Here is a 72,089-nt window from a genome sequence, read left to right on the forward strand (position 1 = left end):
TTCGTAAGAAGCATTTCAAGATCCTGGAGTCTCCAGATCTCAACCCCATAGAAAATCTTTGGAGGGAGTTGAAAGTCCGTGTTGCCCAGCGACAGCCCCAAAACATCACTGCTCTAGAGGAGATCTGCATGGAGGAATGGGCCAAAATACATGCAACAGTGTGTGAAAACCTTGTGAAGACTTACAGAAAACGTTTGACCTGTGTCATTGCCAACAAAGGGTATATAACAAAGTATTGAGAAACTTTTGTTATTGACCAAATACTTATTTTCCACCATAATTTGCAAATAAATTCATAAAAAATCCTACAATGTGATTTTCTGGAATTTTTTTCCTCATTTTGTCTGTCATAGTTGACGTGTACCTATGATGAAAATTACAGGCCTCTCTCATCTTTTTAAGTGGGAGAACTTGCACAATTGGTGGCTGACTAAATACTTTTTTCCCCACTGTATTTCTTAATTCTATTATTTTACTTTTTGATTTTTTTTGTGTATTGTTGTGAATTGTTGGATATTACTGCAATGTTGGAGCTGGGAACACAAGCATTTCGCTAAACCCACAATAAAATCTCCTAAGTATGTGTATGTGACCAATAAAATTGGATTTGATTTGATGTTAAAATCCACATCATCACATGTGACACATGGTTTGACATGATTTCACATATGCATTGTTACATGTGAATTTATGTGATTTTCCCCATGGAAATCATGTGTTTTTTACGTAAGGGGAGCACTGTCCACGATGCAACATTTTAAAGGCAATTTTGCCCATCAAGCGAAAATCACATTTATGGTAAACACTGCAGATTTCTAAATCAGAAATTACCTTTAAATGTCAAGCGCTCTATAATACACCTCAGAAGGAATCCCAGTGTCAATCAGTCACACCTTTTTTCATGACACACCACATGCAAACAACACACACATGGACAGTTTATGATGATTATACTAGATGATCCTAACACACAAATAGACCACATGATCCTAACACAGACAGACTAGATGATCCTGACAGACTACATCAGTGATTCCCAAGCTCGGTCCTCGGGACCCCAAGGGGTACACGTTTTGGTTTTTGCCCTAATACTGATTCAAATGATCAAAGCTTGATGATTAGTTGATTATTTGAATCAGCTGTGTAGGGCAAAAACCAAAATGTGCACCCCTTGGGGTCCTGAGGACTGAGTTTGGGAAACCATGGACTACATGATCCTAACACACAGACACATGATCCTAACATAGACAGACTACATGAACCTAATACACAGACAGACTAAATGACCCTAATACACAAACAGAATAAATGATCCTAACACACAGACAGACTAGATGATCATAACACGCAGACAGACTAATGTTCCTAACACACAGACAGACACATGATTCTGACTTCACATCACTCTGAGTTCTGACTTCACTTCATTCTACTGTCACTAACAGGGTTCCACTAACAGGGTTCCACTGAGAGAAATGTTGCACTGTTTTCTAGCACCGTTTAGAGGATTATAGATGTAGGGTTCATGTAGTCTGCTTCTTTAAACTCCATCTCCCAGCAGCCTCTCTTATTGCTTCACTTCAGTCTCTATGGCAATGGTGTCACTTCATTGGTTCTCCCCGTATTGTGTTGCAATATGGTATCTCTCCTCCTCTCCTCTCCTCCTCTCCTCTAGATGTGGTCTGGGACAGTCAGTAGTGCCTCCTCTGGTTCTCTGTCCACGTCAACATTCTGAAGACAGACGGAGCGAAAGAGAGGGTATGATGATGTGTGTGTGTTTGTGTGTGTGTATGTGTACCTGCAAGCTAAGTTTGGTGAGGTACTGCAGTGTTTTGTTCAAGGTCGGGCTTGGTGTGGGGACGGCACTGCATTGGCTGTCTTGACAACCATAGGGGCTTAAGTATGATCACCCAATGAGGTGTTCTGACAGTTCAAGGCTGTTCTGCCAGGAGTAGATTGCTGCTAGACGCTTTTAGTACATATGAGGCCGTACAGGGGTTTTATTCGGAAATGGGGACTTTATATGTAGTGTGTGCATGTGTGTGTGTGTGTGTGTGTGTGTGTGTGTGTGTGTTGGCTCACCACTGGTTTGTCTCTGTGTGTGTTGACTGCTTCAATGTTGAGGAAGATGGACTCAACCTCACAGCCTGAGAGAAAGAATAGAGACCCCAGGGCTACAGCTGATTGGTAAATCAATTTGCATTATCATTGTTAAACATTTCTACTTATATATTCATAGAGAGAGAAACAGAGAGAGAGAGAGAGAGAGAGAGAGAAACAGAGAGAGAGAGAGAGAGAGAGAGAGAGAGAGAGAGAGAGAGAGAGAGAGAGAGAGAGAGAGAGAGAGAGAGAGAGAGAGAGAGAGAGAGAGAGAGAGAGAGAGAAACCGACCGTAGGCGACTGGGGTGAGTTTCAGCACCGTGTGGAGAGGACACTTCAGATATGGCAACTCCGCTGGAGGGCGAGAGAGATGGGGAGAAGAGTGGAGGGGAGGGGAGAAAGAGGAGAGAGAAAGATGGGGAGACAGAACTCAAACATTTCCTCTGATAGATGGATCATTTCAACACTGACATTTCAAAGGTTCCAAAGCTGTGTGCTAGTAGTACAGTGCATTTGGAATGTATTCAGACCCCATCATCTTTCCCACATTTTGTTACGTTACAGCCTTATTCTAAAATTGATTAAATTGTTTTTTTCCCCTCATCAATCTACACACAATACCCCATAATGACAAAGCAAAAACAGGTTTTTAGAAATGTTTGCAAATGTATCACAAATAAAAAACTAAAATATTACATTTACATAAGTATTCAAACCCTTTACTCAGTACTTTGTTGAAGCACCTTTGGCAGCGATTACAGCCTCGAGTCTTCTTGGGTATGATGCTACAAGCTTGGCACACCTGTATTTGGGGAGGTTCTCCCATTCTTCTCTGCAGATCCTCTCAAGCTCTGTCAGGTTGGATGGGGAGCGTCGCTGTACAGCTATTTTCAGGTCTCCAGAGATGTTAGATTGAGTTTAAGTCCGGGCTCTGGCTGGGCCACTCAAGGACATTAAGAGACTTGTCAAGAAGCCACTCCTGCATGTCTTGGCTGTGTGCTTAGGGTCGTTGTCCTGTTGGAAGGTGAACCTTCGCCCCAGTCTGAGGTCCTGATAGCTCTGGAGCAGGTTTTCATCAAGGATCTCTCTGTATTTTTCTCCGTTCATCTTTCCCTTGATCCTGACTAGTCTACCAGTCCCTGCCACTGAAAAAAATCCCCACAGCATGATGCTGCCACCACCATGCTTCACCATAGGGATGGTGCCAGGTTTCCTCCAGACGTCACGCTTGGCATTCAGGCGAAAGTGTTCAATCTTGGTTTCATCAGACCAGAGAATCTTGTTTCTCATGGTCTGAGAGTCTTTAGGTGCCTTTTGGCAAACTCCAAGCGGGCCTTTTCCTGAGGAGTGGCTTCCGTCTGGCCACTCTACCATAAAGGCCTGATTGGTGGATTGCTGAGAGATGGTTGTCCTTCTCCCATTTCTACAGAGGAACTCTGGAGCTCTGTCAGAGTGACCATCAGGTTCTTGGTCACCTCCCTGACCAAGGCCCTTCTCCCCAGATTGCTCAGTTTGGCCGGGCGGGTAGCTCTAGGAAGATGGTTCCAAAGTTCTTCCATTTAAGAATGATGGAGGCCAATGTGTTCTTGGGGACCCTCAATGTTACAGACATTTTTTTGGTACCCTTCCCCAGATCTGTGCCGTTCTCTGAGCTCTACGGACAAGTCATTCGACTTCATGGCTTAATTTTTGCTCAGACATACACATGCAGAGTCGGAATTCTTATGTAAATAAAGTATTTCTGTTTTTTTGTTTTTTTTATAAATTTGCAAACATTTCTAAAAAACCTGTTTTGACTTTGTCATTATGGGGTATTGTGTGTAGATTGATGAGAGAAGTGTTTTATTTAATCCATTTTTTAATAAGGCTGTAACGTAATAAAATGTGGAAAAAAGGAAGGGGTCTAAAAACTTTCCGAATGGTATATAGTATAATAGTAGTAGTAGTAGTAGTGTAGTGTCTGTAGCCTGTAGTGTCTGAGGCTGTGGATTGTGGGTAGACAGTCTTACCTGCACTCTTATCCAGGAAGTAAGCTAGCAGACAGCGCATGACAGCCTGATGGCACACCACCAGAACATTCTCCTGTCTCTCTAGTTCCATGATCACTGGCTCCAGACGCTGCACCAGGTCCTCATACGACTGACAGACACACACATTTTACACACATTATATTTGAACATTATAATTAATTAACACAGACACACATACACAATACACACATTATACACTACATGGCCAAATGTACATCTCATTCCAAAATCATGGGCATTAATATGGAGTTGGTCCCCCCTTCGCTATCGATCTCATTGCGTCAGTAGAGGATGCCTGGTTGTTCTTTAAAAGTGCTTTCCTCTCAATCTTAAATATGCATGCCCCATTCAAAAAATTCAGAACTAAGAACAGATATAGCCCCTGGATCTCCTCAGACTCGACTGCCCTTGACCAGCACAAAAACATCCTGTGCCGTACTGCATTAGCATCGAATAGCCCCCGTGATATGCAACTTTTCAGGGAAGTTAGGAACCAAGCAGTTAGGAAAGCAAAGGCTAGCTTTTTCAAACAGAAATGTGCATCCTGTAGCACCCTCCGCTATGCAATCTGGTTTCCGAGCTGGTCATGGGTGCACCTCAGCCACGCTCAAGGTCCTAAACGATATTATAACCGCGATCGATAATAGACAGTACTGTGCAGCCGTCTTCATCGACGTGGCCAATGCTTTCGTCTCTGTCAACCACCGCATTCTTATTGGCAGACTAAATAGCCTTGGTTTCTCCAATGACTGCCTTGCCTGGTTCACCAACTACTTCTCAGATAGAGTTGTGTCAAATCGGAAGGCCTGTTGTCTGGACCTGTATGCTGGTCCTCACTACACATTCGTTGCCAAACCCACTGGCTCCAGGTCATCTATAAATCACTGCTAGGCAAATCCCTGCCTTATCTTAGCTCATTGGTCACTATAGCAACACCCACCCGTAGTATGCGCTCCAGCAGGTATATCTCAATGGTCATCCCCAAAGCCAACACCTCCTTTGGCTGCCATTCCTTCCAGTTCTCTGCTGCCAATGACTGGAATGAACTGCAAAAATCTCTGAAGCTGGAGACTCTTATTTCCCTCACTAACTTTAAGCATCAGTTGTCAGAACACCTTACCGATCACTGCACCTGTACACATCCCATCTGAAATTAGCCCACCCAACTACCCCTTCCCCATATTGTTTTTTATTTTGCTAATTTGCACCCCAGTATCTCTATTTGCATGTCATCTCTTACACATCTATCATTCCAGTGTTAATACTAAATTGTAATTATTTTGCACTATGGCCTATTTATTGCCTTACCTCCATAACTTGCTACATTTGCACACACTGTATTGATATTTTCTGTTGTATTTTTTACTTTATGTTTTGTTTACCCCATATGTAACTCTGTGTTGTTGTTTTAGTTTTTTGTTTTTTATCGCACTGCTTTGCTTTATATTGGCCAGATAAAGTGGTCAAACAGTGGTAAGCCTGATCACCAATAACGGTGAGGCAGCCTATAGGGAGGAGGTCAGAGACCTGGCCGTGTGCTGCCAGGATTGCAACCTCTCCCTTAACGTGATCAAGACAAAGGAGATGATTGTGGACTACAGGAAAAGGAGGACCGAGCACGCCCCCATTCTCATCGACGGGGCTGTAGTGGAGCAGGTTGAGAGCTTCAAGTTCCTTGGTGTCCACATCACCAACAAACTATCATGGACCAAACACACCAAGACAGTCGTGAAGAGGGCACGACAAAGCCTATTCCCCCTCAGGAGACTGAAAAGATTTGGCATGGGTCCTGACTGGTTGCATCACAGCCTGGTATGGCAACTGCTCGGCCTCTGACTGCAAGGCACTACAGAGGGTAGTGCGTACAGCCCAGTACATCACTGGGGCCAAGCTTCCTGCCATCCAGGACCTCTATACCAGGCGGTGTCAGAGGAAGGCCAAAAAAATTGCCAAAGACTCCAGCCACCTTAGTCATAGACTGTTCTGTGCTACTGCACGGCAAGCGGTACTGGAGTGCCAAGTCTAGGTCCAAGAGGCTTCTTAACAGCTTCTACCCCCAAGACATAAGACTCCTGAGCAGCTCATGAAATGGCTACCCGGAGGCCAGGTCATCTGATGCAGCACTCCATCACTCACCTGCTTGGTAAAATAGCCCTTACACAGCCTGGAGGTGTGTTGGGTCATTGTCCTGTTGAAAAACAAATGATAGTCCCACTAAGCCCAAACCAGATGGGATGGCGTATAACTGCAGAATGCTGTGGTAGCCATGTTGGTTAAGTGTGCCTTGAATTCTAAATAAACCACAGACAGTGTCACCAGCAAAGCACCCCCATACCATAACACTTACTTCTCCATGCTTTACGGTGGGAAATACATATGCGGAGATCATCCATTCACCCACATTGCCTCTCACAAAGCCACGGCAGTTGGAATCAAAAATCTCCAATTTGGACTCTAGACCAAAGGACACATTTCCACCAGTCTAATGTCCATTGTTTGTGTTTCTTGGCCCAAGCAAGTCTCTTCTTCTTATTGGTGTCCTTTAGTAGTGGTTTCTTTGCAGCAATTCAACCATGAAGGCCTGCTTCACACAGTCTCCTCTGAACAGTTGATGTTGAGATGTGTCTGTTACTTGAACTCTGTGAAGCATTTATTTGGGCTGCAATTTCTGAGGCTGGTAACTCTAATAAACTTATCCTCTGCAGCAGAGGTAATTCTGGGTCTTCCATTCCTGTGGCGGTCCTCATGAGAGCCAGTTTCATGATAGCGCTTGATGGTTTTTGTGACTGCACTTGAAGAAACTTTCAAAGTTCTTGAAATGTTCGGTATTGACTGACCTTCATGTTTTAAAATAATAATGGACTCTTTGCTTATTTGAGCTGTTCTTGCCACAATATTGACTAGAGTTACCTGTCTAACAGAACACAGAGAGTTTTCTTTACCTTTTCACGCGTGAGTTCAAAATATCTCTAATGATCGCCTTAGCATGAGTTTTGTTATGTGCATGATGTTAGAATGCACTCACTGTTCCAAAATGTGATTGTGACTCAACAGGACATTTAACCCGCACTGCCCTCAAACCAAGGCACGCTGCCTGCTAATTATCTATAGGCTGTGTTTCAACTTCAAATTATTTTCTAACAAGTTTTATTTTCTAACAACAGTTTGAATTGAGGTGTGTTCCGCTTCCACATTAATTCACATAAGAAGTAGCCCATTTCACTGTTGCGGACAATTTATGTTTGAGGCTTTACTGAGCCGGACAAACTTCTCTCTTCAACAAGAGCCCAAGCACTTCCCCAGTTTTCCCCAATATCAAGTATGAAGACATTACGCATCTCTAGTCAGAACAGGCCTTGCACAAACTTTTCCCCCCAGCACATTTCATGGCTGGCGCCCGCATTGCCTTCCTTGTTGTCTTCCTTACAAATTGGACTTTGTACATGTGTGCATTCCTATCAAAGTAAGCGCCTTATTTTCTGTATATCGTGTTGTCATTTCTACTGTAGCATACCATTGTATGTATGGATCAACATGTATTTACTGTTTTATTCACATGTTTTCAAGTACTGCTGACAAATCGTGCATTCTGATTCTTGTATAGATTGTAATGGACAAATATGATGTGTGTAAAATACTTTTTTGAAGCTTGTACTGATTATGAAGAGCTAATGCTAAGCTACTTGCCAGCTATGTGTTGCGCCATGTTTGTTGACATCATACAATGCATTCTGGTTGTCACGTAAGCGTCTGTCAGACCAAAGATGTTATAACAAGGGATAGTTCACTCCACTGACTTATGGTGCTTTCAAGACAACTGGGAACTCTGAAAAATATGAGGTCAAATCATGAGGTCAGTGATCTTCAGGTCGGAAGATCGGAGCTCTAGAAATAGGCCCGAGTTCCCGATTTGGATGACAGTTCAAAATATTTGAATATTTCAGTTGTCTTGAATGCACTGAAGTTGGAAGTCGGAGATTTACGAGTTCCCAGTTGTTTTGAACGCGGCATCAGATTGTAACTAAGGTACCTCAGGGTTGGCAGCTCAGACCCCCCTTTCCAGGGGTTTTATTTTTATTTAGCGTATAAACTTCTCCTGTTTGCCCCCCCATAATTGATAAATCGTCCATCATAGTAATATTTCCTGTATCATATCCCCCCCATGAGACCTTCCCCCATTTCTACCCCTGTGGACTTGAAAATCCACCACAAATAAAATGAACCCCTCCACAAACCCCCGTAAAATGGTTTTATCCCTGTTTAGCTTTCGCGCTACGGTTAGGCTAAGCAGTAGGCTTGCATTTGGGGTGATGATATGTTAGGTGTAGGGGTGTAACGATCCATCTACTACATCGATGTATCGATTTATATTCCTATGATCCAACCACATCGATCTGTGCTCGGCGAGTTGGCCTTTTGGACAACATATATCGATCTAACATCGTTTTAAAATGTAATAAATCGATTGTATCGATACTAGGAAATAACCCATTGGATTTAAGCACGTCAGACTTTATATGGATGTTTTTTCTTAGCACTTTTAATGATAAAGGCTTTAAACATTACTCGATTCAGTCTGCCTATCCGTGACGTCATCGCGCCAACAGCAGCGCAAAGGCGCAAAGACAACAAAACATAGCATGGCGGACGAAAGAGGAGAAGCCGACGAGCAAAAAATTATCAAGCCACCATTGCGGTCCTTACAAGAAACAGGAATCTAGGAAACTTCACCTGCACTGTCCAGTATCCAGGTATTTATTTCAGTCACACTGGTTGAATTTTTGGCTAAAAGGTTACTGAATCGATTTCAAGTCACTGAATCGTTTCGGATCGTATCGTTCTAAATGAACCAATATCGTCCTTGAATCGTATCGACAACCACGAATCGTGATACAAATCGAATCGTTGTTAAAACGAATCGTTACACCCCTAGTTAGGTGATAACATTTTATTTGCTTTGTGATTCGTCAAAAACGATAAACGACTTGTCAAGTCGTGCTCTGGTTCTTGTATACGCAAACATGTACATTGAAGATTTGTAATATGCTGAAAAGTGGCCAAACTAAGTTAATATTTTTCAGGCAATGGGCGCAGCTATCTTTGACTTTGTTTATTTGCGTCTTATAGTGAATGGCATTCTGGGATTAGGGAGTTTTTGCTTGTCAAACATAAACAAACATGGTTGCCATCATAAATAATTTAGCTGCTGTTAGCTTAGCTGTCACGCATCTCTTTTCTAAACAATATTAAACAATTTCTCCCTTGTGCTCACCAAAGATGGGATACATTGTAAACAAGTTTAGCTATTAGGTCACTAACTTATGTTTAGTTTTCAACTTGTTATTTAGACTGGTTTATGGAATGAGTTTGGCTGTGATGATGATGAAGTTTGCATATATATTTAACAAATAAAAGGTGAAATTGAGGAATAAAGTCGTGAAGACCTTTATTTCCCAGCAGTACAAAACATTGATTGGATGCTTTTCAGACAACAATGCTGTTTAGACGCATTTGTTGCATCATAAATGATGTTCCTATTGTCCCAATCACATATTTGTAATGGTACACTGCAGGGACCACTCAACAATGTTCATAAATATGTGATCGTACACATCAAAGGGTTAATCCAACATAATCCAGGCAGAATCAGGAATTCCTCAGGGCAGCTGTCTAGGCCCCTAACTTTTTTCAGTCTTTACTAACGTCATGCCACTGGCTTTGAGTAAAGCCAGTGTGTCTAAGTATGCGGATGACTCAACACTATACATGTCAGCTAGTACAGCGACTGAAATGACTGCAACACTTAACAAAGAGCTGCAGTTAGTTTCAGAATGGGTGGCAAGGAATAAATTAGTCCTAAATATTTCAAAAACTAAAAGCATTGTATTTGGGACAATCATTTACTAAACCCTAAACCTCAACTAAATCTTGTAATGAATAATGTGGAAATTGAGCAGGTTGAGGTGACTAAACTGCTTGGAATAACCCTGGATTGTAAACTGTCATGGTGAAAACATATTTATACAGCAGTAGCTAAAATGGGGAGAAGTCTGTCCATAATAAAGCGTAGCTTTGCCTTCTTAACAGTACTATAAACAAGGCAGGTCCTACAGGCCCTAGTTTTGTAGTACCTGGACTACTGTTCAGTTGTGTGGTCAGGTGCCACAAAGAGGGACTTAGGAAAATTGCAATTGGCTCAGAACAGGGCAGCACAGCTGGCCCTTAGATGTAAACAGAGAGCTAACATTAATAATATGCATGTCAATCTCTCCTGGCTCAAAGTGGGGGAGAGATTGACTTAATCACTACTTGTATTTGTGAGAGGTATTGACATGTTGAATGCACGAGCTGTCTGTTTGAACTACTGGCACACAGCTCAGACACTCATGCCCCACAAGACATGCTAGCAGAGGACTCTTCACAGTCCCCAAGTCCAGAACAGACTATGGGAGGCGCACAGTACTACAAAGAGCCATGACTACATGGAGCTCTATTCCACATCAAGTAACTCATGCAATCAGTCAAATTAGATTTAAAAAACAGATACAAATACACCTTATGGAACAGCGGAACTGTGAAGCAACACAAACATATGCACAGACACATGCATACAAACACATGATAACATATGCCCTATACACACACGTACACATGGATTTTGTGTTGTAGATATGTGGTAGAAGAGTAGGAGCCTAGGGCACACACTTAATCTGTTGTGAATGTATTTTAATGTTTTTAAAATTGTTTAACTGCCTTAATTTTGCTTGACCCCAGGAAGAGTAGATAATGTGGATGCATAATAAATACACTGCTAAAAAAAATAAAGGGAACACTTAAACAACACAATGTAACTCCTAGTCAATCACACTTCTGTTAAATCAAACTGTCCACTTAGGAAGCAACACTGATTGACAATAAATGTCACATGCTGTTGTGCAAATGGAATAGACAACAGGTGGAAATTATAGGCAATTAGCAAGACACCCCCAATAAAGGACTGGTTTTGCAGGTGGTGACCACAGACCACTTCTCAGTTCCTATGCTTCCTGGCTGATGTTTTGGTCACTTTTGAATGCTGACGGTGCTTTCACTCTAGTGGTAGCATGAGACAGAGTCTACAACCCACACAAGTGGCTCAGGTAGTGCAGCTCATCCAGGATGGCACATCAATGCGAGCTGTGGCAAGAAGGTTTGCTGTGTCTTTCAGCGTAGTGTCCAGAGCATGGAGGCGCTACCAGGAGACAGGCCAGTACATCAGGAGATGTGGAGGAGGCCGTAGGAGGGCAACAACCCAGCAGCAGAACTGCTACCTCCGCCTTTGCGCAAGGAGGAGCAGGAGGAGTACTGCCAGAGCCCTGCAAAATGACCTCCAGCAGGCCACAAATGTGCATGTGTCTGCTCAAACGGTCAGAAACAGACTCCATGAGGGTGGTATGAGGGCCTGACGTCCACAGGTGGGGGTTGTGCTTACAGCCCAACACCGTGCAGGACGTTTGGCATTTGCCAGAGAACACCAAGATTGGCAAATTCGCCACTGGCGCCCTGTGCTCTTCACAGATGAAAGCAGGTTCACACTGAGCACATGTGACAGACGTGACAGAGTCTGGAGACGCCGTGGAGAACGTTCTGCTGCCTGCAACATCCTCCAGCATGACCGGTTTGGCGGTGGGTCAGTCATGGTGTGGGGTGGCATTTCTTTGGGGGGCCGCACAGCCCTCCATGTGCTCGCCAGAGGTAGCCTGACTGCCATTAGGTACCGAGATGAGATCCTCAGATCCGTTGTGAGACCATATGCTGGTGCGGTTGGCCCTGGGTTCCTCCTAATGCAAGACAATGCTAGAGCTCATGTGGCTGGAGTGTTTTCAGCAGTTCCTGCAAGAAGAAGGCATTGATGCTATGGACTGGCCCGCCCGTTCCCCAGACCTGAATCCAATTGAGCACATCTGGGACATCATGTCTCGCTCCATCCACCAACGCCACGTTGCACCACAGACTGTCCAGGAGTTGGCGGATGCTTTAGTCCAGGTCTGGGAGGAGATCCCTCAGGAGACCATCTGCCACCTCATCAGGAGCATGCCCAGGCATTGTAGGGAGGTCATACAGGCACGTGGAGGCCACACACACTACTGAGCCTCATTTTGACTTGTTTTAAGGACATTACATCAAAGTTGGATCAGCCTGTAGTGTGGTTTTCCACTTTAATTTTGAGGGTGACTCCAAATCCAGACCTCCATGGGTTGATAAATTTGATTTCCATTGATAATTTGTGTGATTTTGTTGTCAGCACATTCAACTATGTAAAGAAAAAAGTATTTAATAAGATTATTTCATTCATTCAGATCTAGGATGTGTTATTTTAGTGTTCCCTTTATCTTTTTGAGCAGTGTACAAATACAAAATCTGTCAACCCTCTATTGGGTCATTCCAAAAAAAAATAAGAAAACATTTGATTTCACCTCATTTTTACATTCTGCCATAAAGAGCACAGGTTAAACATGTTTTCCCATCTCAAAAAAGTAGTATTAAGTGCCGAATAAACTAACAGGGTTGACTGTAACAGGTTTGACAATTTTATCTGAAATCAGCCATTGTGACAGGGGGAATGGAAGATTGTTGTGTGCAACAGGGAGTGGCAATTGAATTTCATATTATATATAATGTTATATATTTGTCTATCTATGGGTAACAGGGTTGACGTGTTATGCTTGAACAACTCAGTTTTACACATTTTTCATTACATTTTCGTCATTTAGCAGACGCTCTTATCCAGAGCGACTTACACACACACAAATATACACACAGAAACACCAGACACACACACCAGTCGGTCTCTGTGTGGTTCATAACCTGTAGTGGACAGGTTGGTGCTCGTAACCTACGGAACCTTGGTATTGTTTCAAATTGTGTCCGTGTGTGTGTGTGTGTGTGTTGGGGTCAGGGTAGGACTTGCATTATGGAACACTGTGTACCTCACTGAGAGAGACCTGAGGGCCATTCACCCCTAAGACTAAGACCATGTCTGTATGGTTAGTGTGTGTGTACATCTGTGCTTGTGCTACATGGTCTATCCATTCGTCTAAAACTGATGTGTGTGTGTGTGTGTGTGTGTGTGTGTGTGTGTGTTTCAGCATCCGTCCCCTAGTTCACTAACTCTCCTACTATGATTGTGATGGTGGGGCTGCCTGCTAGAGGAAAGACCTACATTTCCAAGAAGTTAACCAGATACCTCAACAGGATAGGAGTTCCCACTAAAGGTACTACAACACAACACAACACATTACACAATACCACACACACACACACAACACAACCCAACACAAGAAGTTAACCAGATACCTCAACTGGATAGGAATTCCAACTAAAGGTACACAACAATACACACAACACATCACAAAACAACACGTGGCAACACAAGACAACACAACACAACACAACACAACACGTTAAGCAGATACCTCAACTGAATAGAAGTTCCAAGAAACAGTACCACAACACAACACACCCCAATTCCAACACAACATCACACAACACAAGAAGTTAACCAAATACCTCAACTGGATAGGAGTTCCAACTAAAGGTAGCACAACACGACACAACACAAAACAACACAAGACAACACAACACAACAAGGTAACCAGATACATCAACTAGATAGGAGTTCCAACTAACGGTACCACTACACAACACAACACAACCCAATACCACACAACCCAACACAATACAACAAAACACAACACGTTAACCAGATACATCAACTGAATAGAAGTTCCAACTAACGGTACCACAACACACCACAATACCACACAACACAACACAATATCACACAACACAAGAAGTTAAACAAATACCTCAACTGGATAGGAGTTCCAACTAAAGGTAGCAGAACACGACTCAACACAAAACAAAACAACAGAAGACAACACAAGACAACACAACACAAAACAACATAACACAAGATGGTAACCAGATACATCAGCTGGATAGGAATTCCAACTAAAGGTACCACAACACAACAAAATACCACAACATAAGACAACATAATGTAGCACAACACTGGACAACACAACTGAACACACCACAACACAATACAACACAAGACAACACTACACACTACAAAAGACAACACCACACAACACAACAAAAGACAACCCGATACATCAACTGGATAGGAGTTCCAACTAAAGGTACCACAACACAAGACAATAGAATACAAGACAGCACACCACAACAGAAGACAAGACAACACAACAATAGACAACACAATTAAACACAACTCAAGACATGACCACACACCACAACACTACACAATACCACAAAACACTACACAAGACCACACACCACAACTCAAGACAATACAACACACCACAACACAACACAACAGACCACAACAACACAGCACAGGACAACACAACACAATCAGTTAACCAGATACCTCAACTGGATAGGAGTTCCAACAAAAGGTACCACAACACAACACAATACAACCCAATACCACATAATACCACACTACCCAACACAACACAACAAAACAAAACACAACACATTAACCAGATACCTCAACTGGATAGGAGTTCCAACTAAAGGTACATCAACAACAGACCACAACACAAAACAAGACAACTTAATACAACACAACAACACCACAACACAGCACAGGACAACACAAGACAACACACCACAATACAACACAAGATGTTAACCAGATATCTCAACTCGATAGGAGTTTCAACTAAAGGTACCACAACACAATACAACACAATAAAACACAACACAATACCAGACAAGACAACACCACAATGCCACACAAGACAAAACACAAGACAAACAACACAGGGAAAAAAACACAAGACAACACAATAGCACACAACACGACACAACACAATATCACACAACACAAGAAGTTAAACAAATACCTCAACTGGATAGGAGTTCCAACTAAAGGTAGCAGAACACGACTCAACACAAAACAAAACAACAGAAGACAACACAAGACAACACAACACATAACAACATAACACAAGATGGTAACCAGATACATCAGCTGGATAGGAATTCCAACTAAAGGTACCACAACACAACAAAATACCACAACATAAGACAACATAATGTAGCACAACACTGGACAACACAACTGAACACACCACAACACAATACAACACAAGACAACACTACACACCACAAAAGACAACACCACACAACACAACAAAAGACAACCCGATACATCAACTGGATAGGAGTTCCAACTAAAGGTACCACAACACAAGACAATAGAATACAAGACAGCACACCACAACAGAAGACAAGACAACACAACACAAAACAACATAACACAAGATGGTAACCAGATACATCAGCTGGATAGGAATTCCAACTAAAGGTACCACAACACAACAAAATACCACACACCACAACATAAGACAACATAATGTAGCACAACACTGGACAACACAACTGAACACACCACAACACAATACAACACAAGACAACACTACACACCACAAAAGACAACACCACACAACACAACAAAAGACAACCCGATACATCAACTGGATAGGAGTTCCAACTAAAGGTACCACAACACAAGACAATAGAATACAAGACAGCACACCACAACAGAAGACAAGACAACACAACAATAGACAACACAATTAAACACAACTGAAGACATGACCACACACCACAACACTACACAATACCACAAAACACTACACAAGACCACACACCACAACTCAAGACAATACAACACACCACAACACAACACAACAGACCACAACAACACAGCACAGGACAACACAACACAATCAGTTAACCAGATACCTCAACTGGATAGGAGTTCCAACAAAAGGTACCACAACACAACACAATACAACCCAATACCACATAATACCACACTACCCAACACAACACAACAAAACAAAACACAACACATTAACCAGATACCTCAACTGGATAGGAGTTCCAACTAAAGGTACAACAACAACAGACCACAACACAAAACAAGACAACTTAATACAACACAACAACACCACAACACAGCACAGGACAACACAAGACAACACACCACAATACAACACAAGATGTTAACCAGATATCTCAACTCGATAGGAGTTTCAACTAAAGGTACCACAACACAATACAACACAATAAAACACAACACAATACCAGACAAGACAACACCACAATGCCACACAAGACAAAACACAAGACAAACAACACAGGGAAAAAAACACAAGACAACACAATAGCACACAACACGACACAACACAAGATGGGGATCCATAATAAATACAAATAGGACTGACAAACACATGTTATATACACTGAGTATACAAAACATTAAGAACACCTGCTCTTTCCATGACATAGACTAACCAGGTGAATCCAGGTGAAATCTATGATCCCTTATTTGTTAAATCCACTTCAATCAGTGTAGATTAAGGGGAGGAGACAGGTTAATAAAGAAGCCAACACCTTAACCGTTACGCCAATAGGTCCAAACACAGTATACACATTATACACACAATATGCACATTAGTATACACAGTAAACACCTTATGCTCACACACACAGTATACACATTATACACATACACAGTGCATACACATAGTATACAAACATTACACTCTCACCTCTCCCTTGGGGTAGCGGTAGCGGTACTTGTTTTGGTCTCTCAGTGCAAACTCTTCTGGGTAGTGGTCCTGGATCTCCTCATAGGTCATCTCCTCACATACACCCTGATATGCAGGACAGAGAGATCACACACACACACACACACACACACACACACACACACACACACACACACACACACACACACACACACACACACACACACACACACACACACACACACACACACACACACACACACACACACACACACACACACAGGACAGAGAGGTTACACACACACACACACACACACACCCTGGCACACAGGACATAGGAGAGAGTCACACCCACACACCCTGACACATAGGACAGAGAGGTTACATACACACACACCCTGACACACAGGACAGAGGAGCGGGTCTCTCTCTCACACACACACACACACACACACAACCTGACAGACAAGACAGAGGAGAGGGTTATACTGCCCTACCAAGCAAAAGAGCAGTAACTGCACATTTGGTCAAAAATGAGTTGACATTTTTTATACATTAAAATACATTTGTATTAAAATACAAATGTCCTGCCTCCATTGTGTTGTGTTATGGAGAAAAGGGGGATCCTGTTTGTAGTTACTGCAAAAAGTTACTGTGAAACAAAGGAAAAAGTTATTAACTGCCATCACTCATGTCATTTACTGCCTTTTTACCTTGGTTTCACTGAGCTTTGGGCTGCAGTGTCTACGGTTTACCTATTGTTCTTTGCTGATACAAGTATTAAACTATATGACACTGACAGCCATATATTAACACAAGTTCGTCATGGAAACGTATTCCAGTGGGTGTACCAAGCAAGAAGGCAGTAACTACCGTCTAGGGTCAAATGTCATGTCAGAGGTCAGGGTTAATATGAATAAAAAAATAACCTCATAGTAAGATAAGATAACCACCTCCAATAATCTGCCTACAATTCATTTGGCTAGACAATAAAACAACTTTGAAGTATTTTCTCAGTTTCACTATGAGCAGTTACTGCTCTTTTGCTTGATAGGGCAGTATACACAGACACACACACACACACACACACACACAAAAAGACACACACACACACATAGACACAGACACACTTACTGCGTCTATCTCGTTTAGGGCCTTCCACTGTTCGTAGGGGACTCCCAGACCCTCAGCTGTCTGGATGGTTCTCTTCATATGGCTGGTCCACACCTTCAAATCTCTGATACACTGGCTACGCATGTACCCTCCTAGAGCACTGGCAAACTACATGCATGCACACACACACACATACACACACACACTTTAGATCTCTGATACACTAGTTACGCAGGTACGCTCCTAGAGCAGGGTTTCCCAATCCTCTCCTCGGCCCACCCCAGTCATTTTTGATTTAACCCTAAATGGTGAAAAATCTGTCTAGATTAAAAATCTGTTGATCTGCCCTTGAGCAAGGCACTTAGCTCTAATTGCTACAGAGCCGTCAATTGCTGATCCCCGGCTGTGACCCCACTCTCTGAGGGTGTCTCAGGGTGAGTGGTATATGCAAAAAACACATTTCCATTTAACACCACACACTTTTATAGTTTACACCTGTGTGAAACAGGACAAAAATAAGCACATGTACACCCCCTATTTGATTTTGATTGGACTTTGATACATTTTCAGGTCTCTAATACACTAGTTACCAATGGCGGTCGGTGATGTTTAATGAGCATGGCTTTATTTCCATTACAGCATGTTGGATGACTGTCATTCATATTCCATTCACCCAGCTCAATGTAACATCGATTGTATTATGATACTCAAACATGATACTCAAATTTTCCCTATATCTATCATGAAGTTGCTACAACCTAGGTCGAGAGAAACATTTGAGTAAACAAGTTGACAGACAGTTATACATTCAACACCGCCTTGCACACTCTTGCCTGCATCTACCTGATCTAGGGTACAATCATTAGTCCAATAATTGCAAACAACAGTTTCAATTGGACAAATTCAGGTATGTTTATCCCTGTTTTGTTCCCTTTGCTTCCATTTAAGAAATGTTTTTCATCAGAAAACAGTTCACTTTCATAGCAGCCACATACAAACAGCATGATCATTTTGCTCGTTGTAGAATTCCTTCTCGCATCTACGCGCGCTCCTCCACTCACCTTCTCCCTTCGCTTGTGGACTTTTGTGCACAAGACATCATCTGTCTGTGACCAGGTGAAAAATACTTTCCAAGCCAAACCTTCATATCATAACCACTACACACAGCCTACAGCGTTGTCACCATATTAGCTAACGTCATAGCTAGTCAACATAACAACTAGAATTAACGAGTTAGTAAACCCAATACAATCATTCAGTACAGTGTACAGTTTAGCAGTTACACTGGCGGGCCCCGGTGGCAATACATTTATACAACCAAAAACGTATCTTGACTTGGAAGAGTTCCAGTGTTGGTTAGCCATAGCCAGCTAGCTAACATAGCATCCCTCTCTGTTTGAGCCAGGTGTTTGAGTAGGCTAAGTGAAAAAAATATATACAACAAAATATGGCTAGCTCACTCTCTCGCTCTCGCTTGCTTCTGATTCAGTTTTAAAGAAATTAATTTGTTTAAAAACTGTTTGACTGCAGTGCTAGCTAGCTGTAGCTTATGCATTCAGTACTAGATGCATTATCTGATCCTTTGATTGGGTGGACAACATGTCAGTTCATGCTGCAAGAGCTCTGATAGGTTGAAGGATGTCCTCCGGAAGTTTTCATAATTACTGTGTAAGTCTATGGAAGGGGGTGAGAACCATGAGCCTCTTAGGTTTTGTATTGAAGTCAATGTACCCAGAGGAGGACGGAAACCAGCTGTCCTCCGGCTATACTATGGTGCTACCCTACAGAGTGCGGTTGAGGCTACTGTAGAACTTCATTACAAAACAGTATTTTTTATCAATTATTTGGTGATGTGAATATATTTAGTATAGTTTTATCTAAAAAGGAAGACTTTTTAAATGATTGAAAATTCTTATTTTTATGAAATTCACTGGAGGAGGATGGTCCTCCCCTTCCTCCTCTGAGGAGCCTCCACTGCTGGTTACGCATGTACACTCCTAAAACACTGGAAAACTACACACACACACACACACACACGTATGCATACACACACACACCTTTAGATCTCTGATACACTGGTTACGCATGTACCCTCCTAGAGCAGGGTTTCCCAACCCTCTCCTCGGGCCCAGACGTTTCACATTTTTGTTTTAACCCTAAACTTGCACACCTGATTCAATTAGTCAACTAATCATCAAGCCTTTGACTAATTGAATCAGGTGTGCCAGTTTAGGGTTAAAACAAAAATGTGAAATGGCTGGGGGAGCCCAAGGAGAGGGTTGGGAAACCCTGTCCTAGAGCACTAACAAAATACACACACCTTTAGACCTTTGATACACTGGCTACGCATGTACCCTCCTAGAGCACTGGCAAACTAAACAAAATATATTTGTCTTTATTATTTTCCCCTAACCCTATCATCTCTCCCCTAATTGGAGTAAACTAATGGACAACAACACTTAGGCTTCTACTTCCAATTATACATACTATATACATATGACGGACACAGAATATTTTACAATAGTTATATTTTGTTAGATTTTGGTCCCATCCTTCAGCTCCACTCAACTCCTCCCATCTATCTCTGAACACCATCCAGTTTTGATTTCTATTTGCCGTATATTTTTCAACTGTGCTGTGAAGTTTCACAAAAGTTATGAACCTTTCTATTCTCATAGATTCTACTGATTGTAAATAAAAGATAACATGTTTTGCTAAGAGTATTATTATATTATTGATCGATTGACTATGACTTTTTAAAATCACCCAACAGTGCTCTTTGCAGAGTTAGCTCCAGGTAAATGTTGCAATTCTTCAGCCATTCCTGACCCTGCGACCAAAAACAAGCTACATATGGACAGTACCAAAACAAATGATTCTGTCTCTTCGTAGCAAAATCTGCAGAGCTGGGATGGTGGTATCCCCCATATATATATACATATATAACATTCTATTGGTTGCAAGAATTTTGTATAATAATTTAAATTGAAAAACTCTAAGTTTTGAATCCAGTGTTGTTTTGTGTATCAGTTCATAAAACATGTGCCATGGAATCGGTACATCGAAAAGGTCTTCCAAACTATTCTGCAATCTGTATGGCACAGCTGTCCATTCTTTGGTCCTTAAATAAAACTGGTATACTTTTTTTATTTATCACAATTTTCTTTAGCTAATTTTGATCTTTAATGCAGGGCTGACAGACAAGGTCCTTACTTGTATCCTACCTTGTTTCCTCCTAGGGACAGACCAGTCTCCGGCCTTATTTCCTCCTGGGGACAGACCCCAGACTCCTACCTTGTTTACTCCTGGGGACAGACCCCAGTCTCTTACCTTGTTTCCTCCTTGGGACAGACCAGAGTCTCCGGCCTTATTTCCTCCTCGGGACAGACCCCAGACTCCTACCTTGTTTACTCCTGGGGACAGACCAGTCTCCTACCTTGGTTCCTCCTGGGGAGAGACCAGTCTCCTACCTTGTTACCGCGTGGGCCCAGGCCAGAGTCTCCTCCGATGCGTCCCACCAAGTTAAGTTCACTCTCTCCGTGGCGGGTCAGGTAGATGGAACGTGGTGCTACATGGATGTTCATCAGGTAATAAACAATACGACTCTGGATGTGGTCCTGCACACGGTTCACTAGATACCTGCTGCCCACATTAAATATCTTTATATATGACAGACTCCTAGAAGAGGGGAGAGAGGATGCGAGTGGGGGGGGAGAGAGAAGGGAGAGGGAGGGGAGGAGGGAGATAAAGAGATGGGGGAGGGAGGGAGGGGAGCGGGGAGGGAGGGGGGCAGAGAGAGAGGTGTTAGATTCCTTCACACGATCCACTAGATACCGGCTGCCTACGTTGAAGATCTTTATATATGACAAACTCCTAGAGGGGAGGAGAGGAGAGAAAGAGGAGGGGGAGAGAGGTGTCAGAGTCCTGCACATGGTTCACTAGATACCCGTTGTGTGTGTTTGGGTGTGTGTGTGTGTGTGTGTGTATGCGTGTGTGTTACCTGTCCTTCTCATCGTTCAGGGATATGTATGTAACTTTGTAACACTCAATCCTCTTGAGGAAGTCAGCGACCGCCTCCTCTTTATCACAACCCACGTAGTCTGGACTACTCAGCTTCACTTGCTGTGTACGCACACACACACACACACACACACACACACACACACACACGAGAGATCAGGACACACACACACACACACTCACAGTCGAGATCAGTACACTTAATAGAAACAGAAACATACTTTGATGTTCTCAGCGATGATCTCTGGGTCGTCACACAGTGACTCTATGAAGAAGACCTGTGGAAGGACGAGTGGAGAGAGGGATGAGGAGGAGAAAAATGGGATTGGAGAGATGGACAATGACACACATTTACACACAGCTAAAGCTATTGATTTACACACAGCTACAGCTATGAAACTGGATGTTAAAGAGCAGATTGATTCTCTACTAGACACTAATAAAAGACCCTTCAAATCTGGCCCTGTTCCCTCTCTGAATCGTGGCATTGAACGCTTTAGCAAGATTCTTACTCTTCACAGCTGGCTACGTGATTATTGCAGCTTTTGTTCACAATTTCGATACCTTTTGGAAACAAATCACGTTTTATAAGGAGGATGGGATCCACCCAAATAATTTGGGTTCCTGGATCCTTTCACAGCATTATAAGGCAGCCCTGAAAAAGTGACTGTCAGCGCCAAGATATGCTAAGGTAATCAGTAGCTACAGTCGTGGTTAAAAGTTTTGAGAATTACACAAATACTAGTTTTCACAAAGTCTACTGCCTCAGTTTTGATGATGGCAATTTGCATATACTCCAGAATGTCATGAAGAGTGATCAGATGAATTGCAAAGTCCCTCTTTGCCATGAAAATGAACTTAACCCTGCAAAAATATTTCCACTGCATTTAAGCCCTGCGACAAAAGGACCAGCTGCCATCATGTCAGTGATTCTCTCGTTAACACAGGTGAGAGTGTTGACGAGGACAAGGCTGGAGATCACTCTGTCATGCTGATTGAGTTAGAATAACACACTGGAAGCTATAAAAGGAGGGTGGTGCTTGAAATCATTGTTCTTCCTCTGTTAACCATGGTTACCTGCAAGGAAACACGTACTGTCATCATTGCTTTGCACAAAAAGGGCGTCACAGGCAAGGATATTGCTGCTAGTAAGATTGCACCTAAATCAACCATTTATCGGATCATCAAGAACTTCAAGAAGAGAGGTTCAATTGTTGTGAAGAAGGCATCAGGGCGCCCAAGAAAGTCCAGCAAGCACCAGAACCGTCTCCTAAAGTTGATTCAGCTGCAGGATCGGGTCACCACCAGTGCAGAGCTTGCTCAGGAATGGCAGCAGGCAGGTGTGAGTGCATCTGCACGCACAGTGAGGCGAATACTTTTGGAGGATGGCCTGGTGTCAAGAAGGGCAGCACAGAAGCCACTTCTCTCTCCAGGAAAAACATCAGGGACAGACTGATATTCTGCAAAAGGTACAGGGATTGGACTGCTGAGGACTGTGGTAAAGTCATTTTCTCTGATGAATCCCCTTTCTGATTGTTTGGGGCATCCGGAAAACACCTTGTCCAGAGAAGACAAGGTGAGCGCTACCATCAGTCCTGTGTCATGCCAACAGTAAAGCATCCTGAGACCATTCATATGTGGGGTTGCTTCTCAGCCAAGGGAGTGGGCTAACTCACAATTTTGCCTAAGAACACAGCCATGAATAAAGAATGGTACCAACACATCCTCCGAGAGCAACTTCTCCAAACCATCCAAGAACAGTTTGGTGATGACCAATGCCTTTTCCAGCATGATGGAGCACCTTGCCATAAGGCAAAAGTGATAACTAAGTGGCTCAGAGAACAAAACATCGACATTTTGGGTCCATGGCCAGGAAACTCTCCAGACCTTAATCCCATTGAGAACTTGTGGTCGATCCTCAAGAGGCGGAAGGACAAACAAAAACCCACAAATTCTGACAAACTCCAAGCATTGATTATGCAAGAATGGGCTGCCATCAGTCAGGATGTGGCCCAGAAGCTAATTGACAGCATGCCAGGGCGGATTGCAGAGGTCTTGAAAAAGAAGAGTCAACAGTGCAAATATTGACTCTTTGCATAAACTTAATGTAATAAATGCCTTTGACAATTATGGAATGCTTGTAATTATACTTCAGTATACCATAGTAACATCTGACAAAAATATCTCATAACACTGAAGCAGCGAACTTTGTGAAGACCAATACTTGTGTCATTCTCAGAACTTTTGACCACGACTGTACAATAGGGAGACCACTGTTATTAGCCCCTTCAATACTATCAAAGGGCTTGTATCTAGCTATTGTACTGCATGTGCTCATAAACATAGAGGTGTTGTACAGTGCATTCGAAAAGTATTCAGACCCCTTTACTTTTTCCACATTTTGTTACGTTACAGCCTTATTCTAAAATGGATTAAATTGTTTTTTTCCCTCATCAACCTACAAAGCAAAAACAGGTTTCTATAACTTTTTGCTAATTTCTTTAAAATAAAAACCTGAAATTTACATATGTATTTCGACCCTTTACTCAGTACTTTGTTGAAGCACCTTTGGCAGCGATTACAGCCTTGAGTCTTCTTGGGTATGATGCTACAAACTTGGCACACCTGTATTTGGGGAGTTTCTCCCATTGTTCTCTGCAGATCCTCTCAAGCTCTGTCAGGTTGGATGGGGAGCGTTGCTGCACAACTGTTTTCAGGTCTCTCCAGAGATGTTTGATCAGGTTCAAGTCCGGGCTCTGGCTGGGCCACTCAAGGACATTCAGAGAATTGTCCGAAAACCACTCCTGTGTTGTCTTGGCTGTGTGCTTAGGGTCGTTGTCCTGTTGGAAGGTGAACCTTCGCCCCAGTCTGAGGTCCTGAGTGCTCTGGAGCAGGTTTTCCTAATGGATCTCTCTGTACTTTGCTCCATTCATCTTTGCCTCAATCCTGACTAGTCTCCCAGTCCCTGCCACTGAAAAACATCCCCACAGCATGATGCTGCCACCACCATTCTTCACCGTAGGGATGGTGCCAGGTTTCCTCCAGACGTGACGCTTGGAATTCAGTTCAATCTTGGTTTCATCAGACCAGAGAATCTTGTTTCTCATGGTCTGAGAGTCTTTAGGTGCTGTTACGAACTCCGTGGCTTTACACGTCTAGGGTGGATGGACATGAGACCCGTAACATAATTCATGCAAATTATAAGCGTGACATGGAACAGTGAGAAATAAAACTACACGACAACCCTAAACTACCGTCAAACATAAAAGGTTTATTGTTGAACACACGGTAAAGGTTTGGGAAAAAGGGCTGAGCAAGACCCAAGAAATGAAACAATAGTGTAAAACACCCCTAAACTGATCTTGCCTGCCTCAAGAACCGCTAAGCTACTGCTAATCATACAAAAATACAGTGGGTGGTCCGCTCAGGTCTAACTAGTGTTTTTAGACAGTTTTCTTCCTACGGGTAATGTACGTCCAAGGGCAACTTGCTTAAACTCCCCTTTTCCCAGAAACACACAGAGTTACCAAACAGAGTAACCAGCAAATGAGTGAGTACACAAAACACCACAGTATTCATACTCACATACGAAAAGTATTCTAACAAAGTTACCAAACAGAGTAACCAGCAACTTAGTGAGTAAACAAAACACAGGACACCACAGTCTCCATACTCACATACGGAAATAGTCTCTGACAAAAAACACAACTGACCGGCTTTTAAACAATGGGATGTGTGATGGAAAAACCAGCTACAGGTGGTGCAATGCAGAGGAATGTTCACTGATTGGTCCACCTTAGCAATCAGCAGACACCTCAACGACCACCAATCAGGAACATACAGGATTAGGGCAGAAGGAGCTGTGATTAGGGCAGAAGGAGAGGAAAAACACAAAAAGACAGAGGATACCTGTATCCGTAACACTCCCACCCTTAAAAGAGCAAACCACAATGGTTTGCGACACACGTACCATCACAACACCCCAAATTCAAAAATCATCCTGACGGGATAACAAAAAAACCTAGATCATTAAACACGAGACAAAGCATCTGCCAACACATTATCCAACCCCTTTTTGTGGCGGATCTCCAAATTATAATTTTGCACGACAAGTGCCCAACGCATAAGGCGTTGGTTCTGGTTGTACATCCGGTGGAGAAAAACTAAGGGGTTATGGTCAGTATACACTATCACTGGTAATGCACTGGAACCAACATAAACTTCAAAGTACTGCAGAGCTAACAACAAAGCTAGAGCTTCTTGTTCAATGGTGGAATAGTTTGTCTGACATTTGTTAAATTTCCGTGAAAAATAACAGACAGGATGGTCCACTCCACTCTGGTCCTGCTGCAGTAGAACAGCACCAGCACCTCTGGCACTTGCATCTACCTCCAGTTTAAACGGTCGTTCAAAATCTGGCGCAGCAAGAACAGGAGTACTACATAAGAGTGCTTTAGCAGTGTTGAAAGCAGTACGACAATCTTCAGACCATACAAATTTTCTCGCCGGACTGAGCAAATCCGTTAATGGAGCAACTACCGCAGATAAATTTTTACAGAAACTACGGTAGTAGCCAACCATCCCTAAAAAGCGGCGTAGCTCTCTTCTGGTGGTAGGTGCGGGAAATGCATTTATAGCTGAGACCTTGGCATCTAGAGGGCGCACCTGACCATGGCCGACCTGTTTACCAAGATAAGTAACAGTGGCCTTCCCAAACTCGCACTTTGCTAAGTTCAGGGTTAGAGAAGCGGCTGCTAGATGTTCACACACTACCCTTAGAGTGTTAACATGATCAGACCACTCAGTTGAATAAATTACCAGATCATCAAGGTAAGCACTACAATTAGGAACTCCAGCCAATACTGTGTTAACCAGGCGTTGGAAAGTGGCTGGTGCGTTCCGCATCCCAAATGCCATGACAGCATATTGTAGGAAGTGATCTGGGGTCACAAAGGCAGAGATGTCGGAGGCACGTGAGGTTAACGGCACCTGCCAGTAACCTTTAGAAGATCTAGTTTGGTTACATAAGTAGCAGCACCAACAGTATCAATACAGTCATCCAGTCTGGGTAACGGGAACGAGTCGGGCACTGTGACAGCATTGACCTTCCGATAGTCCGTACATAATCTGGATGTCCCATCAGGTTTAGGAACCAGCATGCACGGAGAACTCCAAGGACTTGAACTTGGCATAGCCAGGTTATTCTCCAGCAAATAACCGACCTCATCCCTCATTATCTTTCTTTTAGAGACGTTGACACGATAAGCATGTTGCTTGATAGGTGCAGCGTTTCCAACATTAATGTCATGTTCTAACACATTTGTGCATGTAGGAACATCATTAAAAAGACATGGAAAGCTGTGTAACGGTCTCACAATATCATCTGACTGTCTGTCCGTTAAATGAATCAGGCTTGACGGGAGAGACAGCAGCATCTCTGAATTGGGCAATCTAGCACACTGCTGCTGAGTATTGCGCAACTCCAAACCATCTCCGTCCACATCATTAACATGACCTCCCACTACAGCCGTAGCAGCCATAGAGACAGCCGTCTCGGCCAGTTTCTCTGGACTGTCTATCTGAGTGACGGGTCTGGTGTGGTATGTCTTCAACATGTTAACGTGGCACACACGAGATTGGCGTTTTCTATCAGGAGTCTGTATCACGTAGTCAGTTTCACTTAGTTTCTTTTCAATGACATAAAGACAAGAGAAACGTGCTGACAATGACGCTCCTGGCACAGGCAACAATACAAGAACTTGGTCACCTGGCTGCAGTGAACGAGAAACAGCCTGTGTGTCATAGTGTCGTTTCATCCGTTTCTGTGAGGAAGACAGCGCTTCCTTTGCTAGAGCACAGGCACCATGTAGGCGCTCACGAAAGCGACTAACGTAGTCCAAAACATTTTCTTTCACACACAACTCTTGTGATAAAAACTGATCCTTAAGGACTTTCATAGGTCCTCTCATGGTGTGTCCAAACACCAGTTCAGCTGGGCTGAACCCTAAGGATTCCTGTACTGTCTCACGGACAGCAAACAAAACTAGAGGAACTCCCTCATCCCAATCCTTCTCAGATTCCAAGCAATATTTACCGTGCATAGACTTCAGTGTCTGATGCCAACGTTGAAGCACACCCTGAGACTCTGGGTGATATGCGCTTGACACACGGTGTGTAACTGACAAGGATTTTAACTCTCTACGGGAGTTAATCTTGTTAGAAGAGTTAAAAAATTAACAGGTGCCGTAACAGGTGCCTTTTGGCAAACTGCAAGCGGGCTTCCAGCTTGTCCTTCTGGAAGGTTCTCCCATCTCCACAGAGGAACTCTAGAGCTCTGTCAGAGTGACCATCAGGTTCTTGGTCACTTCCCTGACCAAGGCCCTTCTCCCCCGATTGCTCAGTTTGGCCAAGCGGCTAGCTCTAGGAAGAGTCTTGGTCGTTCCAAACTTCTTCTATTTAACAACGATGGAGGCCACTGTGTTCTTGGGGACCTTCAATACTGCAGAAATGTTTTGTACCCTTCCCCAGATCTGTGCCTCAACACAATCCTGTCTCGGAGCTCTACGATTAATTCCTTCGACCTCATGGCTTGGTTTTTGCTCTGACATGCACTGTCAGCTGTGGGACTTTATATAGACAGGTGTGTGCCTTTCCAAATCATGTCCAATCAATTGAATTTACCACAGGTGGACTGCAATCAAGTTGTAGAAACATCTCAAGGATGATCAATGGAAACAGGATGCAGCTGAGCTCAATTTCGAGTCTCATAGCAAAGGAGCTGAATACTTATGTAAATAAGTAATCTGTTTTTTATTTTTAATACATTTGCAAAAATCTAAAAATAAACTGTTTGTGCTTTGTCATTATGGGGTATTGTGCGTAGATTGTTGAGGAAAATGTTTTATTTAATCCATTTTAGAATAAGGCTGTAACGTAACAAAATGTGGAAAAAGTCAAGGGGTCTGAATACTTTCCGAAGGCATTTTATATAGCAATCCTGTGCCCATTTACTTGAAGTCTTCTTTTAGCTCTGAACCCCCAAATCCAATTTGTAATGATTTTTTTTATTTTTTATTTTTTATTTAACCTTTATTTAACCAGGTAAACCAGTTGAGAACAAGTTCTCATTTACAACTGCGACCTGGCCAAGATAAAGCAAAGCTGTGCGATAAAAACAACAACACAGAGTTACATATGGGGTAAAACAAAACAAAGTCAAAAATACAACAGAAATACATATATATATACAGTGTGTGCAAATGTAGCAAGTTATGGAGGTAAGGCAATAAATAGGCTATAGTGCAAAATAATTACAATTTGTATTAACACTGGAATGATAGATGTGCAAGAGATGATGTGCAAATAGAGATACTGGGGTACAAATGAGCAAAATAAATAACAATATATGGATGAGGTAGTTGGGCGGGCTAATTTCAGATGGGCTGTGTACAGGTGCAGTGATCGGTAAGGTGCTCTGACAACTGATGCTTAAAGTTAGTGAGGGAGATAAGTGTCTCCAGCTTCAGAGATTTTTGCAATTTGTTCCAGTCATTGGCAGCAGAGAACTGGAAGGAATTGCGGCCAAAGGAGGTGTTGGCTTTGGGGATGACCAGTGAGATATACCTGCTGGAGCGCAGACTACGGGTGGGTGTTGCTATGGTGACCAATGAGCTAAGATAAGGTGGGGATTTGCCTAGCAGTGATTTATAGATGGCCTGGAGCCAGTGGGTTTGGCGACGAATATGTAGTGAGGACCAGCCAACAAGAGCGTACAGGTCACAGTGGTGGGTATTATATGGGGCTTTGGAGACAAAACGGATGGCACTGTGATAGACTACATCCAATTTGCTGAGTAGAGTGTTGGAGGCTATTTTGTAAATTACATCGCCGAAGTCAAGGATCGGTAGGATAGTCAGTTTTACGAGGGCATGTTTGGCAGCATGAGTGAAGGAGGCTTTGTTGCGAAATAGGAAACCGATTCTAGATTTAACTTTGGATTGGAGATTCTTAATGTGAGTCTGGAAGGAGAGTTTACAGTCTTACCAGACACCTAGATATTTGTAGTTGTCCACATACTCTAGGTCAGACCCGTCGAGAGTAGTGATTCTAGTCGGGTGGGCGGGTACAAGCAGCGTTCGGTTGAAGAGCATGCATTTAGTTTTACTAGTGTTTAAGAGCAGTTGGAGGCTACTGAAGGAGTGTTGTATGGCATTGAAGCTTGTTTGGAGGTTTGTTAACACAGTGTCCAATGAAGGGCCAGATGTATACAAAATGGTGTCGTCTGCGTAGAGGTGGATCTGAGAGTCACCAGCAGCAAGAGCGACGTCATTGATATACACAGAGAAAAGAGTCGGCCCAAGAATTGGCTTGTATTGATAAACCAATGGAATACAAAGACCATTAGGTTTGAAAATTATGCACTTAAACATACGTAGCCTATTGTCTAAAATGGATCACATTAAGATCTGGGCCTTTCTCGCAAATCCAGACATATTTTTCTAGTCAGAAACATGGGTGACTGAGAAAATAATGGATTCTGAGATTGCTATAGATGGTTACAGAGTATTCAGGGCATATAGGAATTGAAAAGAGTGCAGTGTAGCCATTTATGTAAAATATCACCTTTCTGTTTTAATGTTGAAGTCTGTCACCATCCCAAAGCAATTAGAATTTTTGGCCTTAAGTTTCCAATTAGGAATTAACTACAATAACAATCATGGGAGTTTACAGTCCACCCTCTGCTAAGAAATGTGTGCTAATAGAACTCACTGACTTAATAGCCTCCTTTTCAGCCTCTGAAGTGTTAATCGTTGGGGACTTTAAACATTTGGAGGATTTTTGTGTTAACTTAAATCTGACCCAGTTAATTAATAAGCCCATGCGTCCAAATCTGAAGGACCCTACACAATCAACCTTGATCAAACTTATATTTACAAATACCCCAGAAAAATATGTTGTAAGTGGGGTGTTTTCCTTAGATATACTGTAAGTGACCATTGTCCTATTGTATGTATCAGGGGTGTGTGAATACCTAGATCCAAACCCTGTCTTATCAGAAAGAGGGATTTTAAACATTTAAATGAACAGGCTTTTTTACATGATCTTCAATTGACTATCTCATCTATTCATGATCCAGAGCTGGCTCTAAAACCCTTCTTAAATGTCTTCAATGTTATTGTCAATAAGCATATTCCCTTAAAAACCATGAGAGTTAAAAGTAGGTCTAACCCTTGGTGTACACCGGAGCTAGCCAAAGTTATACACAATAGAGATGCTGTCTGGGCCAAAGCTAGATTTACAGACGAACTAAACCCAGATTGGCAATCATTTAGGAGATTGAGCAATCTATGTGTAAAACTAGTTAGAAAAGCAAAATCTGATAATTTATTTTATTACCTATCTGAATGTGCAGGGAATCCGGCCAAGTTCTGGAAACGTGTTACATCTCTGAAGAGGGTCTTCTCTTCCCCATCAAATTCATCTATTCTTTGGCACCATTACTGATAAAATTAATATAATTAATGCATTTAATCACCATTTTATTTCTGCAGGCTATATTTTTGACTCAGTTTCTAAGCCAACTCACTATAAGTGTGGTCTGGATATTAATGGAGATAATTTGCTGATTGATACTGAACATTTTGTTCTGGGGTTTTCATTCAGGCAATTCCATGTTAAGGAAGTCCTTGATGCCTTGCTGGCATTAGACATTAAGAAATCTAAAAGGGCAGTTAAAGTGTGCAGCGACCCTCATTGCTGCCTCAGTAACTCACATTTTAAATTTGACATTGTCTTCAGGAATTATTCCCAAAGTATGGAAATATGCGTATGTGTTGCCACTCCATAAGAGTGGTGATAGTAGTGATCTTGACAATTACCGACTGATTTCTAGGCTTCCTTGTCTAGCTAAGATTCTTGAGTCATTGGAAAATATGCAGCTTAGTTCTTTCTTTTTTTTTACTGAGAAATGTATTTTAAATGTAAACCAATCAGTGTTTAGACCAGGGCATAGCCACCACATTAGTTGTGAATGACCTTATCAATGCTTTGGATGCTAAAATGAGCTGTGCTTCTTTTTACGATTTACATAAATGCGAATGGTCAATCTGTTAAAAATGGTGATCTTCATTTGTATGCGGATGACACTATTATGTATGCAATTGCTCCGACTGCTGATTTAGCTGTGTCAAGGTTACGGTCTGATTTTGCAGCTGTTCAGGAAGCCCTTACGAATTTACAGCTTGTACTTAATACAGGCAAAACTAAATACATGCTGTTTTCAAAGTCTCGTAAAAGTATCTCAGTTGGGTTACATCTTCACTCCTTGAATGCAAGGCCCTGCATACAATACCTTAGTATTTGGATAGACAATGATCTATCGTTTAAGAAACATACAAATGATCTTGTTAAGAAGCTTACATGTAAAGTGGGTTTCTTATATAGAAATAAAGCTTGTTCTTCTCTGGCTAGCAGGAAGCGAATTGTAGAATCAACTTTTCTACCTGTTCTTGACTATGGTGATACCATCTACTGAAGTGCAACTGACTACTCTAAAATCCCTTGATTCTGTTTATCATAGCGCCCTTTGTTTTATTACATCTGAGAGTTTTAATACTATCCGATGCATCACTGCATCCTGCATCCTTCACCAAAAAGTTGGCTGGACCTCTTTAAAGACACGTAGATCACTTTATTACCCTCTTTTTGTTTATAAAGCCTTAATCCACAAGCTTCCAACATACTTAACATCTTTGTTGAAATGTAGAATTTCAGGTTATAATACAAGGTCACGGACTTGGTTAATGAAGATGACTCCCTTGGTAACCACAGAGTTCGGGAGATCTGCTTTTTCATATCAGGCACCTCATGTGCGGAATAGTCTCCAGTTGGCACTTCGTTTAGATGATTTGGGGTCCCTGGGTCAATTTAGGAAATCGGTTGAGGATTTTTATAGAGGTGAATGTGTTTGTTTTATTTGATTATAATGGCTAATGTGTATATTGTATGTATATTGTGTAATATTGTGTAATTTTGTGTATTTTGTATATAATTGTGTGTGCTGATGTGACTGTTGTTCCCAGGGCACGTTTGTGAAAGAGACCTAGGTCTCAATGTGTCTCCCTGGTTAAATAAAAGTTTAAAAAATAAATAAATAATACACAGCTACACAAACACAGCTACACACACAGCTACACAGACAGCTACGCATAAACAGCTAAACACACACACAGCTACACACTCCATCTGACCTTGTATCCGTTCTCCTTGGCGAAGCTGAGAATGACTTCTCTACGTTCTATAGTGGTGTTGGTGGCATCAAACACCTGAGGGCATGTACATCATACTGCTTCATACTAGTTAATCGAAGTTCAAACGGGTTCAAATTGATCACAGGTGTCAAACTCATTCCATTATGGGCCAAATGTCTGAGGGTTTTCAGTTCTCCCTTGCACTTGATTAATCAATTAAGGTCACTGATTAGCGGCCTGGTTGTCAAGGTCTTAATTGTACAAAAATTGAAAGGAAATAACAAAAACCAGCAGACACTCAGCCCGCCATGGAATGAATTTGGCACCCCTGATATACACCATATATATAATGTAGGTTCATATACAGTGGCTTGCGAAAGTATTTACCCCCTTGGCATTTTTCCTATTTTGTTGCCTTACAACCTGGAATTAAAATAGAGTTTTTGGGGGTTTGTATCATTTGATTTACACAACATGCATACAGTGGGGAAAAAAGTATTTAGTCAGCCACCAATTGTGCAAGTTCTCGAGTGGACAGAGGAGCCTCTTAAAGAAGAAGTTACAGGTCTGTGAGAGCCAGAAATCTTGCTTGTTTGTAGGTGACCAAATAATTATTTTCCACCATAATTTGCAAATAAATTCATTAAAATTCCTACAATGTGATTTTCTGGATTTTTTTTCCTCATTTTGTCTGTCATAGTTGACGTGTACCTATGATGAAAATTACAGGCCTCTCTCATCTTTTTAAGTGGGAGAACTTGCACAATTGGTGGCTGACTAAATAATTTTTCCCCCACTGTACGTATTATTTGATTTATACAACATGCCTACCTCTTTGAAGATGCAAAATATTTTTTGGGGTGAAACAAACAAGAAAGAAGACAAAAAAACAGAAAACTTGAGCGTGCATAACTATTCATGATCTGTCACATGATCTCAGTGTACATACACCTGTTCTGAAATGCCCCAGAGTCTGCAACACCACTAAGCAAGGGACACCAACAAGCAAGCGGCACCATGAAGACCAAGGAGCTCTCCAAACAGGTTGTGGAGAAGTACAGATCAGGGTTGGGTTATAAAAAAAATATCAGAAACTTTGAACATCCCATAGAGCACCATTAAATCCATTATAGAAAATGGAAAGAATATGGCACCACAACAAACCTGCCAAGAGAGGGCCGCCCACCAACACTCACAGACCAGGCAAGGAGGGCATTAATCAGAAAGGCAACAAAGAGACCAAAGATAACCCTGAAGGAGCTGCAAAGCTCCATAGCGGAGATTGGAGTATCTGTCCATAGGACCACTTTAAGCTCCACAGAGCTGGGCTTTACGGAAGAGTGGCCAGAAAAATGCCATTGCTTAAAAAAATAAGCAAACACGTTTGGTGTTCGCCAAAAGGCATGTGGGAGACTCCCCAAACGTATGGAAGAAGGTACTCTGGTCAGATGAGACTAAAATTGAGCTTTTTGGCCATCAAGAAAAACGCTATGTCTGGCGCAAACCTAACACCTCTCATCACCCCGAGAACACCATCCCCACAGTGAAGCATGGTGGTGGCAGCATCATGCTGTGGGGATGTTTTTCATCGGCAGGGACTGGGAAACTGATCAGAATTGAAGGAATGATGGATGGCGCTAAATACATGGAAATTCTTGAGGGAAACCTGTTTCAGTTTTCCAGAGATTTGAGACTGGGATGGAGGTTCACCTTCCAGCAGGACAAGGACCCTAAGTATCCTGCTAATGCAACACTTGAGTGGTTTAAGGGGAAACATTTAAATGTCTTGGAATGGCCTAGTCAAAGCCCAGACCTCAATCCAATTGAGAATCTGTGGTATGACATAATGATTGCTGTACACCAGCGGAACCCATCCAACTTGAAGGAGCTGGAGCAGTTTTGCCTTGAAGAATGGGCAAAAATCCCAGTGGCTAGATGTGCCAAGCTTATAGAGACATACCCCAAGAGACTTGTAGCTGTAATTGCTGCAAAAGGTGTCTCTACAAAGTATTGCCTTTGTGGTGGTGAATAGTTATGCATGCTCAAGTGTACTGTTTTTTTGTCTTATTTCTTGTTTGTTTCACAATACAAAATATTTTGCATCTTGAAAATGGTAGGCATGTTGTGTAAATCAAATGATACAAACCCCCCAAAAATCATTTTTAATTACAGGTTGTAAGGCAACAAAATAGGAAAAATGGCAAGGGGGGTGAATACTTTTGCAAGCCACTGTATACAGCGGGGTCCGGAATTATTGACACCCTTGATAAAGATTAGCAAAAATTACCGTATAAAATCAAATAATTTTGGTCTAAGATCTCTCCCAACATGTTCTCCATTCTCATAAAACATTTTAGAAAAAGGCTCAGTGCCGTTATCCTCACAAGATCAGGTATTAAAAGGTATTGAAAACAGGGGTGGCAATAATTTTGACCCCTTCCCAGAAAAAATATATTACTTGTTAAACCATATCTCTGTCTCTGAGCAATTGTATTAGCGTAGAACAATATAGTTTCCTACATTTTTGGTGTATACAATATAGCTCAGTATTTTAATAATACATTTTACACAGTCATTTTTACTCATCCTTATCAAGGGTGTCAATAATTTTGGACCACATTGTAGGTTCATAAAGATTCCATATTGCTTCTAATGATTCCATGGGGGTTACTCACTGCCACCTGTCCTTGTTCCTGCATGAAGTAGGCACACACATCCTTCAGAGCCGCAATGGCACATGCCCTACACACACGCACGCACGCACACAGACACAAACACACACAGTGCGCTTGCATCATACTCTTAGGACAGACTAATTCATATTCTAATAGGCTGTCTGGTCGGTTCATACTCATAACAGGCTGTCATATTAGTTTATACTCTGATAACAGGCTTGTGATTGGTTCATACTCTACTAACAGGCTTTGTGATTGGTTCATACTTGCGTATCTTCATGGCCTCTTGGTTGTCAGGTCTGAAGAACTCATAGCTCTTATAGGACTGGGTCGCATCCCGCCGGTACTGACCTACATTAAACACTGGAGAGGACAGGACCACACACACACACACAGTGTGGTCTGTACAGAGTGGTCTGTGGACTATTTGTAATGAAGCAATGAAACAGTTGTGGTATATTGTATTGTGTTGTGGTGTGGTACCTGTAGTTGGAACACCTATCCAGTTGAAATATGTGGTTAAGATTGTGTGTTATATTGTGTTTGGTTGTCTTGTGTTGTCTGGTTAACATCTTGTGGTACCTTTAGTTGGATATCTGGTGAACATTTTGTGTTGTGTAATTTTTTTAACCCTTATTTTACCAGGTAGCTTGACTGAGAACACATTCTCATTTTCAGCAACAACCTGGATAATACTTACGGGGGACAAATGAGCCAGTTGGAAGCTGCGGATTATGTGGCTATTAGGGCTGATTGGGAATTTAGCCAGGACAGTGTGGTTAACACCCCTACGATAAGTGCCATGGGATCTTTAGTGACCATAGAAAGTCAGGACACCCGTTTAAAATCCCATCTGAAAGACGGTACCCTACACAGGGTAATGTCCCCAATCACTGCCCTGGGCATTGGGATAAAACATTTTAGACCAGAGGAAAGAGTGCCTCCTACTGGCCCTCCAAAAACAACTTCCAGCAGCATCTGGTCTCCCATCCAGGGACCGACCAGGAACAACCCTGCAAGACAGCAGTGGGATGCAGGGTGGTGTGCTGCTAGTACGCTGCTGTTGTGGTGTGTTGTGATGTGTTGTGGTACCTTTAGTTGGAACTCCTATCCAGTTGAGATATCTGGTTAACATATTGTGTTGTATTGTGTTGTGGTGTGTTGTGTTGTGGTGTGTTGTATTGTCATGTGCTGTGTTATGTTGTGTTGTGGTCTTGTCTTGTCTTGTGTCGTATTGTGTTGTGTTGTATTGTGTGGTATTGGGATTTTGTGTTGCGTGGTATTGTGTTGTCTTGTCTTGTTTTGTCTTGTGTTGTGGTTTGTTGTGTGGTGTTGTGTTGAATTGTGTTGTTGGAAGTCCTATATAGTTGAGTTATCTGGTTAAATGATTGTGTTGTGTTGTCTTGTGTGGTATTGTGTTGCTGTGTGTTGTGTCTCGTGTGGTCTTGTGTTGTGTTTTGTTGTCTTGCCTTGTATTGTGTTGTGTGGTAGGTGTGGTCTTGTCTTGTGTTGTTTTGTTTTGTGTTGTAGTTTGTTGTGTTGTATTGAGATGTGGTGTGGTACCTTTAGTTTATTGTAGCCATTTTCTGCAGCCTGTCAACTATGCCTCTGTCTATCCCTGTTCTCTCCTCTCCGCACAGGCTATACAAACGCCTCACACCGCGTGGCTGCTGCCTCTCTAACCTGGTGGTCCCTGCACGCACCACCCACGTGGAGTTCCAGGTCTCAGGCAGCCTCTGGAACCAACAAGGCAGAGTTCATCTCAGCCTATGCTACCCTCCAGGCCCTCGACTTCTTGGCGCTGATGGAAACATGGATTACCACTGAAAACATTGCTACTCCTACTGCTCTCTCCTCGTCTGACCATGTGTTCTCGCATACCCCGAGAGCATCTGGTCAGCGGGGTGGTGGCACAGGAATCCTCATCTCTCCCAAGTGGACATTCTCTATTTTTCCCCTGACCCATCTGTCTATCTCCTCATTTGAATTCCATGCTGTCACAGTCACTAGCCAATTTAAGCTTAATATCCTTGTCATTTATCGCCCTCCAGGTTCCCTTGGAGAGTTCATCAATGAGCTTGACGCCTTGATAAGTTCCTTTCCTGAGGATGGCTCACCCCTCACAGTTCTGGGGGACTTCAACCTCCCTACGTCTACCTTTGACTCATTTCTCTCTGCCTCCTTCTTTCCACTCCTCTCCTCTTTTGACCTCACCCTCTCACCGTCCCCCCTACTCACAAGGCAGACAATACGCTTGACCTCATCTATACTAGATGCTGTTCTTCTACTAATCTCACTGCAACTCCCCTCCAAGTCTCCGACCACTACTTTGTATCCTTTTCTCTCTCGCTCTCCTCCAACACTACTCACTCTGCCCCTACTCAGATGGTAATGCGCCGTCGCAACCTTCGCTCTCTCTCTCCCGCTACTCTCTCCTCTTCCATCCTATCATCTCTTCCCTCTGCTCAAACCTTCTCCCCCCAATCTCCTGATGTTGCCTCCTCAACCCTCCTCTCCTCCCTTTCTGCATCCTTTGACTCTCTATGTCCCTTATCCTCCCGGCCGGCTCGGTCCTCCCCTCCAGCTCCGTGGCTTGATGACTCATTGCGAGCTCACAGAACAGGGCTCTGGGCAGCCGAGCGGAAATGGAGGAAAACTAGACTCCCTGCGGACCTGGCATCTTTTCACTCCCTCCTCTCTACATTTTCTTCATCTGTTTCTGCTGCTAAGGCCACTTTCTACCACTCTAAATTCCAAGCATCTGCCTCTAACCCTAGGAAGCTCTTTGCCACCTTCTCCTCCCTGCTGAATCCTCCTCCCCCTCCCCCCTCCTCCCTCTCTGTGGATGACTTCGTCAACCATTTTGAAAAGAAGGTTGACAACATCCGATTCTCGTTTGTTAAGTCAAATGACACTGCTGGTCCTGCTCACACTGCCCTACCCTATGCTTTGACTTCTTTCTCCCCTCTCTCTCCAGATAAAATCTTGCGACTTGTGACGGCCGGCCGCCCAACAACCTGCCCGCTTGACCCTATCCCCTCCTCTCTTCTCCAGACCATCTCCGGTGACCTTCTCCCTTACCTCACCTCGCTGATCAACTCATCCTTGACCACTGGCTATGTCCCTTCCGTCTTCAAGAGAGCGAGAGTTGCACCCCTTCTCAAAAAACCAACACTCGATCCCTCTGATGTCAACAACTACAGACCAGTATCCCTTCTTTCTTTTCTCTCCAAAACTATTGAGCGTGCCGTCTTTAGCCAACTCTCTTGCTATCTCTCTCAGAATGACCTTCTTGATCCAAACCAGTCAGGTTTCAAGACTGGTCATTCAACTGAGACTGCTCTTCTCTGTGTCACGGAGGCTCTCCGCACTGCTAAAGCTAACTCTCTCTCCTCTGCTCTTGTCCTTCTAGACCTGTCTGCTGCCTTTGATACTGTGAACCATCAGATCCTCCTCTCCCCCCTCTCCGAGCTGGGCATCTCCGGCGCGGCTCACTCTTGGATTGCGTCCTACCTGACCGGTCGCTCCTACCAAGTGGCGTGGCGAGAAGCTGTCTCCGCATCACGTGCTGTCACCATTGGTTGCCCCCAGGGCTCAGTTCTAGGCCCTCTCCTATTCTCGCTATACACCAAGTCACTTGGCTCTGTCATATCCTCACATGGCCTCTCCTATCATTGCTACGCAGACGACACACAACTAATCTTCTCCTTTCCCCCTTCTGATAACCAGGTGGCGAATCGCATCTCTTCATGTCTGGCAGACATATCAGTATGGATGACGGATCACCACCTCAAGCTGAACCTTGGCAAGACGGAGCTGCTCTTCCTCTCGCCATCACGGTTAACAACTCTGTTGTGTCCTCCTCCCAGAGTGCGAGAGCCTTGGCGTGACCCTGGACAACACCCTGTCGTTCTCCGCTAACATCAAGGCGGTGACCCGATCCTGTAGGTTCATGCTCTACAACATTCGGAGAGTACGACCCTGCCTTACACAGGAAGCGGCACAGGTCCTAATCCAGGCACTTGTCATCTCCCGTCTGGATTACTGCAACTCGCTGTTGGCTGGGCTCCCTGCCTGTGCCATTAAACCCCTACAACTCATCCAGAATGCCGCAGCCCGTCTGGTGTTCATCCTTCCCAAGTTCTCTCACGTCACCCCGCTCCTCTGCACACTCCACTGGCTTCCAGTTGAAGCTCGCATCTGCTACAAGACCATGGTGCTTTCCTACGGAGCTGTGAGGGGAACGACACCTCCGTACCTTCAGGCTCTGATCAGTCCCTACACCCAAACGAGGGCATTGCGTTCATCCACCTCTGGCCTGCTGGCTCTCTACCTCTGCGGAAGCACAGCTCCCGTACACCCCCGTCAAAACTGTTCGCTGCTCTGGCACCCCAATGGTGGAACAAGCTCCCTCACGACGCGAGGACAGCGGAGTCACTCACCACCTTCCGGAGACATTTGAAACCCCACCTCTTTAAGGAATACCTGGGATAGGATAAAGTAATCCTTCTACCCCCCCCTTACCCCACCCCACCAAAAAAAAAACATTGTAGTGGTTATCCCACTGGCTATAAGGTGAATGCACCAATTTGTAAGTCGCTCTGGATAAGAGCGTCTGCTAAATGACGTAAATGTAAAAATGTTTAGTTGGAACTCCTATCCTGTTGAGATATCTGGATAAGATCTTGTGTTGTATTGTGCTGTGTTGTGTTGTGTTGTGTTGTATTGTGGTGTGTTGTGTTGTGTTGTCCTGTGCTGTGCTGTGCTGTGTTGTGGTCATGACTTGTGTTGACTTGTGTTGTATTGTGTTGTGTGGTATTGTGTTGTTGTGTTGTCTTGTGTTGTCTAGTGTTGTGTGATATTGTGTTGTGTGGTATTGTGTTGTGTGGTCTTCTGTTGTGTTGTCCTGTGTTGTTTTGTCTTGTGTGGTATTGTGTTGTTGTGTTGTCTTCTGGTGTTGTGTTGTTTTGTGTTGTGGTGTGTTATGTTGTCTTGTGTTGTATTGTGGTGTGTTGTGGTACCTTTAGTTGGAACTCCTATCCAGTTGAGGTATCTAGTTAATGTGTTGTGTTTTGTTTTGTTGTGTTGTGTTGGGTAGTGTGGTATTATGTGGTATTGTGTTGTGTTGTGTTAAATTGTGTTGTGTTGTGGTACCTTTAGTTGGAACTCTTATCCAATTGAGGTATCTGGTTGACTTCTTGTGTTGTGTTGTTTTGTGTTGTGTTGTCCTGTTCTGTGCTGTGCTGTGTTGTTGTGGTGTGTTGTGGTGTGTGGTCTTGTCTTGTATTGTGTTGTGTTTTGTGGTATTGTGTAGTTTTGTTGTGTTCAGTTGTGTTGTCTTGTGTTGTTGTGTGTGGTCATGTCTTGTGTTATATTGTTTTGGGTTGTGTTTCGTTGTGTTGTCTAGTGTTGTGTTGTGATGTGTTGTCTTGTCTGCTGTTGTGCTGTGGTGTGTTGTGGTGTCTTGTATTCTATTGTCTTGTGTTGTGTTGTGGTACCTTTAGTTGGAACTCCTATCCAGTAGAGATATCTGGTTAACATCTTGTTTTGTATTGTGTTGTATTTTGGTGTTTTGTGTTGTGGTGTGTTGTATTGTCCTGTGCTGTGTTGTGTTGTCTTGTGTTGTGGTGTGTGGTCTTGTCTTGTGTTGTATTGTGTTGTGTGGTATTGTGGTATTGTGTTAAATTGAGTGGTATTGTGTTGTTGTGTTGTGTTATTGTGTTGAATTGTGTTGTTTGTCTTGTGTTGTGTTTTGTTGTATTGTGTTGTTGGAACTCCTATATAGTTGAGGTATCTGGTTAAATGATTGTTTTCTGTTGTCTTCTGTTTTGTTTTGTTGTGTTGTCTTGTGTTGTCTTGTGTTGTATTGTGTTGTGTGGTATTGTGTTGTGGTGTATTGTGTTTTGTGTGGTATTGTGTTGTGGTGTGGTGTGTTGTCTTGTCTTGTGGTGTGTTGTGTTGTGTTGTGGTACCTTTAGTATGAACTCCTCTCCAGTTGAGGTATCTGGTTATCGTCTTGTGTTTTTTTTTTTTGTGTTGTGTTGGGTAGTGTGGTATTACAGTGGGGGAAAAAACTATTTAGTCAGCCACCAATTGTGCAAGTTCTCCCACTTAAAAAGATGAGATAGGCCTGTAATTTTCATCATAGGTACAGTGGGGAGAACAAGTATTTGATACACTGACGATTTTGCAGGTTTTCCTACTTACAAAGCATGTAGAGGTCTGTAATTTTTATCATAGGTACACTTCAACTGTGAGAGACGGAATCTAAAACAAAAATCCAGAAAATCACATTGTATGATTTTTAAGTAATTAATTTGCATTTTATTGCATGACATAAGTATTTGATCACCTACCAACCAGTAAGAATTCCGGCTCTCACAGACCTGTTCGTTTTTCTTTAAGAAGCCCTCCTGTTCTCCACTCATTACCTGTATTAACTGCACCTGTTTGAACTCGTTACCTGAATAAAAGACACCTGTCCACACACACAATCAAACAGACTCCAATCTCTCCACAATGGCCAAGACCAGAGAGCTGTGTAAGGACATCAGGGATAAAATTGTAGACCTGCACAAGGCTGGGCTGGGCTACAGGACAATAGGCAAGCAGCTTGGTGAGAAGGCAACAACTGTTGGCGCAATTATTAGAAAATGGAAGAAGTTCAAGATGACGGTCAATCACCCTCGGTCTGGGGCTCCATGCAAGATCTCACCTCGTGGGGCATCAATGATCATGAGGAAGGTGAGGGATCAGCCCAGAACTACACGGCAGGACCTGGTCAATGACCTGAAGAGAGCTGGGACCATAGTCTCAAAGAAAACCATTAGTAACACATTACACCGTCATGGATTAAAATCCTGCAGCGCACGCAAGGTCCCCCTGCTCAAGTCAGCGCATGTCCAGGCCCGTCTGAAGTTTGCCAATTACCATCTGGATGATCCAGAGGAGGAATGGGAGAAGGTCATGTGGTCTGATGAGACAAAAATAGAGCTTTTTGGTCTAAACTCCATTCGCCGTGTTTGGAGGAAGAAGAAGGATGAGTACAACCCCAAGAACACCATCACAACCGAGACGCATGGAGGTGGAAACATCATTCTTTGGGGATGCTATTCTGCAAAGGGGACAGGATGACTGCACCATATTGAGGGGAGGATGGATGGGGCCATGTATCGCAAGATCTTGGCCAACAACCTCCTTCCCTCAGTAAGAGCATTGAAGATGTGTCGTGGCTGGGTCTTCCAGCATGACAACGACCCGAAACACACAGCCAGGGCAACTAAGGAGTGGCTCCGTAAGAAGCATCTCAAGGTCCTGGAGTGGCCTAGACAGTCTCCAGACCTGAACCCAATAGAAAATCTTTGGAGGGAGCTGAAAGTCCGTATTGCCCAGCGACAGCCCCGAAACCTGAAGAATCTGTAGAAGGTCTGTATGGAGGAGTGGGCCAAAATCCCTGCTGCAGTGTGTGCAAACCTGGTCAAGACCTACAGGAAACGTATGATCTCTGTAATTGCAAACAAAGGTTTCTGTACCAAATATTCAGTTCTGCTTTTCTGATGTATCAAATATTTATGTCATGCAATAAAATGCAAATGAATTACTTAAAAATCATACAATGTGATTTTCTGGATTTCCGTCTCTCACAGTTGAAGTGTACCTATGATAAAAATAACAGACCTCTACATGCTTTGTAAGTAGGAAAACCTGCAAAATCGGCAGTGTATCAAAAACGTGTTCTCCCCACTGTTCATGTCAACTATGACAGACAAATTGAGATTTTTTTTCTCCAGAAAATCACATTGTAGGATTTTTTATGAATTTATTTGCAAATTATGGTGGAAAATAAGTATTTGGTCACCTACAAACAAGCAAGATTTCTGGCTCTCACAGACCTGTAGCTTCTTCTTTAAGAGGCTCCTCTGTCCTCCACTCGTTACCTGTATTAATGGCACCTGTTTGAACTTGTTATCAGTATAAAATACACCTGTCCACAACCTCAAACAGTCACACTCCAAACTCCACTATGGCAAAAACCAAAGAGCTGTCAAAGGACACCAAAAACAAAATTGTAGACCTGCACCAGGCTGGGAAGACTGAATCTGCAATAGGTAAGCAGCTTGGTTTGAAGAAATCAACTGTGGGAGCAATTATTAGGAAATGGAAGACATACAAGACCACTGATAATCTCCCTCGATCTGGGGCTCCACGCAGGATCTCACCCCGTGGGGTCAAAATGATCACAAGAACGGTGAGCAAAAATCCCAGAACCACACGGGGGGACCTAGTGAATGACCTGCAGAGAGCTGGGACCAAAGTAACAAAGCCTACCATTAGTAACACACTACGCCGCCAGGGACTCAAATCCTGCAGTGCAAGACGTGTCCCCCTGCTTAAGCCAGTACATGTCCAGGCCCATCTGAAGTTTGCTAGAGTGCATTTGGATGATCCAGAAGAGGATTGGGAGAATGTCATATGGTCAGATGAAACCAAAATAGAACTTTTTGGTAAAAACTCAACTCGTCGTGTTTGGAGTACAAGGAATGCTGAGTTACATCCAAAGAACACCATACCTACTGTGAAGCATGGAGGTGGAAACATCATGCTTTGGGGCTGTTTTTCTGCAAAGGGACCAGGACGACTGATCCGTGTAAAGGAAAGAATGAATGGGGCCATGTATCGTGACATTTTGAGTGAAAACCTCCTTCCATCAGCAAGGGCATTGAAGATGAAACGTGGCTGGGTCTTTCAGCATGACAATGATCCCAAACACACCGCCCGGGCAACGAAGGAGTGACTTCGTAAGAAGCATTTCACGTCTGTGTTGCCCAGCGACAGCCCCAAAACATCACTGCTCTAGAGGAGATCTGCATGGAGGAATGGGCCAAAATACCAGCAACAGTGTTTGAAAACCTTGTGAAGACTTACAGAAAACGTTTGACCTGTGTCATTGCCAACAAAGGGTATATAACAAAGTATTGAGAAACTTTTGTTATTGACCAAATAATTATTTTTCACCATAATTTGCAAATACATTCATAAAAAATCCTACAATGTGATTTTCTGGATTTTTTTTCTCATTTTGTCTGTCATAGTTGATGTGTACCTATGATGAAAATGACAGGCCTCTCTCATCTTTTTAAGTGGGAGAACTTGCACAATTGGTGGCTGACTAAATACTTTTTTCCCCACTGTATGTGGTACTGGGTTATGTTGTGTTAAAATAAGTTGTGTTGTGGTACCTTTAGTTGGAACTCCTATCCAATTGAGGTATCTGGTTAACGTCTTGTGTTGTGTTGTTTTGTGTTGTTTTGTCTTGTGTTGTGTTGAGTTGTGTTGTGCTTCCTTTAGTTGGAACACCAATCCAGTTGAGGTATTTGGTTAACTTCCCATTGTGTTGTATGGTATTGTGTTGTTGTGTGTTGTGTTGTCTTGTGTTGCCACGTGTTGTGTTGTCTTGTGTTGTGTACTTTTAGTTGGAACTCCTATCCAGTTGTTGTATCTTTTAAACATGTTGTGTTTTGTTGTGTTGTGTTGGGTTGTGTGGTATTGTGTGGTATTAGGTTATGTTGTGGTACCTTTCAGTTGGAACTCCTATCCAGTTGAGGTATCTGGTTAACTTATTGTGTTGTGTTATGTGGTATTTTGGTGTGTTGTATGGTATTGTGTTGTGTTGGGTTGTGGTACCTTTAGTTGGAACTCCTATCCCGTTGAGGTATCTTGTTAACGTGTTGTGTTGTGTTTTGTTGTATTATGTTGTGTTGCGTTGTGTGGTATTGTTTTGTGATGTGTTTAATTGTGTTGTGTTGTGTTGTGGTACCTTTAGTTGGAACGCCTATCCCGTTTAGGTATTTGGTTAACGGGTTGTGTTGTGTTTTGTTGTATTGGGTTGTGTTGGGTTGTGAGGTATTGTGTGGTAATGGGTTGTGATGTGTTTAATTATGGTGTGTTGTGTTGTGGCACCTTTTGTTGGAACTCCTATCCAGTTGAGGTATCTGGTTAACTTCTGTGTTGGGTTGTGTTGTGTGTGGTATTGCGTGGTTTTGTGTGGTATTGTGTTGTGTGTGGTATTGTGTTGTGTTGTGTGGTATTGTGTTGTGTTGTGGTACCTTTAGTGGGAACTCCTATCCAGTTGAGGTATCTGGTTAACTTCTTGGAGATGTAGGTCTTCCCTCTAGCAGGCAGCCCCACCATCACAATCACAGTAGGAGAGTTAGTGAACTGGGGGACGGATGCTGAAACACACACACACACACACACACACACACACACACACACACACACACACACACACACACACACACACACACACACACACACACACACACACACACACACACACACACACACATACAATATGGATTTAACACTGACATGACACACACATACACATGTATTGGAGTTATAAAAAGATCACAGAACACACACACATCAGTTTTAGACAAATGGATAGACCATTTAGCACACACACGCACACATACACGGCCTTGGTCTTAGGGGTGAACGGCCCTCAGGTCTCTCTCAGTGAGGTACACAGTGTTCCATAATGCAAGTCCTAACCTGACCCCAACACATACACACACACACGCACACCATTTCAAACAATACCAAAGTTCCGCAGGTTACGTTCACCAACCTGTACACTACAGGTAATGAACCACACAGGTGTGTGTCTGGTGTTTCTGTGTGTATATTTGTGTGTGTGTGTGTGTGTGTGTGTACTTACATCCTCTACGTTGGTACAGCTTGCTACTCATGGAGGGAATCCAAATCTTCTCTAAAGGTTTCTGAGTTAGCTTGGTCTGCCTCTGAGACATGGTTTACAAAACACAGTGTCCGTGTGTAAGAGAGAGAGAGAGAGACGGGGAGAGACAGAGATAGTGAGAGACGGAGAGAGAGACAGAGAGAGTAGCCTGGAGAGAGACAAGGTGTGAGAGAGAGAGTTTGTGAAACTGTCTGTGTGGGTCACCTCATGATGGGAGCGGCCTAAGTCTGTCTGTGTGTGTGTGGTATTGGTACATGCTCCTCCTCCAAGTGTGTTACAGGGTGTGAGGTTATAGAGATATAGGGGCTACTTCCTGAGTGGGAGGAGCTACAGTACCAGGGCCTTATAGAACTGAAGGAATAGAACAGATATTCGCCAAACACTCTGAGCTACCCCACCAAGACCACTTCAACAGATATTCACCAAATGTTGCCTTGGTTTGTGGGAATGTCAGCTCTACTCATGATGCTAATTGTCTGATTCTCTAATTCTCTGATTCTCTAATTCTCTGATTCTTTAATTACGCAATTAAAGAATCAGAGAATTAGAGAATCAGACAATTGCACAAAACGATGTGACATCTAGATTGTCCACATTTTCACCATCATTGTAGCCCTAGTTATCTTGTTGCTTTGACAAAGTCATATCTGAAGATCATTATTTCATTAGTGATGTATTTATGTCTCTCCCTCATTTTAAGGTCAACCCTGGTACATGAACTGAACTCATGATTTAATATGGTGAAACTATTCCTTTAAAAAAAATTTTTTTTTAAGAAATATTTTACATCTAAAAGTCAAATCAGTGTAACATTTGGAGAGCTGGTTCTACTCTTTTTGTCAATTTTCTGTTGTTTTGTGGTGTAAAACTGAGTTGTTCAAGCATAACACGTCAACCCTGTTACCCATAGATAGACAAATATATAAAATTATATGTAATGTGAAATTAAATTGCCACTCCCTGTTGCACACAACAATCTTCCATTCCCCCTGTCACAATGGCTGATTTAAGATAAAATGTTTGGGCATAACTGGACTTCATCACTTCCCTGATTACTCCCCCTTTATCTAGCACTCCGTTGTTGTCACTCTTCAGGCAGTATTGTTTCTGTTTTATGTTCAGACGCTACACTTGTGTCTGTATCCACTCTATGTTTGTTCTTATTAAACTCACAGACTGCACATGCTTCCTGACTCTCTGCGTCTTCGTTACAGAATACTGCCTCTCAGAATGGAAGCAGCAACCAACCAAGACATCTCCCAGATGGTCGGGGGACCTACTTCGCTAACACCACGACCAGCTGGCGCAACTGGGGACGGCTATGGATGAGGTCCTCCGTGTTCTTCATCGTCTAGATGTTCCTCAAATGGCGTCACTCCCAACGAGCGGAGGATCTTCTACCATGAGTCGACCCAGCGAGCCAGCACCCCAGCCCATTCAGCAGTCTTCCCAAATCAAATCAAATCACATTTTATTTGTCACATACACGTGTTTAGCAGATGTTATAGCGGGTGTAGCGAAATGCTTGTGCTTCTAGCTCTGACAGTGCAGTAATATCTAACAAGTAATATCTAACAATTTCACAACATGTACCCAATACATACAAAACTGGTAAGGAATGGAATTTAAGAATATATACATAAATGACAGAGCGGCATGGACTGAGATACAGTAGAATATTATAGAATAGAATACAATATATACATATGAGATGAGTAATGCAAGATATGTAAACATTATTAGTGACTAGTGTTCCATTTCTTAAAGTGGCCAGTGATTTCAATAGGCAGCAGCATCCTCTAATGTGCTAGTGATTGCTGCACCCAGGTCATCAATGCTTGTTTGTCCCTCCCGGACAAATATGACGGGACTCCATCCAAATGCCGTTGCTTCCTCCTTCAGTGCTCATTCTATTTTTCTCATCAAACGGGAGCCCACAACACCGAGAGGTCCAAGGTTGCCATGGTTATTTCCGTCTCCTGGGGTAGGTGGAATTTTATTGACCAGGCCCTTGCGTCCTCCCTGAACATAACATCATACCCGCTCTCCTCTCCGTTTCCAGTTCAAGTGCTGGACAACCGACCAATGGGATCTAAGACAATCACACACATCACAGCACCACTCACCATCACCGTTGGTCCCCTGCACCAAGAAACCCTCCCCTTCCTCATCATCCAGGCCTGGGCACCTGGATGTCGGAAGACCTGCTTTCCCTTACCCTGTGATTCCACGTCAGTTGAGAGTCCTGTGGTTACCCTCCGGGCCGACATCCCAGAGGTTTACCAGGAGCTCCGGGAGGTTTTCTCCAAGACCCGTGCCACCTGTCTCCCTCCTCATCACCCCTGGGCCTGTGCCATCGACCTGCTAACAGACTCTGCACCTGTCGGTGGCTGAAACCAAGGCTATGGAGGAGTACATCTAGGAGGCTTGCCAACAGGGTTTCATCCGTCCGTCCACCTCTCCTGCGTCGGCAGGTTTATTTTTCATGGCCAAGAAGGAGGGAGGTCTTCGTCCATGTATTGACTACAAAGGTCTCAATGTCATCACCACCAAGTATCGCTACCCCCTCCCGTTGGTTCCGGCCGCCATTGAACTGCTCCGCGGGGTGATGCCTTATGGATAAGCCAATCTTCCTTCGGTGTTCCAGGCATTTGTGAACGAGGTGTTTCGGGACATGCTTGGGCGTCAGGTGGTCGTGTATATCGACGACATGCTAATCTACTCAGCAACCTTGGAGGAACACATCACCCACGGCCGGGTAGTCCTGGAATGCCTCCTGGAGAACCATCTGTACGTCAAGGCGGAGAAGTGCCAGGTCCATCAGGCCGCCGTCTGCTTCTTGGGATATCGGATCAGCCAGCAGGGAGTGGTTATGGAGTAGAGGAAGGTAAATGCAGTCAGGTCATGGCCAGTCCCAACCACTATAAAGGGACTACAACGGTTTTTGGGGTTTGCCAACTTCATTAGGAACTTCAGCTCCATCGCTTCTCCTCTCACCTCTATCCTCAAAGGTGGTCCCCGTAAGTTGATTTTGGAATCCTGCAGCCAATGAGGCCTTCCGCCTACTGAAGGGTCATTTCGCTACACCCGCTATAACATCTGCTAAACACGCGTATGTGACAAATAAAATTTGATTTGACCGCCGCCCAGTTGCTGAAACACCCAGATCCTACGCTGCCCTTCATGGTGGAGGTGGACGCCTCACAAGTGGGCATGGGGGACATCCTGTCACAACATGAAGGTAATCCACAAATGTTGTATCTGTGTGCATACTACAAACAAACCAAAAAGTATCCTGCAGAAAGGAACTATGACGTCGGTGATCGGGAGCTCCTGGCGGTGAAGTTGGCATTAGAGGAGTGGAGACACTGGCTGGAGGGCGCCATGGACCCGTTTCTCATCCTCACCGACCATCGGAAACTGGAGTACATACGGACAGCTGAACCCGCACCAAGCAAGGTGGGCCCTTTTCTTTACTAGATTCAACTTCACCCTGTCATACAGCCCAGGTTCAAAGATCATCAAAGCCGATTCCCTGTCCCGTCTCCACGATTTGGGAGAGGTTCCGGTCATGAGCGTGCACATCATACCGTCCTCCCTAATCATTGCCCCTGTGCTTTGGGACATAGACGTGGACATACGCCAGGCACTGGAGAGGGAACCTGCACCTGCTACCTGTCCTCCGGAGCGCACCTACGTTCCCACGGAGGTAAGGGATCGGCTATTGGCCTGGGCGCACACATCCCTTGCCGCCGGACACCCAGGTATCAACCGCACCACTCAATCCATCTCCGTTAATTACTGGTGGCCCACCTTGGCACAGGACGTCGCCCGCTACGTCAACTGCTGCTCCGTATGTGCTCATAGTCTCCCCGGCATGCTCCAGCAGGGAAACTCCTTCCCCTCTCCATGCCTCAGCGGCCTTGGTCCCATCTGTCTTTAGATATTGTTACTGATTTTCCCATCTGATGGTTTCACCACTGTTATGGTTGTTGTGGACAGATTTTATCCCTCTCTCTGGTCTCCCTACCACTCTCCAGGTCCCTGAGCCATTGTTCCAGCAGCTCTTCCGGCACTATGGCCTTCCGGAGGACATCGTCTCCGACTGTGGTCCCCAATTCACATCGCAAGTATGGAAAGCCTTCATGGAGAAGCTGGGGGTCACGGTCAGCCTCACATCCTGTAGAGATAGCCTGCAGAGCTCTATCATACTATCCAGGTCTGTGCCCAAACAGTTTGAGCTTCTACTTCTAAAAATTCACCTTTCCAGAAATAAATCTCTCACTGTTGCCGCTTGCTACAGACCCCCCTCAGCCCCCAGCTGTGCCCTGGACTCCATATGTGAATTGATTGCCCCCCATCTATCCTCAGAGTTCGTACTGCTTGGTGACCTAAATTGGGATATGCTTAACACCCCGGCCATCCTACAATCTAAACTAGATGCCCTCAATCTCACACAAATTATCAACGAACCTACCAGGTACAACCCTAAATCCGTAAACATGGGTACCCTCATAGATATCATCCTGACTAACTTACCCTCTAAATACACCTCCGCTGTCTTCAACCAGGATCTCAGCGATCACTGCCTTATTGCCTGCGTCCGTAATGGGTCCGCGGTCAAACGACCACCCCTCATCACTGTCAAACGCTCCCTAAAACACTTCAGCGAGCAGGCCTTCCTAATTGACCTGGCCCAGGTATCCTGGATGGATATAGATCTCATTCCGTCAGTAGAGGATGCCTGGTTGTTCTTTAACTCTTCCGAGTCGGCGAACGCTTCGGCGCGTTCAAATCGCGGGCCGGCTTTAGGACCGCGCAGCATCCAAACCAAGTGACGCAGAGGGCTGCCGTCGATTTCATGCAGAAATGGAGACCCGAAGCTACGTTTTGAGTGTTTGTTTCATGTAAATACACCAACTAAAACCAAAGTTATGATAATTTCAATTCCATGAAAAAAGTGCGTCAAAATATGCGCTCTTTTATGAGCGCTTTGCATTTATTATAATAACTTTGTCGTCTTTTGTGATAAAAAGGAACGGAAAAAAACGTGTGCTTGTGCTAACCCGGTTCTTCAGGATGCACACGAGTATATAAACATTCATTCCCATGACAACTAGCCATTGCGAAAGAAAACGAACGAGAGGAATTAGTTCAGTTCATGAGTAGTTTTGGAGAGTTTTTCACGAGTTAGTATTTCAATTGTTAGTATTTCAAGAGTTTTATTGTCAGCAGTATCGTTTTTGTGAAGCAATATGAGGCGCACACTTCACGTTGAACAAGCCGTCGACTTGTTATTCCAAATGAGCGATGAAGAAACTTTGGAAAGTTCGTCGTCAGACAATGAGAGTGGCCAGGATGACTTCGAGGACCCTGATTTTGTTGCTGAAAACGTGAGGTAAGAAGACAAACATTTTTCTAAAATGAATTTGTTTTATTGCTTTCGTTTATCTTACTATAGTATTCTATTCTACTTCACTGTAGTGCAAATGCCAATGAACATCTTGAACTTTGAATAATCTTGAATCCGTTTACCTGTTTTGTATAGTGACGACGACGACGACGAGCAGCCTGGGCCATCAACAGCCCCCCACCCCCCACAACAAGCCGACGGAGGCCATCACAGAGGGGGCGTGGAAGGAAGGATCAGGCCAAGACCAGGTCAAGATCTCCAGCCCAGTCAGCAGCACAGCCAGAACAGAGCTCTGAGCCATGGAAAACAGAGACTGATCCTGACACTGCCCCACAAGCCAGTAGGTTCATGCCCCGCAGACCACCAGGAGCCCAGGTGGATTTGCATTCAGGGCACACACCAAAGGACCTCTTCCTGCTCTACTTCGCCGCAGATACAATGAGGACAATCTGCAGAAACACCAACAAACAGGCAGCAAGAAATCAGCAGAAGGGGAGCAAATATCAGTGGACTGACGTTGATGTGGAGGAACTGCACAGATTTCTGGGTCTCCTCATCTACACCTCATTGGTGACTCTGCCTAGTATCCAGGACTACTGGAAACAAAGCCACATATTGTCTGTTTCATTGCCAGCGAAGGTCATGCCAAGAGACAGATTCCGGTCCATCTCATGGAACATCCACCTAAGTGATCCAGAGGAGGATGTCATAAATGACCAGCGCAAAGGTACACCCCAGCATGACAAACTGTTCAGGGTCAAACCTCTGATGGACGACATTCGCACTGCCTGCCAGGCTCATTACCATCCTAAGAAGGAACTGTCAGTCGACGAGAGGATGGTGGCTACAAAAGCCAAAACTGGCATGACCCAGTACATGAAGGACAAGCCTAACAAATGGGGGATCAAGCTCTTTGTGTTGGCAGAGTCTAACAATGGCTACACTCTAAACTTCAACGTGTATGTTGGGAAAGCACACACACCCAGCGTGCATGGACTTTCATATGATGCTGTTATGGACCTCATTCAGCCATCACATCTTGGTACAGGATACCATATTTATATGGACAATTTCAACACCAGCCCAAAACTGTTCCTGAGTTTGGGAAGTATGAAGTTTGGAGCCTGTGGGACCTACAGAAGCAACAGAAAAGGGTGTCCTAGTGGCAGAGAAAATGCCCTCACCAGCAAATCGAAGAGGGGGTCTGTGAGATGGATCAGAGAGGATCGCCTGGTCTTTGTGAAGTGGATGGATACGCGGGAGGTGTCGGTGTGCTCCACAATCCACCCAGCTTTTGGGCGAGACAATCAAGAGGAAGGTGAAGGAAGGACCTGGACGCTGGGTAGCAAAAGACATTCCCTGCCCTACCCCCATCATGGCCTACAATAAGTACATGGGAGGGGTTGACCTGTCAGACCAGCTTCTCCAGTATTACTCAACCCATCGCAGAACTGCTCGCTGGTACCGTACCCTCTTCCTGCATTTTTTGGACATGGGAACAACAAATGCATACATCCTGCACTGTGACATCAGTGCGACCCAACAGGTCACACCCATGACGCACAAGAACTTTGTGGCAGAACTTGTGGCCCAGCTGTGCGGAGTGACCCAGACAGGGGGTTCCACTTCAAAAAAGCACCAGCCATGTTTCTGTGGCCATTGCCAATGTTGCAGAGGCCAAAGACAAAGCCACAGCAGGCCGCAGGGTTTGTCAACGCTGTAAACAAGTTGACAAGAAGAGGTTTGTCACACCATGGAAGTGCAAGGCCTGTGATGTGGCTCTCTGTGTCATTGTGGACAGGAACTGTTTTGAAGAGTGGCACAAATAGGGTAAAGGCCAGTGGCTATACCTACTTTTTTGTAAATAGTTGTGTATTGCTTGTATATATCTCAAGAATACTTTTATATGTTCATATTTGCACTTTGTGGTTCAATTTGAAGCTTTTTTTTTCATTTTGGACAGAAACTGTTTTGAGGAGTGGCACAAAAAGGTTTAGGGTTAGAATAGAAGAAAAACGCCAGTGGTTATACCTACTTTTTATTGTAAATAGTTATTTATTGCTTGTATATATCACCAAAATACTTTTATATGTTCATATTTGCACCTTGTGGTTCAATTTGAAGCTTTTTAAATGCTTGGTTCACCATGTTTGAGGGTTTTACAATAAAAAAACCATCTTTTTTCTAAACGGACTTTGTGTTTTCTGTGTGTGTTTGGGTCCAGTGTGTTGAAATAGTATGTCAAAGTGAAAAACTTACTAACAGATCATATAGGTGAGGTTGTGCTGAAAAAAAAGATACCCAACATTGGTCTGGTAAACATTTCTTTATGTAGTATATCAGGGCAAAATTGAAGGTACCCAAAAACGGCCAAAAAAGCTCCAGACTCCGAAGAGTTAAAAGTAATTTCCTCTCAATCTTAAATAAACATGCCCCTTTCAAAAAATACAGAACTAAGAACAGATATAGCCCCTGGTTCTCCTCAGACTTGACTGCCCTTGACCAGCACAAAAACATCCTGTGGCGTACTGCATTAGCATCAAATAGCCCCCGCGATATGCAACTTTTCAGGGAAGTTAGGAACCAATATACACAAGCAGTTAGGAAAGCAAAGGCTAACTTTTTCAAACAGAAATTTGCATCCTGTAGCACTAACTCCAAAAAGTTTTGGGACACTGTAAAGTCCATGGAAAATAAGAGCACTTCCTCCCAGCTGCCCACTGCACTGAGGCTAGGAAACACTATCACCACCGATAAATCTACAATAATGCGAGAATTTCAACAAGCATTTTGCTACGGCTGGCCATGCTTTCCACCTGGCTACCACTACCCCGGCCACCAGCTCTGCACCCTCCGCTGCAACTTGCCCATGCCCCCCCCGCTTCTCCTTCACACAAATCCAGACAGCTGATGTTCTGAAAGAGCTGCAAAATCTGGACCCCTACAAATCATCTGGGCAAGACAATCTGGACCCTTTCTTTCTAAAACTAGCAGCCGAAATTGTCGCAACCCCTATTACTAGCCTGTTCAACCTCTCTTTCGTAACGTCTGAGATCCCCAGAGATTGGAAAGCTGCCGCGGTCATCCCCCTCTTCAAAGGGGGTGACACTCTAGATCCAAACTGTTACAGACCCATATCCATCCTGCCCTGCCTTTCAAAAGTTTTTGAAAGCCAAGTCAACAAACAGATCACCGACCATTTCGAATCCCACCGTACCTTCTCCGCTATGCAATCCGGTTTCCGAGCTGGTCATGGGTGCAATTCAGCCACGCTCAAGGTCCAAAACGATATTTTAACCACGATCGATAATAGACAGTACTGTGCAGCCGTTTTCATTGACCTGGCCAAGGCTTTCGACTCTGTCAACCACCGCATTCTTATTGGCAGACTAAATAGCCTTGGTTTCTCAAATGACTGCCTCGCCTGGTTCACCAACTACTTCTCAGATAGAGTTCAATGTGTCAAATCGGAGGGCCTGTTGTCTGGACCTATGGCAGTCTCTATGGGGGTGCCACAGGGTTCAATTCTTGGGCCGACTCTTTTCTCTGTGTATATCAATGACGTCGCTCTTGCTGCTGGTGACTCTCAGATCCACCTCTACGCAGACGACACCATTTTGTATACATCTGGCCCTTCATTGGACACTGTGTTAACAAACCTCAAACGAGCTTCAATGCCATACAACACTCCTTCAGTAGCCTCCAACTGCTCTTAAACACTAGTAAAACTAAATGCATGCTCTTCAACCGAACGCTGCTTGCACCCGCCCACCCGACTAGAATCACTACTCTCGACGGGTCTGACCTAGAGTATGTGGACAACTACAAATATCTAGGTGTCTGGTTAGACTGTAAACTCTCCTTCCAGACTCACATTAAGAATCTCCAATCCAAAGTTAAATCTAGAATCGGTTTCCTATTTCGCAACAAAGCCTCCTTCACTCATGCTGCCAAACATGCCCTCGTAAAACTGACTATCCTACCGATCCTTGACTTCGGCGATGTCATTTACAAAATAGCCTCCAACACTTTACTCAGCAAATTGGATGTAGTCTATCACAGTGCCATCCGTTTTGTCTCCAAAGCCCCATATACTACCCACCACTGTGACCTGTACGCTCTTGTTGGCTGGTCCTCACTACATATTCGTCGCCAAACCCACTGGCTCCAGGCCATCTATAAATCACTGCTAGGCAAATCCCGCCTTATCTTAGCTCATTGGTCACCATAGCAGCACCCACCCGTAGTCTGCGCTCCAGCAGGTATATCTCACTGGTCATCCCCCAAAGCCAACACCTCCTTTGGCCGCCATTCCTTCCAGTTCTCTGCTGCCAATGACTGGAACAAATTGCAAAAATCTCTGAAGCTGGAGACACTTATCTCCCCCACTAACTTTAAGCATCAGTTGTCAGAGCACCTTACCGATCACTGCACCTGTACACAGCCCATCTGAAATTAGCCCGCCCAACTACCTCATCCCTATATTGTTATTTATTTTGCTCATTTGTACCCCAGTATCTCTATTTGCACATCATCTCTTGCACATCTATCATTCCAGTGTTAATACTAATTGTAATTATTTTGCACTATAGCCTATTTATTGCCTTACCTCCATAACTTGCTACATTTGCACACACTGTATATATATGTATTTCTGTTGTATTTTTGACTTTGTTTTGTTTTACCCCATATGTAACTCTGTGTTGTTGTTTTTATCGCACTGCTTTGCTTTATCTTGGCCAGGTCGCAGTTGGGCGGCAGGTAGCTTAGTGGGTAAGAGTGTTGTGCCAGTAACCGAAAGGTCGCTGGTTCTAATCCCCGAGCCAACTAGGTGAAAAATCTGTCGATGTGCCCTTGAGCAAGGCACTTAACCCTAATTGCTCCTGTAAGTCGCTCTGGATAAGAGCGTCTGCTAAATGACTAAAATGTAAAATGTAAATGTAAATGAGAACTTGTTCTCAACTGGTTTACCTGGTTAAATAAAGGTGAAATAAAATAAAATAAAAAAACATCCGGGTACCGGCCTCAGTTAAAAGGGCAGGTGGAGAGGACCAACCATGAGCTGGGGAGGTTCCTGAGGAGTCACTGTCAGGACCGGCAGAGGGAGTGGGCCCGGTTTCTTCCCTGGGCAGAGTACGCCCAGAACTCACTTCGTCACTCCTCCACTGGGTTGTCTCCCTTCCAGTGTGTCCTGGGGTACCAGCCGACCGTGGACCCCGAGCCAGACCGAAGCCCCTGCGGTGGACGAGTGGTTCTGGTGCGCAGAGGAGGTTTGGGACGCTGCCCACGTGAGGCTGCAATGCACTGTCCGCCATAAGAAGGAGCAGGCAGTGAGGCACCCGTTTTCTCCCGCTCTGCCTGCCCTGCCAGAAGCTGAGCCCCCGGTTTGTGGGACTATTCAAATTTTTCTGGAGGGTCAATGAGGTACTTTACCGATTACAGCATCCCACTAACTACCGGATCTCACCCTCTTTTCACGTTTCTCTCCTCAGGACAATGGTTCCTGGTCCCCTGGCTGATGCCATCCCCCACGACACCCCTCCGCCTCCCATGGACATCGAGGGAGGTCCCGCCTATGCCGTCAGATCTCTCCTGGACTCAAGACGTTGTGGGGGTCGGCTCCCATACCTGGTGGACTGGGAGGAGTACGGTCTAGAGGAGCAGTATTGGGTTCTGGTGGACAACATTCTAGATCCCAACATCATCCGAGATTTCCAACTTCGCCGTCCGGACCGGCCCGCTCTTCACCCTCGGTGCCGTCGTCCTAGCCGGCGTCGTCCTGTGGCTGTAGCCAGGCGTCGGTGTGGGTACTGTCACGTCTACTCCCACTCTCTCCCTCCGGCGCTCGATGTCGCCGGTTTACTAACCACCGGTCCTGGCAACCCATCATTACGCATACCTGGCAACCTTAAATTTCTTTACAATAAAATAGCATTGTATCTGGTCGAACACAATTATTTCCAAAAGTTTACTAAGGGTTGGTAACAGGCTGATTGGGCGGCTATTTGAGCCAGTAAAGGCTATTCTTGGGTAGCGGAATTACTTTTGCTTCCCTTCAGGTCTGATTGCACACACTTTCTAGTAGGCTTAGATTGAAGATATGGCAAATGGGAGTGGCAATATCATTCGCTATTATCCTCAGTAATTTTCCATCCAAGTTGTCACACTCACTTTATGGAATTCAAAATTACAATGCTTGTCTTTCAGAATTTGGTCAGATATACTAGTGTTATAGAATGATTATATGTATCATTAAGGCAAATGTAGGGAGATGTCAAAGGTAAAATATAATAAACATGTTTGATATTTTATCATCCAGATGCATGCCTAAATAAGGAATATGGCCATGTAGTATATACTGTGTTTTAAATGAATATATGTGCTCTTTCACAAAAGCTCTCAACTTATAACCCATATACTTATTATGGACACAGTATGCTTTTCATTAGTTCTTTTTTAAGAAGGGGCCTGAGCCACGCAGCCAATAGAATGATAAGATGAGAGGCTTCATATAGAAAAAAGCATTCATGACCTTTTGGAGTGGACATTGTGTGACAGCTGGACGTTGGAAAAGAAGGGTGGTGCAGAACTAAAATAAGTTAGGAATTTGCCATAAGGGGGTATCTGTATATGCCATGTAAGCATGTTTGTGCATTTGTGTGTGTATAAAAGGGAGCGCTAAGCCAAAGAGAGACAGCCGTTCCATGGAACTGCTCGGCTTTTGTTATTAGATAATAAAAGTCTAATTTTTGGATTCACAAGCTCCAGTTTCTTGAGAGATATTTTTGAGTTGACTACTTTTGAGTCAAATATTTCTACAACAGTGTCAGCGTTTGTTGCTGGCATAACATGCCTAAGTTTGCTAATCTTGCCAATTAATAAATCATTAAAGTATTTGGCAATATCAGTGGGTTTTGTGATGAATGAGCCATCTGATTCAATGAATGATGGTGCTGAGTTTGCCTTTTTGCCCAAAATTTAATTTAAGGTGCTCCAATGCTTTTTACTGTCGTTCCTTATGTCATTTATCTTAGTCTGTAGTTTCCTTTTCTTTTTATTGAGTTTAGTCACATGATTTCTCAATTTGCAGTATGTTTGCCAATCGGTTGTGCAGCCAGACTTATTTGCCATTATTTTTGCCTCATCCCTCTCAACCATACAATTTTGTAATTCCTCATCAATCCACGGGGATTTAACAATTTTTACAGTCATTTTCTTAATGGGTGCAGCTTATTAGTAACTGGGATAAGCAATTTCATAAATGTGTCAAGTGCGGCGTCTGTTTGCTCCTCATTACACACCATGGACCAACAACTATTATTTGATCAACAACATAGCAGTCACTACAAAACGTATTGTATGACCTCTTATGACCTATATTGGGCCAAGCCTTTGGAACTTTGGTTTTCCTAGATATGGCTACTATATCATGATCACTACATCTGATGGAATTGGATACTACTTTAAAGCAAATTTCTGCAGCATTAGTAAAGATGTGATCAATACATGTTGATGATTTCATTCCTGTGCGGTTTGTATCTACCCTGGTAGGCTGACTGATAACCTGAACCAGGTTGCAGGCACTAGTTACAGTTTGAAGATTTCTCTTGAGTGGGCAGCCTGATGAAAACCAGTCAATATTTAAATCACCCAGAAAATATACCTCTCTGTTGATTTCACATACATTATCAAGCATTTCACATGTGTTATCTATATACTGACTGTTAGAACTTGGTGTTCTAGACTCAAGAACTGTCAGAAAAGCGAAGAAACCTTTTTGACCGTCAAGACCTCAACCCACTGGTAAGTCTGAAACATTTTGAGTTTAGTTTAGCTGTTATGCTAAAAAGACTAAGTTAGCCAACATTAGCTTGCTCAATAGCTTGTAGTCTTGCTGTTAGCATGTGTCTCTCTTCGAAAATGGTGCCAGAGGAGATGGCTGCCGTTTTACGGGCTCCTAACCAACTGTGATATTTTGTTAGTTTTTTTGCATTGTTTGTAAATTATTTTGAACATAAAGTTGCTGCTACCGTCTATGACCAAAAAGAGCTTCTGGACATCAGAACAGCGATTACTCACCTTGAACTGGACAAATATTTTTTCTTTAATGAGTCCGACGTGAAGGATAGACTGCTCTCCGGAGACCAGGCCCAAATCCCCATTATTTGTGTGAAGAAAAGGAGGAGATACATAGGGAGAAGGTCGGGGTGCCTTGTTAGGATTCGTAGGTGAGTGAGTAAATCGCCATTACCATCGGTTCTATTGGCCAATGTGCAATCACTGGAAAACAAACTCCATGATCTACGTTCAAGACTATCCTACCAACGGGACATTAAAAACTGTAGTATCTTATGTTTCACAGAGTCGTGGCTAAACGACAACATGGATAATATAGAGCTGGCTGGGTTTTCCAAACATCGGCAGGACAGAGCAGATACGACTGGTAAGACGAGCGGTGGGGGTGTTGTCTATTTGTCAATAACAGCTGGTGCGCAATGTCTAATATTAAAGAAGTCTTGAGGTATTGCTTGCCTGAGGAAGAGTACCTCATGATAAGCTGTAGACCACACTATCTACCAAGAGAGTTCTCATCTATGTTATTTTTAGCCATCTATTTACCATCACAAACCGATGCTGGCACTAAGGCCGCACTCAACGAGCTGTATAAGGTCATAAGCAAACAAGAAAATGCTCATCAAGAAGTGGCGCTCCTAGTGGCCGGGGACTTTAATACAGGCAAACTTAAATCAGGTTTACCTAATATCTACCTGCATACCACATGTGCAACAAGAGGGAATAAAACTCTATACCACCTTTACTCCACTCACAGAGACGCATACAAAACTCTCCCTCGCCCTCCATTTGGCAAATCTGACCATAACTCTATCCTCCTGATTCCTGCATACAAGCAAAAACTAAAGTAGGAAGCACCAGTGACTCGCTCAGTACGGAAGTGGTCAGATGACGCGGATGCTACGCTACAGGTCTGTTTTGCTAGCACATACTGGAATATGTTCCTTGATTCATCCAATGGAATTGAGGAGTATACCACCTCAGTCACCGGCTTCATCAATTAGTTCATTGACAACATCATCCCCACAGTGACCGTACATACATATCCTAACCAGAAGCCAAGGACTATAGGCAACATCCGCACCAAAATAAAGGCTAGAGCTGCCGCTTTAAAGGAGCGGAACACTAATCCAGATGCTTATAAGAATTCCTGCTATGCCCTCAGACGAACCATCAAAAAGGTAATACAGGACTAAGATTGAATCGTACTACACAAGCTCTGACGCTCGTCGGATGTGGCAGGGCTTGCAAACTATTACAGACTACAAAGGGAAACCCAGCCACGAGCTGCACAGTGACGTTCCCACCTGGACAAAAGGAACACCTACAGTTGAAGTCGGAGGTTTACATACACCTTAGCCAAATACGTTTAAACTCAGTTGTTCACAATTCCTGACATTTAATCCTAGTAAAAATTCCCTGTCTTAGGTCAGTTAGGATCACCACTTTATCTTAAGAATGTAAAATGTCAGAATAATAGTAGAGAGAATTATTTCTTTCAGCTTTATTTCTTTCATCACATTCCCAGTGGGTCAGAAGTTACATACACTCAATTAGTATCTGGTAACATTGCCTTTAAATTGTTTAACTTGGGTCAAACGTTTCGGGTAGCCTTCCACAAGCTTCCCACAATAAGTTGGGTGAATTTTGGCCCATTCCTCCTGACAAAGCTGGTGTAACTGAGTCAGGTTTGTAGGCCTCCTTACCCGTACACGCTTTATCAGTTCTGCCCACAAATGTTCTATAGGATTGAGGTCAGGGCTTTGTGATGGCCACTCCAATACCTTGACTTTGTTGTCCTTTAGCCATTTTGCCACAACTTTGGAAGTATGCTTGGGGTCATTGTCCATTTGGAAGACCCATTTGCGACCAAGCTTTAACTCCTGACTGATGTCTTGAGATGTTGCTTCAATATATCCACATAATTTTCCTTCCTCATGATGCCATCTATTTTGTGAAGTGCACCAGTTCCTCCTGCAGCAAAGCACCCCCACAGCATGATGCTGCCACCCCTGTGCTTCACGGTTGGGATGGTGTTCTTCGGCTTGCAAGCGACCCCCTTTTTCCTCCAAACATAACAATGGTCATTATGGGCAAACAACTCTATTTTTGTTTCACCAGACCAGAGGACATTTCCCCCAAAAGTGCGATCTTTGTCCCCATATGCAGTTGAAAACCGTAATCTGGCTTTTTTCTTCCTTGCTGAGCGGCCTTTTTGGTTATGTCGATATAGGACTAATTTTACTGTGGATATAGATATTTTTGTACCTGTTTCCTCCAGCATCTTCACAAGGTCCTTTGCTGTTGTTCTGGGATTGATTTGCCCTTTTCGCACCAAAGTACGTTATTCTCTAGGAGACTGAACGCGTCTCCTTCCTGAGCAGTATGACGGCTGCGTGGTTCCATGGTGTTTATACTTGTGTACTATTGTTTGCACAGATGAACGTGGTACCTTCAGGCATTTGGAAATTGCTCCCAAGGATGAACCAGACTTGTGGAGGTCTAAAATATTTTTTCTGAGGTCTTGGCTGATTTCTTTAGATTTTCCCATGATGTCAAGCAAAGAGGCACTGAGTTTGAAGGTAGGCTTTGAAATACATCCACAGGTTCACCTCCAATTGACTCAAATGATGTCAATTAGCCTATCAGAAGCTTCTAAAGCCATGACATCATTTTCTGGAATTTTCCAAGCTGTTTAAAGGCACAGTCAACTTTAGTTTTATGTAAAGTTCTGACCCACTGGAATTGTGATACAGTGAATTATAAGTGAAATAATCTGTCTGTAAACAATTGTTGGAAAAATGACTTGTGTCAGCACAAAGTAGATGTCCTAACCGACTTGCCAAATATATAGTTTGTTAACAAGAAATGTGTGGAGTGGTTGAAAAACGAGTTTTAATGACTCCAACCTAAGTGTATGTAAACTTCCGACTTCAACTGTATGTGAGAACGCTGTTAATTGACTACAGCTCAGTGTTCAACACCATAGTGCCCACAAAGCTCATCACTAAGCTAAGGACCCTGGGACTAAACACCTCCCTCTGCAACTGGATCCTGGACTTCCTGACGGGCCACCCCCAGGTGGTAAGGGTAGGCAACAACACATCTGCCACACTGATCCTCAACAATGGGGCCCCTTAGGGGTGCGTGCTGTTTATTACCCATGCATATTCACTTTACCCCAACCTACATGTACAAACTACCTCGACTAATGTGTACCCCCGCACATTGACTCAGTACTGGTACCCCCTGTATATAGCCTCGTTATTGCTATGTAATTTTATTGTGTTACTTTTTTGTAAATATTTTCTTAACTCTATTTCTTGAACTGCGTTGTTGGTCAAGGGCTTGTAAGTAAGCATTTTATGGTAAGGTCTACACCTGTTGTATTCGGCGCATGTGACAAATACAATTTTATTTGATTTGATGGCACGTGAGTTCCTATTTTTGGGGAAGCTATTTTTTCACCATACAAATACATTTACATTACATTTACATTTTAGTCATTTAGCAGACGCTCTTATCCAGAGCGACTTACAGTTAGTGAGTGCATACATTATTTTTTGTATTTTTCATACTGGCCCCCCGTGGGAATCAAACACACAACCCTGGCGTTGCAAACGCCATGCTCTACCAACTGAGCTACATCCCTGCCGGCCATTCCCTCCCCTACCCTGGACGACGCTATGCCAATTGTGCGCCGCCCCATAGGTCTCCCGGTCGCGGCCGGCTACGGCAGAGCCTGGATTCGAACCAGGATCTCTAGTGACACAGCTAGCACTGCGATGCAGTGCCTTAGACCACTGCGCCACTCGGGACGTAATATATATGTAATATAAAATATGTAACGAAGGATTGTATTAATCTATCATCGCATTATTGTAATAAAAAAAAACTCCAGTGGCACTGACCCAATAATAATTTGTTTAGAACTTTATTCATAACAGGGAAAATGTATGGACATTACAGCATAGGACAAATGCCTCAATGGGATAGACAACCTGCTGTGTGGACTAGTGGTTGTTCCAGCCCAACAATAGATGTTATCTTTATATGACACTAAAATACCTGAATGAGTTAAACACAACCAATCAAGCGCCCTGATGGTATAGATGACCAGTAGAAATCATATTTTAACATCAGGTGTGCTTTGCATTTGTTTATGTACTGTAGGTTCATAAGCTGACTGGATTCCCACTGTGAAGATGAGCAATGCTGCAGCAGCAGCAGTTTCTACTTCTACTACTTTGTCCTTTTCCAGACATGAAAGGAGACATCACTCAGTTATACAAGATGGTTGGCATATGATATACTTTGGTCAATCTGAATGATTCTGCTGTGCCATTTGAGTAGAGAGCACCTTCCCCTTCTCGTCATGACAAAAGTGCCCCCTTAAACCGTTTGAATATATAACATGTAATTTGGAACATACTTTTATTTATGATATCGTAAACATACTGTACTTCAAGAATAGGCTATTGTTGAATGGGTGAAATAATAACACAATACAAACACACATAGGTTATTGATTACTAACATAATTGATATGACTTCTTTTTCACAGGATTTGTTAATGTCTTTGATATTGTGTTGCATAGGATTTTGAGGATGAGGACATTTCCATGTATTTATTTCTGTCACTGGTGGGTGCCAGAAGGTATGCGTGCCAAGGAAGACTGGGGGGCCACTGGTGCTAATCTTAGAAGGAGTACGTGATGGAATATCCTGACTAGGGTGCAAGACGACACCATATAGGGTGATACTATTGTGGTTAGGAGTGACACTCAATAATGGTTGGCAACTGTTGGATGGAATTAGCTTGCAAAGCAGTATATAAACTGAGATATTTTGTATGCCTTTCATTCAGATAACGAGGGGCAACTCACTCATTATGCTGAATCCCGTACCGTAATATTAAATAATTTGTATCAACTCTCCATCTAAGTGTTTAACTATTCTCTTGCATCTGGAATTCCTCAATACCAGAAAACTCATCATAACAGTAATACAATTGTAGTGTATTAAGATTATGACTTTGTTAATGGTTTTAAGTGGAACCTGAGGGGATGTTTATTTAGTGTCAGGGGGAATGGGTTTAGTGTGACGCCACATAGGACAGAGACGTCTGTGTGTTGTAGACAGGGGATTGGACAGTAGAGGGAGCCACCCATATTTTGGGGAAGATTATATATACTGGGTTTAAACGAAGAAGAGGTTAGAGCGGCCATTGCAATCAGGGACGCAGCTCACCGGGGGGATCATGACACCCGTAAACTTATGCTGAAATCTTGTGATATGAATAAACCTTATGATCAAAGTTCAGTATAAGCGGACTCCTTTGTTACAGCAATAACTAGCAACATTGACTCGACACTACAAATGGCGTCACGAACAGGATGGGTTTGCCTCTCTCCTTTGTTCCATTCATTGCCGCCAAGCTGACTCTCGTTCCGAAGTCATGGCCAGATAAGGGTGAGTTCCTCACCACTTTGGGCATTTGTTAGTTTGGAGGCTATTTGAGTGTACGCTGGAGAGATGTACCGTTGGGGACCGATGTGTGCTTTGTGTTGCTTTATTGCTGAGAACTGGGGGTCTGGCCTAATCATTATACATTTGTTTGCACTGGTAGACAGCGCAAAAGGGGGGAGAGAGCCAATAGAGTGGCTATAGAAATATGTGGCTTGAATAATAGGAATTCAAGAACAATCGATGGAAGTGAATAAGGCAGAGATACGTATACACATTAGGGCATTGCGAATCTGGAAAGACCTCTAAACGAGGCGATCTTAGGATGGGCCGAAAATCCTCTCACGCATTATGTGTTTTAGGTCAGTCTGGGACTGGAGAGTGGAATATACATTCTTTTGCAAGTTACTGCTCATCTTGTATCCGACGGGGTATATGTTTGGGGGAACCTCTCATAGAATATCCATAAACTCACGGCAGCATAAAGTTAGGGACAAAGGAAAAAGGAATTTAAGGCGCAATGTAGGTTACATTGTTACATGCCACATGTTACATACATGCTAATGCTAAATGCTAATGCTAAATGCTAATTATGCTACATGCTAACATGTGACCTTAGAGGGCCATTGCGATGGAATAAAGCCTCTTAAATTATGTTTGTGTGTGTAGAATTTAAGTTCTATGCTTTGTGAGCTCTGTTAAATGTTGTTTGGCTATGAGGAGAAAACGGAGTTACAGCGGGACTGTTAACTTTCTGTTTGGCATGGAGAGAGAGCTGAGAAGCACCCTTCCACGGTGAAATCGTATTGGTGAATGTACTGCGCATGCGTGTGATTTTACGGCACTACATTACGACACGTGGGATTTTACTACACTACATTACGACACGTGGGATTTTACTACACTACATTACGGCATGTGTGATTTTATGACACTAGAGTGACGTAGGGAGAATATGCCTCTGTTACACTGCAAGGGGGGAGACACAGACACAGACGGAGGAACAAAGATTTAGACATTTAGAGTCTAATGGTGTATTCTGGTTGTTACATTGGCTGTTGTTTAAAGATTAAACTGTTTTTGTGACCTATTGAATTGATAAATGAGAGAGAGATGTTGACGGATTAAAAATAAAAATAAATAAATAAATAAATAAAATAAAAATGTTATTGAGCTATTTAAATCGATTCCTGAGTTAATTCTTAGAGAGAATGTGAACGGAGGAATATTGAATGGTTGAAGTGACTCAGTGATTGCATAAACTGCTAAATTCTTGTCTGTTTCTATGCTCTTTTGTCATATGAGAGGCGATAGGACGAGAGGAGAGAGAGAGAAAGAAAGAGAGGTGCTGACGTGTACATCACGTGACAAGGGGTGACGCGACAGAGGATCGAGTCAAAAGGTTTTGGTGCTGTTCTGTTTACAAAATCTTCCCCTACAGGATATTTCATGTTATGACAATTTCACAGCGACTTGGCAAAAGACTGATTGAATAAAATTTGCATTTTGGAGTTTCTGTACATGAGTTGGTTTGATTAGAGTTCTGTTGGAAATCAAGTACTGACATTATTCTGTAAAATTAAGATAATTGGGTGCTTATTAAGCAATGGGGTTTATGAGTACTGTAGTGTTGCTACAGTACTCATTTTTTTGTTTATATTAATAATTAAAGGGAGGAAGCCATAGGCTATATAGTCTAAAATAAAATAATTCACAATAAAGGAATATAAAATAGTTGTTACAATGGGTAAAAAGGGTATAAGGACTATGAAGGTAATTACACCTGTTGATATAGTACAAAATAGCAATACCATTAACTAAAGTATTGCAAGGTTATCCGGCAAATGAAACAAAAGTTGGCCTGACATTGAACAAACCATAGCTAGTGGAAGGGACTCTTAACCCTGACGTAATCAACATAATGAAAGTGCTTCTGTCAATTCATAAAGCAGATCAAAAGAAAGGGAAAAAAGGGAACAACGTAAAGAAAAGACATAAAAAGAGCTGGGTGTTCTTAAGTTGTCCTTCATTCTCAAACAAAAACTGATGAAAGATACCAACGATAAGAGAAACAAAGGTATAGAGAAAATGCTAAAGGAAGAGAAGGCGACAGAAAAACTAATGGCAGAAGTTAGTATACCTTTCTCACATACGGATTCAGCAAAAAGACCCCCACCTTATGAGAAGGAAGTAGAGCTTAACGATGTCTATCCTCAGCTTCCGGTGATCGTTTAGGAGGGTGATTATTGCATCAGAGATGAAGATGAATGAATAATAGAGAGAGGACAAGCAGAAACGACCATAAAAATGAATCCAAACTCCAGAAGTAAGACAAACCGAGATGTCTGGAAACTAAGAGAAGAATGAGGTTCGGAAAGATGAAGACAAAGATGAAGACTTGGAGATTAAAGGTGCTTCATATTCAAGAGGATTTTATCCAACAATGATTAGCAAAGAAGAAATAGAAAGAGATATAGACCGATGCGTATCATGCCTGGATAAAGCGAATGATTTAGAAGAAGTAAGAGAACTGCAAAGTACAACTCGAGAAGCTGAAGATACAGAAGAGAAGAAAAAACTGCTGAGAAAAGGATCCCAGGAATTGGAGGAGAAGAATACATTAAGGCCAAGGAAAAATGCCACTAGGAAGAAGATGATGGAAGATGATATTTCGAGGACAGAACTTAGAATATAACCTTTTGAAGAATACTGATATGTCAACAACAAGAAAGAGCAGGACCAAGAAACTCTCAGAAAACTCAATCAAATACAACTGGTGGAGAAGAAGAAGGAGAAGAAAAGCTTTGGTTATGAAGAATCAGGGTGAACCAAATCAACAATCACTGCTACAGCTTCAACTGAACAAGGTCAAATGCAATTGTATCAGCCACCAATAGCGGTACAAGTTGTTCCATATCCACAGCCAGTTTCTGGACAGACACATAATTGGAGAGGAAGAGGACGAGAAGGCTTAGAAGGAGGAGGAAGGTTTCAGCCACACTTCCAGCAACTTTCAGAAGAGTGTTATAATTGTGGACAGGTTGGTCACTTTACCTGTGAGTGCAATGCGCCAGGAGGAAACAACAGAGGAAATTTCTGAGGAAGATAAATGAGCAAGTGAAGATCACCTGTTCTCCAGGTGAACCCTTAAAGGAGCAAGGATTCTAGAGTGCCTAGAAGATCCGAAGGGGGGTGTCAGCTGATAGCACCGATTTAGGGAGAAGAAGAAAATATCCAACAATTGAAGTGAAAATAAAAAGGACTAGAAGAAGGAATAGAGGAAAAGCTTTTATCTGTGTTGAGCCTAAAGAGGTTACACATCTCACTATGTAAAATTAACTAATTAGGATTTGAGGGAGTAAAACAGTTGATTACTCTTAAGGAACCAATTGAGCTCTGCTATAAAAAATCAAAGAGAAATTAAAATACACATACTGGTATTAGAACATATACCTATTACATTGTGGGGAAGAGATGCATTGTGTAAATTGAACTGTACAATAAGATGTACACTAGACGGCTGTCTGGTAGAAGATGTTAAAAGAGTAGGGTTTTTGGGAATCATATTTGCTTGAAAAGATAATGTCCTTCTTCCTATGACAATCTATTAGACTGCCTATTAGACAATCTGTCTGGAAAATAAAGTTAAAAGGGGTGACTGTTATTCTTCGTTACATTCCTTCACCAAGAGGTGCAAGAGATTTCAAACTAGGCTAAAAGATGTTCGATCGTTTGCCAAGTCTGTGTGTAAAGAAGTCAGAAGCAGGTGGGGACTTCGCGATCACATATTCTAAAAATTGGTGGTAAAAGGATTTTGTGAATAAATCAGTGGAAAAGTTTTTTTAAAAAGTTAGGAGAAAAGATTAGATTAAAAAAGTTAGGAAAACTAGGGTTGAAGGAACTTTAGGACAGTAAGCTAAGTTTCTATGTTAGTAGGAAGAGAGAGAGTGAATGTAGTGACACTAGTGGTAATAGATGGAAATACAATAAGGAGTTAAAAGTCTTAGGGAGAATGGATGAAGTAACAATAAGGACATCAACACTTCAGTCTATTATAACAACAGTGAGAAGCAATTTAACTCTTTCAACATTGATAGTTATTAAAGCCATAAATATATTGCATTTGATTACAAGGGAGCAGATAGCTCCAGCACCAATTTTAGAAGATTCATAGTCTGGGAAGCCTATCATTGGAGGATAAGTCTAAGAGAGAAGTGGGGATTTTTCCATGGTATGGTGTAACATTTGGGAAGATCATATTGATAATATTACCTATACTTTGATTCCAGATAGTTCAGATAATATCACTAGTGTTATAGATGCATTGAAAAATATAAGGGATGCATTTGGTAGATCTGAAGGAGCTGGATGGTCAGTAAAGTCTTGGTTGCAAGATCAGTTAGGCCCAGTGGGAGCAGTGATGGTTCAGATTTTAGTAGCAGATCTGATAGCACTGTGTGTGTTGTTTTTCTTTTGTAATTTGTTACTGACCTTGTTACTGACCTTAGTGGCTTCCGCTTCTGGTAAAAACAACTAAGTTTAACTGAAGATCGAAAAGGGAAACAATGCATACATTAAACACAGTGTAGAGCATGGTGGGTGTCAGAGAGCGATCTCTCCTGTCATGTGTCTCGTTATCCTCTTGTGTAGTCACAGCGTGTGTAACGCCTGTCTGCAGGAATACTGGAGACATAAGGGATCTCGGGAATGTCTAGTGTGCCGGAAAAGTAGTGCTATCCTCCCTGTAACCTGGCCATAAAGAACCTGTGCAAGGCCTTCCTTCAGGAGAGAAGTCAGAAAGCTGAAGTCATTGCTGGGTCTGGTGTGTTCTGCAGTCTGCACAGGGAGGAGAAACTCACATTCTTCTGACTGGAAGATAAACAGCTCTGAATTGTTAGATATACTGCACTGTTGGAGCTAGAAACACAAGCATTTCACTATAACCGCAATAACATCTGCTAAAAATCTGTATGTGACAAATAAAATGTGATTTGGTGTGTCAGACCTCGAACAAAAATCAAGATCACAACTGCTGCCTGACAGATTAAGCTGCACTGGATTGTAAGGAGACAGTCAAGACTGCACTGGAGCCCCTAAAGAAGAAGCTGAAGGCCTTTGTGGAAGTGAAAAAGACCTGCGATAAAACAGCCGTGCATATTAAGACCCAGACCCAGCAGACGGAGAAGCAGATTAAGGAGGAGTTTGAGAAGGGCCAAGCTAGTTGGAATGCAGGGGGAAGAGGACGGGAAGAGCTGGTTGTTGAATAGATTGAAAGGATGAAAAGAGAGATGTCATCACTTTCAGATACAATCAGAGCCATAGAGGAGGAAACTGAAAACATCTCTTCCCTGCACACCTACAAGGGCATGGTGAAAATAACTGCACACTGCCGGACTCAATGCAGGACTCAGGAATGCTAAAAGTATGAAAAATGTATGCACTCACTAACTGTAAGTCGCTCTGGATAAGAGCGTCTGCTAAATGACTAAAATGTAAATGTAAAATGAGAAAGCTATGATATTGAGATGGGTTGGAGTAGTGATGCCTGGAGACAACACTCAGATGCCGTTGTTGACTGTTCCTGATCTGGAAGAAGAGGGACAAGTGGGACTGGATGGAGTATTGATGGATAAATATCCTTTTTGATTATTTGATCATTTTTCAATTATTTATTTTTTTCAATATTAGTGTGATTTTAGTATGATGTTATGAATCAAAGGGGGGAAATAGGATAATGTGATTCATATATCATTTTATATCATTTTTTATATTCTTAGTTGATATTGATGTTTTAATTTGAAAGTGTTGTTTTGCAAAAGATACTGTTTGGTCTTTTCTTTTCTTCCAGAAGCATTTGGGGGAATATGTAGAGATTGAAATACTCAAACAAGGACAATATGAAGGGACAATATGAAAGGAGAATATGAAGGGAACTGGAGGAGATTGAACAAGGAAGGTGTGGAAATGTTCCGATTCCATCATCAACGATGCATTGGAAGTCGAGACTACGGGGGAGATGAAGTGTAGTGGACTACATTCCAGTGTCTGCAATGAAATATAGACATATTTGCATGTGTAATACATAATTTGTGTCATATTATTTCTGTATTAATTTTGTAGAATGATATTTGATGTTATTGAATACATGTGGGGATCTTAGATGTTTTTGTTTATTTCGTGAATGCTTAGGGACATGGAGTCTAGGCAGGGATAGAGATCCACTGTAGGGTCCGATGGGTCGACCAGCCTTAGTGTGGATATTTTTTGGATAGTCTTTTGTTTGCAGGGGCTTACATGTGTATTTAATTGCATCATAGTTTCAAATGCATTGATAAAGATTTATGAATTGATCTGGAGTACCTAGGTGGTTGCCTGGGGCAGAGGGGCCGTGAGAGAATTTTACTGTCTTGATTGATGGATGGATATTTGGAAAGAAGGCTGCCAGATAGTTTTTCGCTCTCACACTCCATAAAGATTTGTTCATATTTCATAGTAATGTATTCACACTCCATAAAGATTTGTTCATATTTCATAGTAATGTATTCACACTTCATAAAGATTTGTTCATATTTCATTGAAA

The 72,089-nt window shown here is 43.0% G+C and overlaps 1 protein-coding gene and 1 long non-coding RNA gene across 2 annotated transcripts; both read right to left on the reverse strand.

Moving 5' to 3' along the window:
* Positions 1–1,162: 1,162 nt before the first annotated feature.
* LOC121571230 (6-phosphofructo-2-kinase/fructose-2,6-bisphosphatase) lies at positions 1,163–46,729 on the reverse strand. The gene is made up of 14 exons (XM_041882566.1): positions 46,519–46,729; positions 45,902–46,027; positions 36,062–36,158; positions 35,796–35,862; positions 33,121–33,195; positions 22,093–22,149; positions 21,852–21,973; positions 21,322–21,529; positions 17,873–18,019; positions 16,760–16,864; positions 4,110–4,239; positions 2,392–2,454; positions 2,083–2,147; positions 1,163–1,731 (listed from the first exon to the last, which is right to left on the reverse strand). The coding sequence occupies exons 1-14, from the start codon at positions 46,607–46,609 to the stop codon at positions 1,672–1,674; spliced, it is 1,413 nt and encodes a 470-aa protein (XP_041738500.1). The 5' UTR covers positions 46,610–46,729; the 3' UTR covers positions 1,163–1,671.
* Positions 12,581–15,586, reverse strand: LOC121571231. The gene is made up of 2 exons (XR_006001673.1): positions 15,044–15,586; positions 12,581–13,679 (listed from the first exon to the last, which is right to left on the reverse strand). It is a non-coding gene; the product is annotated as an uncharacterized LOC121571231 (long non-coding RNA).
* Positions 46,730–72,089: the final 25,360 nt, after the last annotated feature.

Source organism: Coregonus clupeaformis, chromosome 8 (assembly GCF_020615455.1).
Source record: "Coregonus clupeaformis isolate EN_2021a chromosome 8, ASM2061545v1, whole genome shotgun sequence".
Taxonomy (NCBI): Eukaryota; Metazoa; Chordata; class Actinopteri; order Salmoniformes; family Salmonidae; genus Coregonus; species Coregonus clupeaformis.

Bases quoted from the DNA above. Each gene is read 5' to 3' on its own strand.
- LOC121571230 (XM_041882566.1), bottom strand. From the start codon at position 46,609: ATGTCTCAGAGGCAGACCAAGCTAACTCAGAAACCTTTAGAGAAGATT. The intron at 46,028-46,518 runs GTAAGTACACAC...TGTGTGTTTCAG, and splicing joins GCTGTACCAACGTAGAGGAT to CATCCGTCCCCCAGTTCACT. The intron at 22,150-33,120 runs GTCAGATGGAGT...GTCCTTCCACAG, and splicing joins CCAAGGAGAACGGATACAAG to GTCTTCTTCATAGAGTCACT.